Source organism: Artibeus jamaicensis, unplaced genomic scaffold (genome assembly GCF_021234435.1).
Source record: "Artibeus jamaicensis isolate MK-2021 breed Jamaican fruit bat unplaced genomic scaffold, CSHL_Jam_final contig_391, whole genome shotgun sequence".
Classification (NCBI taxonomy): Eukaryota; Metazoa; Chordata; class Mammalia; order Chiroptera; family Phyllostomidae; genus Artibeus; species Artibeus jamaicensis.
Window position 1 is genome coordinate 19,518,126 of NW_026521814.1, and position 72,089 is coordinate 19,590,214.

Below are 72,089 nucleotides of genomic sequence, written 5' to 3' on the forward strand. Positions count from 1 at the left end.
GTGAGAAATCACCTCCTTCTTCAAAACCTGAAAATCCCTACAGAATTATGACTCACCTCACACACTGGGAGGGCTGTAGAGAGAAAGGCATTGCTAGCGCTGAGAAGGAGGGATAATTGCGAGGGCCAGGGAAGTTTTAGAAGAGACTGCTTGGATGGAAAGAGAAACGTTAAACAGAAATACAATGTAAGTCCAATAAAAATATCTCTAGATAAATTGGAGAGTAAAATAACAAAGGTCTAATGGCTCAAGACTCAACAGACTAAAAATTCAGGCACAGTACATTCTGATCCTGGCACCACAGGATTAGCTCACCATGTGAGCCTGTGCAGGTAAATCACCTCCTGTCTGAGGTTCCGTTGCTGCAGCTGAGCAAGTTCAGGAGGTGATAGCATGCATACCCAATGAGCATAGGCACATTTTGTTTTATTCTTTGTGGAGCCTCTCTCTTAAACGTGGAATCAGGAGAAATGCCATTACTTCCTTATAGCTTTCTTTGTTCATTGTTACCACCTCCCCCAGCCCCGTTCACATTTGAAATTATAGGAATCTCTAGATAGAAATTTTGCTGAAGTCTATTCACTTGGATAAGTTGGAATAGAAAACTGCCAGCTTCAATCATTTTGACCTCACACTTTTGGACAATAAAACAGACTTTATCTCCAAGCCCTTCAGACCAAATCCAGGGTCTTTTTCTTAACTTTATTTCTTCTTGATTTAATGAACCACCCCTCATAGCTGAGAGACAGGTTTTCACCATGTGGCTACTTTGGGCACCTAGGCAACTTCTGGCCGGCACAGCGATGCCTTTATTCCCTTTTTTCTCTCACATTCTAAAAATTTAGCTTCTAACTGGCACCATAGAACAACTTGGGAACTCATGTGGGCTTGACATAGGGACACCCATATATCCTGGTTTCTTTATCCTCACATGGACAGAAGTGATTGGAAAGAAAAGCATAGACACAGCGGAGTTGGTATACTGATACTGAATGCTCACTTGAGTTTTATCTATAGCGTCTGTACCTTTTGGCTTTTCTTCTCCTTGCTGCTCATCAAGAATTGCCCTGATTTCTCAGCTCTTTTCTTCTTGAGCAGATTAATTTTTCTTGCTTTAACATTTAAGCTTATTTGTATATGGTTGAAAATATTATTTAGGACCATACAAACTTTTCGGAATGGATGATTTGAAGGTGAAAACTGAACATAGATGTTTTTGATATATGCACTATTACCACTCAGAGTTAAATTTTCATTCTATTTCTGATCTGAATCCTTCACACATCCTCTAGGATTCAGCAATATCCATTTCCTTTTCCCTCATACCATCCTTAAACTTTTCCTTGATTCTTAAAATATTTGTATTGAGTGTTTGCTGTGTGTTAGGCAATAGGCGGGTTAGTTGCTACAGAAATGAAGCTGAACAAGACAGCATCTGCCTTAATAAACTCACAGTCTAGTTGGAGGAATGAGAAGTAAATAAGCATCATGAGATGAAGACTGAGTTTGTGATGTTTGCACCAAGAGGAATCTAATTCATCTGGTACGTCAAAAGATTACTCAGGATTCTCCTATCCTAAATATCTCTGACTCAACTCTACTATTGTTCACCTTTTACTACCAGACCTTTCCACCATGTTCTGGCTCTTTCTCCTGTTTTACAGTTTAATTTATTATCTCTACCATTCAGGCTTCTGCTCTTAGCATCCTACTGCTACTGATAGTTATTGAACATCTTCTAAAAGCCAAATCCAGGGTCTTTTTCTTAACTTTATTTCTTTTTGACTTAATGAAACACTCATCATTACTGACCCTACTCTCCAAGCTCATTGATTGAATCCTTGAACAGCTGCCTAATATTTTTCATCTGTCTTTGTCCCTATTCATCATCTCCGGCTCCAACTTCTCTCCCGGTGGTACCTTTCATTTTCAACTGTGCATTTCCTCCTAGACATTCTGCCAGATCTTAAATTAAATTCATGGATATAAATATTAACTCATCATATTCAAACCTCAAAAAGCATATTTCTGACATAACACAGTTTCTCATTAAAATATCTTTTATGGTTTCTTATTGCCTACTAAATTATATACAAGTTCTCTCATATGACATTCAATGCCCTACATGATATATCCTCAAGCTGTATTTATAGCTTTTTCATTTTCATTACTTTTCAACACTCACCTTATCCTTAAGACTAGGTTAAAAGATTGCTGCATTTTAAATATTCCCATATTTTTCTGCTTCCCTTTGTTTGCTCATTCTTGCTTCTTGGGCTGGCATTCTATCTCCTCCCATATCCTTCTGTCAAAATGCTACTACTTTTTCAAGGCCCTCACAGTAGTCACTTGCTCTATGATGTTTCCCTATGCCCCCAGTGAGCTACCATCTTTCCTTTTTAGAATGATGCAGCATACTGTTTTTCCCCATCATCATCTTCTATCATTTTTATATGTGTGTAATGTGCTTTTCTAATACACTAGGAAATGCCTTTGAGGGCAGTAAATAGCATGTTGCTCTGCACACAACTCATATGTGTGCAGAGCAACAACCTCTTCAAATCATCATTTTTTCTTGACTTTCCCATTTCTAATGGTATTCACCCATTACATTTGTCCCTGTAAATTAAATATAGATATAAGGGTACAATAAATTTGAAGATTATGTAAATTTGTGATTGATAACACCATATTGAATAACAAAATAAGAAGCCAAAAAAGCAGACTGGGTTAAATAAAAACATTAATTATAATATTGATCTAAAGGGAATGATTGGCCAAGAAATGGATGAAGGGAAAATGGTTGGACAGTTATGAATGTAAAAAGAATCCTTAAGGATTTGACTTTGTGTTGAAATCTAAATGAGTCAACAGTCAATAGTGTTGTTTAGCTCTACCATTTATTAGCAGCCGAGTGCGGGAAGTAACTTAATTTCTTAGAGTACTTACTCTTTTCATCTAGTAAACATTATTGAGCACAGAACTGTGTACCAGGTATTTCTAGGCACTGAAATTACAGCTGTGAAAGTGTACCTGGTCCTTGTCCTTAGGGAATAAAACATGAGTGGAATAATAATATTTGTTCCACATTACAGAAAGTAATAATATTCAGTTCAGAAAATACATGAGAGGAAGAATAAAGAATAAGGAAGAGAGAAATAGACAAATATTATGAGAGATTTGAACATATAAAAGTCTTGGTCAACATTTGTAATGAATTACCTAGATATGTTTTCCACTCTTGATGTTTCATTTTCACTGTGGTGCATCAATATGTGAATTTGTTCATTATACGTGGTACTGAGAATGCATTTTTGTCTGGGTATATATGTAATTCTTCACACTTGAAAAGTTCTTAGCTCTTGCCTCTTCAAACATTTCTGCATTTTTTCCTTCTAGAACTCTTCTTATGTGTATGTGAGATATCCTCAATCTATCTTCCACGTTTCTTTTCTTTCTTTAAAAAAATACCTTTGTCCCTTTGTGCAGCATTCTGGACAATTTCCTCAGTATGTGTGTCTAAAACATAAAGTCTCTTTTCAGTGGTGCTCAGTCTAGATGATCAAATTTAGTGGGTTAAAAAAATTCACACTATTTTTAGCCATGGCTGGTGTAGCTCAGAGGATTGAGTATGGGCCTGCAAACCAAAAGATCTCGGTTCAATTCCCCGTCATGGCACATACCTGGGTTGCAGGCCAATTCCCAGCAGGGGATGCACCAGAAGCAACCACACATTTCTCTCCTTCTCTGTTTCCCTTCCCTTCTAAAGATAAATAAATAAAATAAAATAAATTCACACTATTTTTAATTTATAAGGTTTACAATTTATATTTTTATAAATCTGGCCACTATAGTATCTTTTGCCTTTTTTTGTTTTGTAATTCCTTCTTCATTTTTCATGCAAGTTTTTCTTTTATACATCTCTTTGGGCAATCAAAACATTTACTTGAAAGTCTTTGCTAAAGTGTATCTTAAGTATATATATATATAGTTAGAAACAAAGTTTTTTGCCATACAATCTCATAAAATTATTTTTATTTGAGTGAATATATCATTAAATTTTTTACTTTTTTTTGGCATTAGATATCTTTATGGGATTCTGTTTGGTAAGATCAGTTTTTGTGGGGTATTTTTGGATTTATTTTTTCTGTCCCTGTACTTCTGGGTCACCCCTCACAGTCTATTTTTGCAGTTGTTTCCTAGATCTAAGTTTCACAATGGTACTGAGGGTCCCTGTCTAGAGTGGCTCCACCTCCCTCCCTGCAGGGTGTCCAGCTCGTGGCCAGTTGCTCTGCATGTGGCCCAGGATGGCTATGAATGAGGCCCAACACAAAACTTACTTAAAACCTTTTTTTGCTCGGCTGTTTCTGTTAGTGTTTGTGTATTTAATATATGGTCCAAGACGACTCTTCTTTCGGTGTGGCCCAGAGACACCAAAAGGTTGGACCCCCCTGCTAGAGCAAAGAGTAAAGCTAGACCTACTTCAAGAACAAGTTATGGGAGTTAAAATACTGTCGCCCCTGAGTTCAAGCAATGATTCCGACTTTGCTGCCTCATCTCACTAGAGGAACATTTTGTTCCTATCATCCTGGGGGAGCAGCAATTCATGTTACTCATGCCCACTTCTGGGTTAAGAGTAAAGCAGGCCTAAGACTGTCTTTGCACACATTGTTTTTAGTTTTTATTCTTTTGTTGTCCACAGAGATGTTAAATATTTTTATAAACTTTCCTCTTTCTTCAGCTTGTGTAATTTCTTTCACATATGTTCACCATTCATGATTATTTTCCAAATGCTTAAATTAGTTAATTTAAAACCGGAAGTAAACCAAGGCAGCAGAGATTCATTTTTAGTGTCTGTCACCTAGAGCGAAATCAGTGACACTTTACAGATGAAACCCCTACGTACGTGTCGCTGTCAACCTCTAACCAGCAGCAAGGTTGACTGGCCCTTATTTGTTCCAAACATCTTTCTCTGGCTTCCTCTTTGGAGTCCTCTCTAAGTTTTCATTGAGTGAGTCCTCTTTAAAACTCAATATAATTCCATATAAAAGTTCTGGAGAGGGGAGGGGAGCAAGAAAAGAGGATGATTTATCTCAGCTTCATGATACCTAGAATGTCTCTGCACTCTCAGTCTTACTAGAGAGGCCACTGTGTATAGTTCAGTCCACATCACCTTGGTCATTCATTAAGTATCCTTTAAGAATCTCTGGCTGTTTTCTTCTCAATAAAGGAAAGCCTCCTGTTTTCCAGCAAAATGGGAGAGAAATCTTCACTCCTCATCTCTGTTTATTCAAAATTGAATAAACATTTGTTGCATATTAGTTGCAAAAAGATTGTGTTCTTTCATTGTAGGATTATCAAAACACAATGCATGTGCTTTAAGTTCTAAACATTTAGTAAACATTTCATTAAAGAAGTCAGGTAGTTGGAAGTTATATTTCTGCCATATCTTATGAAACAACCTATAGACAATAATACTGCATAATATTCTAGATTTAATTTAATACTAGATCTAATGAGTACTGGTTTTTGGTGTCAGATTCTGTGAATTTATTTATGGTATATCATCTACCGTATTATTCTTTTCATATCTATTATCAGAGCACTAGTTTGGTTCCTTATAACTTCTTTTCTGTACAAATTCCATTACTTTTAACTGGTCTCTCTACCTTGAGTGTAATGGCACTTAATGTTTATGAAGTCCTGGACCTTCTGAGAATCTGATGAGAACTATGGACCTTCTTTCTTGAAAATGCACTTAAGTACATACAGTCCATATGCTACACAAACTTCAGTCAGATCCCTGAAACTGCCATGTAGATTCCTAGAAGTGCTCCCATTTGAATTCATCATATCTGTCTCTTTCATCTGTTCATTTATCCATTAAATATGTTTGCATCTGCAGTAAATTTGGTGCACTTCTGCTAAAGCTCTGGAAGTACAGGGATAAATAGAAAATGAATTTTCCTCTTAAGGAGCTCATAGCTCAGACTAAAGGGAAGAAATATGTCCAACATAAGAGAAGAAGTGGTAGAGGTGTCTGGGGCCTCCAGAGGAGGTCCAAAGACAAAGTTTTGATTTCGTTATGGGGATATTAAGTGAAGCCTTCAAGAAACTTCAATTAACTCTCCCAGAGGGTTGCCTGTATTATGCCACTCCTATATTAAAAAAACACAATAGTGCTCCATTAATGTACAAACTCAACTTCTCAACTCAAAATTTAACAACCTTGTTAACCAGACTCCAGTCTATTTTTGCTCTGTCTGTTATCAGCAAAGTCACGTGGGGTAAATTAAAAAAAAATCTCTGGATTTCAGTTTTCTCATCTGTAATAATAACAACAGGAACAACAAGTGTAACAGACAAGGGCCAGTTTATGGATTTTGGAGAGTAATGGTGATATCGATAGCAACTACATGTGCAGGCATTACTCTTGGTAGTGTATCGGAATGGCTAGGAGTGAGAACTTCAGGGTCAGCAACACCTCTGGCCTTGCAAATTTTTGTTTGTATGATTTGATCTGCCAATCAATTTTTTCATCTTCACAAAGGGAATAATATGCAACCTGAGAATAGTGGTAAGAATTAAATAAGAAAATGCAAGCAATCTGAGCATGGGCCTTGTAAAAAAAATAGATATTATTGAAAAAAAAAAGACTTTTCAGTACATATAATTGTCACCACTTACATGTAAGGAAACATGCCTCAGATGATTAAATCACTTTCTGAGGTTATACAAGCACTGGGAAGTATAGTTGGGGTTCAAGTTCCTCTGACTCGACAGTCCACAGTTGGTGAGAAGATGATATAATGTGGGGGGAGAAGAGAGAGGAGAGAAGGAAGGAGTAACCTGGGCATGACCCTTCACCCTTTCCTCTCTTTTTAACAGTTACATTCCAATGTGAAGTTTTTTTCACTTTTTCTACATTTTTAAGAGAAAATAGAATTTGAATTTTTAGTTGCAATCTCCAGATGTTTATACATTAGCAACCAAGTTGTTTTGTCACTCTAGGTGACTTCAAAGGCTTAAAAATGCTGCCTACAACATCGCCCCACTTAAATTGAGAATCACAGGCTTCTAAGCCTGCTCCTGGGTCTGCTACTCTCTGTTAATTTTTTAAAAACTTTATTCTTATTGTTGACATTATTATGAGATTGTCCCCATTTCCCACACTTTTTGCCCACCTCCACCCAGCCCCTGCCCCCCTTCCCTCTGGCCATCACCCTGTTGTCTGTGTGTATGGGTTATACCTATATGGTTTTTTTTTTTGGCTAATTCCTTCACCTTCTTTTATCCAGTTCCCCACCCCCCTGCTTCTGACAGCTGTCAGTCTGGCCCATGTATCTATGACTCTGTTTCTATTCTGTTCATCATTTTATTTTGTTCATTATATTCCACATATAAATGAGATCGTCCTGTGAGAAAAACCTCCCCTCTGTGCCTTTGTCCATGCATATCCTATTTCTTTGTTCCATGTTCAATTCTTACTCCCTCTGAAAGGCTTTGGGGAAGGCTCGTTGCCTTTTTAAGGCTGTCTAGTCTAGATCACATCTCTTGAGAGTCATCTTTTATAGCCTGGAGACTCCCTAACACTATTTTCTGTATCACTTACTTGGTGCTAATACTACCTAGCTCTTTATTGTTACCCTTTAGGCCCATATATTTTTATCACTGCATAGAGGTCATACTTCCTTGTCAGCAGAGGCCATGGTTTGAACATACAGTACCTGCAGCACTCACTGTCTGACATGTACTAACATTTGATGCATAACTCATTATTGATTGTGTTTCATTTCAGAAGATAATTTTAAAGGATGTCTTGCTTTGATGTGACAGAACTCTGAAATCATCTCAATTACAGGGAAAATATGGTTCTATTTGTACTGTTTCTTTAGAAATATGTCTAATGTGTAGAGTAGTGAAAACTTTTTTATTCTTGTAGCTGGAAGATGGATGACAAGATAATAGTGTCATGTGTTTGTAGAAAATCATGGCATCAAGGGAAACGTGATAAAATGCTGAAGAGTTTATCATTTTGATTTTCTTTCTCTCTTTCTTTCTTCCTTTCTTTCTTTCTTTCTTTCTTTCTTCCTTCCTTCCTTCCTTCCTTCCTTCCTTCCTTCCTTCCTTCCTTCCTTCCTTCCTTCCTTCCTTCCTTCCTTCCTTCCTTCCTTCCTTCCTTCCTTCCTTTCTTTCTTTCTTTCTTTCTTTCTTTCTTTCTTCTTTCTTCTGTGAAAAATCAGTTACTGTGGCATTTTAAGAGTCTGTCCTTACAGCCCTATTCATGTAACAATAACATTCTTAACGGTGTGCTATGTAATTGCCATACGTAACACATAGGTGTCAGACAGTGGGTAAAATTCTCTTTTTAGAATTTTTTATTCTTTATGCAAGTTCCTCATATTGAATTGTGGTGCTGTGTGATATGGAGGGAAAGATGCTTAAAGATAAGAAATGAAGACAGTGTTGAAGCTTTTTTCTCAATGGAACTTTTGTTTTTATTCTTTGGGATATTTGCAGTTTTGCTTTTACTGTTTGTAAAGACTTTTGACTTGTATTATTTTTGTTCTTTTAAAGCCTTCTTTTTTCTTCCTCTCATTTTCTGTAAATAAGGAAGGCTAGGCAAAAGGAGACTTCAAACAGATGGGCACTGGCGCCTTGGGCCCGATCTTAACAATCAGACTGCATCTTGCACTGTAGGAAGTGCTGTTATTGAGGTAACTAAGCATGAGGCATCTGGTCATGCCATGTTGATTTTGGGAATCAAAAAATAACATTTTCACTGGTGTCTGACAGAAAACCAGTTTACTTAATAGTTTTCCCCTTAACCTTAAGTAAGAGAATATGGGAGTAGAAAATTTAAATTTATATGGTTTTTAGGGCATGGTTAGACCTTGTCTCACAGGGCAGTTTCAGATTGTGCTTGTGAAATAATGCAATCTTTTTGCTTGTTTTGCTTTGTTTTTTTCAATGACCAGTTCTCAGTCTTCATCTTACTTGACTCCTGGAGCTTGTGATACAGTTATGCACATCCTGTTTCTTGATCTTTTGTTTCTGATCTTTCATACTTGTGTGGTTTTCAGTCTATTACATGAGACAGTTCTCAGTCTCATGAGCTAGTGCTCCCTTTTCTTCCTGTGCTCTGCTTACTGGGAAATCCCAGCACACTCATTCCCCTGGTGATTTTGTTGTGTCTTATAGCTTGTATGCAAAATATATGCTGATTAATTCCAAATTATCTCCAGTTCAGAGCCTGAACTACAGACAACACACAATGTACTTTACTTATCATGTTTTTTATTGATTGTCTCTAACTGTTGGATTATAAACCTCACATGTGCAGGGGCTTTGTCTATTTTTTTTCCATTGGTGTATCCCAAGAGGCTAGGATTTTCTGGCACGTGGTAGGTTCTAATAAATATTTGGGTAATGAACAAATGGGAGAAGGGTAGTGGAGCAGCAGTGCCTGGTAGCTTCTTTATTGTTTAGTGTTGTGGGTTTTTCACTATTGAAGAGATCATCCCATTCTAGTCTATTTACTGTTCATTCTTTTATTTTTTTAATTATATTTTATTGATTATGCTATTACAGTTGTCCTGATTTTTCCCCCTTTGTCTCCCTCCACCTAGGACCCCTCACTCCCTCAGGAAATCCCCACACCATTGTTCATGTCCATGGGCCATATGTATAAGTTCTTGGACTACTCCGCTTCCTACAGTGTACTTCGCATGTCCATGGCTATTCTGGAACTTTCTATTTGTACTTCTCACCCCTCACCTCGTCCCCCATTCCCCCCAAACCCCCTCCTCTGGAAACAATCAAAACGCTCTCCATATCCATGATTCTATCTCTGTTTTGTTTTTGTTTACTTAGTTTTTTTAGTTATAGTTGTTGATAATTACATATTTTTTGCCATTTTATTGTTCATAGTTTTGACCCTTTTTTCTTAAATGAGTCCCTTTAACATTTCATATGATAATAATTTGGTGCTGATAAACTACTTTAGTTTTTTCTTGCCAGGGAAGTTCTTTATCTGCCTATTGATTCTAAGGGACAGCTTTGCTGGGTAGAGCAATCTTGGCTATAGGTCCCTGCTTTTCATGACTTTGAATATTTCTTGCTAATCTTGTCTAGCTTGCAATGTCTGTTTTGGGAAATCAGTGGACAGTCTTATTAGAACTCTGCTGGAGGTAACTAACTTCATTTCTCTTGTGCGTTTAAGATGCTCTCTTATCTTTAACTTTTGGCATTTTAATTATGATGTGTCTTGTAGTGGGCCTCTTTCCATCCATCTTGTTTGGGACTCCCTGTGCTTCCTGGACTATTTCCTTCAACAAATTAGGGAAATTTTATTTCATTATTTTTTTCAAATAGATTTCCAATTTCGTGCTCTTTCTCTTCTCCTTCTGGCACCCCTATGATGTGAATGTTGGACCTCTTGAAGTTGTCCCAGAGGCTCCTTATACTATCCTCATTTTTTTTTTTTTTGGATTCTTTTTTCTTCTTGTTCTGATTGTTTCTTTGCTTCCTTGTGTTCCAAATCATCGATGTGATTCTTGGCTTCATCCACTCTACTGTTGTTTCTCTGTAATTGTTCTGTATTTCAATTAGTGTAACCTTTGCTTCTGACCGAATCTTTTTTTGTGCTGTTGAGGTCCTCAGTTCCTTGAGCACCTTTATAACCAGTTTTGAACTCTGCGCATGATGGATTACTTATCTCCACTATGTTTAACTCTTTTTCTGGAGTTTTGATCTATTCTTTCATTTGGTCCATGTTTTTTTGTGTCCTCATTTTGGAAGCCTCCCTGTGTTTGTTTTTATGCATTAGGTAGAGCTGTTTAACTTCATGTCTTGGTAGTGTGACCTAATTTAGTAGGTGTCCTGTAGAGTCCCATGGCACAACCTCCCCTAATAGCCAAGCTGTGTACTCAAGCTGTACCCTTCATGTGGGCTGAGCACAGCCTCCTCTTGTAGTTGAGACTTGGCTGCTGTTGACAGATCAATGGGAGGGATTTACCCAGGCCAGTCAGCTGCAAGGATTGTCTATAACCACTGAATACCAACCTCCACTCTCCATGGAGGATCAGCTGTGTAGGGAGAGGGTGGTGGTGCTCCAACATGGTCTGTTGCTATCCACTGGGTGTGCTGGCCCTGGGGTTTTCTGGGTGGTGCAGCAAGGACACTCCTGCTCCCTGACTGGCTAAAAGCAATCTGAGATGGCTGCTACATGTGCTGGCCTTGGAGATTCCCAGGTTAAGCCAAGTTGTGAATCTAGGCTGACTGCTGTTAGTGCTGGGCCTGGGATTCACTGAGGCCAGATGTTCCTTGTTTGAGATAATTTAGAAAGTTGTGAAGGATAAGCCAAGACCAGCCATTCATATGGAAAAGCAGCTTGGGTGGGCCTGTAACTTGGGTGGGGTGAGTCTCTGGGAATCTTTAAGGCAAATCAAACAGTGTTAGCCTTGTTGATGGAGTCTCAGATATGGTACCATCTTGCTGACCCTGTTGCGGAGGGTTTATAAAAGGGGCACCTTGATGCCAGATACTTCTTTTTCTCCCTGTATACAACTGGTGCCTTTCAAGGTGTTTCCCTGGTACTGAAACTCAGAGGGAGTGAGTCTGAGTAGGTGAGTCCATGTGTGAGTTCTTTAAGAGGAAGTGCCTGGAGCTCCAGAAGTTTTTGGACTCAGTCCCTGCTGGGTTTTGCAGCCAGAAGTTATGGGGACTTATATTCCTGGCACTGGAATCCTGGGCTAGGGGGCCTGGTGTGGGTTTGGGACTCCTTGCTCCCAAGATATCCCCCTTGAATTTTATCCACCACACAACCTGTTTTGTATCTGCACCCTCAGTGTGGATGAATGTGGCTTCTTCAGTTCTGTAGTTGTCAGACTTCCATTCAATTCAATTTCTGATGGTTTTGAGTGATGATTGTTTTCTATTTAAGTTATAATTTTTGATGTGGTTGTGCAGAGAGACCAGACATGTCTTCCTATGCTGCCATCTTGACTGGAAGTCCCACTGTTCATTCTTTTAAAGAGAAAGGCCACTGGGCTAAATTTTTTTTGTACAGAAAGAGTACTGTAGGCATGTAACTCTTCTTATTCTTCTCTCTCTGGGAAGAGAAACTCTCTTAGTCATGTGTTGTTGAAAGACAAGGATATGTTCTGAGAAAAGTATCATTACAAGATTTGTTTTTTGTGTGAACATCAGAGAGGACACTTACACAAACCTTGATGGTACAGCCTACTACACACGTAGGCCATATTACCATATGGCCTATTGCTCCTAGGCTACATTCCTCTACATTATGTTACTATGCTGAATACTGCAGGCAGTTGTATTATAGAGAAGGTACTATAAAAACACAGAATAAAAAATAAAAAATGCTAGACCTGCATAGGGCAGTTACCATAAATGGAGCTTGCAGGACCTCAAGTTGCTCTGGGTGAGTCAGTGAATGAGTGGTGAGTAAATGTGAAGGCCTAGAACATTACCATATGCTGTTTTATAAACACTGTATACATAAGCTATTCTAAATTTATAAAAGATTTCTTTCCTTAGTAATAAATTAATCTTAGCTTACTGTAACATTTTTACTTGATAAACTTTTTTAAAAAAGATTTTATTTATTTATCTTTAGAGGGGAAGGGAAAGAGGGAAGGAGAGAAACATCAATGTATGGTTGCCTTTCGTGCATCCCCTGCTGGGAACTGGCCTGCAGGGGACCAGCCTGCAACCCAGGCATGTGCCTGACTGGAAATAGAACTGTGATTGTCTGGTTCACAGGCCTGCACTCAATCCACTGAGCTACACGATAAACTTTTTAATTAAAAATTTTTTGACTCTTTTGTTATAAGATTTAGCTTAAAACACAAATACATCATACAGCTGTACAAAATTATTTTCTTTATATTCTTACTGTATAAGAATTTTTCTATTTTTAATTAATTTCTTTATGTTTACAATTTTTTTTGTTAAAAACTAAGACACAGACACACACATTAGCCCAGGGCTACACAGGATCATGGTGATCAGTATCGCTGTCCTTCATCTCCATATCATGTCCCACTGGAAGGTCTTCAGGTGCAGTAACGTGCTGGGAGCTGTCATCTCCAATGACAGTGTCTTCTGCTGGAATCCCTTCTGAAGCACCTGCCTGAGGCTCTTTTTCAGGAGGTGTCACTCTTTTCAGAAATACGTCCAGGGTGTTTTGCTTTTATTTTAATGTGTCTTGCTGAGGTCTGCAAAACCCTCTGCTAAACCCTTCAGGTGAATTTTCTTGGGGGGGGGTCACCTTCTTTGTCTTTTCCTGCAGTTTCCTTTTCTCTTGACTCTTCTTTAGCAGTGCATTCCTGTTCCAGTTCCAATAGCTCCTCAGTAGTCAGTTCTCCAGGAACCACTTCTAGGAGCTAGTCAATGTCATTGTCATCTGTGGGTTCAAGTTGTTTGCCATCTCCACCACAGCCTTGTTGATGTTTGCACCCTTTGCACTACAATATTATAACAGCTATGCTGTCATCGGGAGGCATTTTTTTTTAGTTCTATTATAATCTTATGGGACCACCATTGTGTATGTGGTCCACTGACTGAAACATTGTTGTGCAGTACATGACTATAATTCAATCTTGTTTTTCTTTAATCTCCTGGCCATTGCAAAGGAGACAATTGGGGGAAATAATAATCTCTTACTTTGTTTGTAAATTTAAAGTCATGGTCAAAATTAGAAATTGATATTATAACATAATTTTCTTCCCAAACATGCCTGGGGGGCAAAAACAATATGAGTAATAATTAAATATTAACATGATTGCCAATGCAGTAACATGCACTCCTGTCTGATTCATAGATTTGGAAAAGATGCTCTAACTCATTTACATAGCATCTGTTTTATTTGTGGACCTCTGGGTTTACTGCAATAGGATATGGCTGATTGTCAAGTTAAGTTGGTAAAGTTCTGGTATAGCAGTATAACTCTCACTAGTCATAGCAGTGGTATTTTTAGTAGTTTTTAGTAATCATGGTACTAGTAATAGTGACAATAAAGGAAGCATATGATGATCTCTTGGTGCCTAGATATTGTAACATTAAATAAAAGTAGACTTTTCTTGCCATTTCTTCCTTATAACATTTAATCTCTATTTTATATGCTAGCAAAGAATAAACAAATAAATGTTTATTAACTGATTTTTTTTAAAACCTTTTCTATTCCTTTAGTAGAATTTCACTCAAATTGCACTTAGGATGTGGTAGATAGTGTCCCAGGACAGATGCCCAATAATTCTTTCATTCCTCTATGTGCATTCCTTTCTCTTGGAGCTGGGCTGGGCTTGTGAATTGCTTTGACCAATAAGACACTGCAGACAGAAAAGTGATGCCGAGCCATCCTGGGCCTGTCTTTAAGGGCAGTGGTAGCTTTTGCTTTTACTTGGAACCCAGTTGCCACGATATAGGGAAATCTGGGCCATCCTGTTGGTGTTAAGAACCTTGTGGAAAGACCCTAGAAAATGAGTGACCATATGGAGAAACAGGCTACATGGACAAAAACTAAGTTGCCAGCTGATAATCAGTGCCAAGGCCCAGCCACATGATTGAGGTCTTCTTGGCTCTTCCAGCCCAGCTCAGCTACCAAGTAAATGCAGCTGCAGGACTGACCCCAGCCAACAGAAGGATCACCCATTCTACCTTCAGAATTGGGAGAAATAATAAATTGCTGTTGTTCTGAGCCATTAAGTTTTAGCCATTACTGGCTAAAATAGCCATTAATATGCTATATTACAATACATAACTGAGACAATGGACTTTGGGGGATCAGAAGATTGGATATTAACCTTTAATTTTGTACTTGAACTTATTTGGTGGATTTCTACATGATTAAGAAAGTGGCTTATTCCAGTTGGTAAATATTCATACAGAGGCATTAAAAGAGTAGCAAGTGATTGCTGATGAGTCAAGAAATGGAAATGCTTCTCAGGATGTCATGGAGTTTTGAGGTCACAGGTTGCTTACCTCTTCTGTCACAGCTCTGAGTGGCGCTGTGCTCATAGGATGGCCTGGGGAGGGAGCTCCCTGCAGGTCAAGGGAGGAAGAGGGACTGGGAATGTAATTCTTTTCCTAGGGCAGGTATAGATCTGAGTGCTGTACAACACATTAAAATGACAATGAGTCTTAGTAGAGTGAAATTTAGAGATACCAACCCTTTATTTACTTTGTGTCAGTGATAGATGGGTAGAGGGCAGGTGTTCACTTGTAAGTTTGGATATAATTTATAAAGTCTTTTTTTCCAAAAATGGAAGTGATATATTTAAAATCACTGGATGTATATTTCGGAGCTATCTGATTTCAAGAATTCTTACCTTTTTATAGACTTATTTCAACTCTACATTTGAAACCAGATGGTCTATTCTTGAATGGCAAGACTGAATATATTAACCTTTAATGTAAGTGGTGTTCCTCATTGAGCAGTTGGTTACTCCTACATTTTTCTACTTGACCTTGGTGATAAAGAACCTCTTTTTGACTTTTATCTCCTTAATGCTTGCTAGAAGATTTTATTTGAGAGTTACTGAACCATCTGATTTGGATGCTTTAAGATGCAGCAGTCGGAAATAAATTGGCACCATTGAGGTGCTCTGGATGAATGGGTTGCCACCACTCTATAATCTCAAGTTGCAAAGAAGCAGTTTGAATTATTTTCTATGTGTGTTGACAAGTGTGCTTTTTTTGTGGGCTAGAGTTGGTAAAACAAAGACTTATTCAAGCTGTGAAATGCATTTAAGAGTAAACAGCAATAAATGACAAGAGGCTTATTTTGTCAAATAGTTTTGACTGATTTTGAAAGAAAAAAAGGCTTGTTTAAAATTTTGGAATGATGGATCTTCCATAATGGGGGTACTTTGGTTTGGCTGCAAAAGACACCAGATGGAAAGCTTTATCTTCAATGAGAATACTATCATTTAGTTTCTCTTATCTTTCAGGTATATGTGTTTTTGATAGTTTTTAAAGTTTATTATTTATCTGGTTTTATTGAATCTTTCAAAACTTTTACATAACTACTATTTTCTGTTTCTGGCCTGTTTCAGAAACACTTGAGCTCTCCTGGCCCTCTACAAACACTAGAAATGGGATGAGCTGGTTTTTGTGTTGTGTTAATATATTGGGCCATATATACCAATAAATGACCTTGGTGGAGTTCAGTGAAGTTTCATAAAGCTGTGGCCAAATTCTACGAAATGTGAAAAGCTTTATTTATTGTTATTTCATAAATATTTTCAAAGAAAGAAACATGAGACAAAATTATACACTACTACTAGGTTACTATTTAGAAGAAAATAAATACAAGGTGGGGCAAAAGTAGTTTACAGTTGTGTGTATATGAAACACAGTTTATTCTTGCAGTATTGTTTGTTGATTATTGTATTATTTTGATAGGAACAACTGTAAACCTACTTCTATCCTACCTGGTTGGACAGTGAAGTACTCCACGGGAAGGCGGGATGTGCTGTCTTGAGGTGGGCTGTAAATGTAAAAGGAGAAGGTGAACATGGAATTAGGTAAAGGGAAAGTCATCTTTGCTATTTGATTTTTTTAAAAGTTAAAATGAACTACAATTCTAGCCATATAAATTCAGTAGGTTATTTTTCCTCATTCCTACATTCAAAACCTGTTTACATGAAGAACACAAGGACATTTACTTCAAATAAAACTTTCATTTCAATGTGCATTAAAAAAATTACATTCTTCCTAAAATGGCATTGTGATTTTAACCTCAGCAATTTTGTATAGTTTTCAAATTAAAGGGCCAGAGTTGAGGAAATTTTCTGACAACTTAATTGATTTGTATTTAGTGTTCTTTCGCTTGTGTTTGGGCTAAAAATAACTGTTTCAGGTGATCTCATTTTAACTATTTAAGGTTTCAAGTAGATTGCATATACGGGTCTTCATCTTCATTTAGGTTTCATAAAGTGCTTGTCAGTGATTAGAGAATTTGATTCTGCTACTATGTGTTATTATTTCATTGCCTGTCAGAAAGCAGATTTAGTAGTTTAAAGGAAAAACCATCAATAAAAGTGGCTCGCTTTTGTGATTTGATTTCATCTATCAGCAAGAAATATTGATGTTTGTGGTCAAAAACTGCTTAGATTTTTCTTCCTGAGCAAATGAATATGAGGTGGCATTCATTACTCTAATGGATAAATGGCCTGGTGCCTATTTGTGTTATTCATCTGTTTGCTCACTCAGCCTGTGTGAACTTTATTTCTTTCAGTGTGATATCTGAGTTGTAGTAAACTTAACATTGCATTATCAGATGCATGTAAAATTATTTTCATTTTGTTTTAAAAATAGTTAGTTATTTAAAATGTCAAGGTGGTGTTAATAAAAACTGATTTAAGGTATGTAACCAGGAATTTTCTTTTCTCTTTATGATTTAATTGGAACATTTTGTAATTCATTATAATCATGAAATTTCCTTCACCCTTAAAAGATAGCAGTAATAAATTCTTTAACCAGGATTTTAAAATCCACTACAATTACAAATATTTAGGTTAGGTATAAATTTTGAGTGACCTTGAAGTCTTTCAAATTGCCATTTAGTCAGATTATGAATAAGCATAAGATGCCTATGTGGTTTAGGATATATTGATGCATTGTAATCAGATGTAAAGTTAAGGTATAAAATCAATAGTTTACACATTGTGGTTAGAAGATTTGATGAAGGAGAAAAACTTATGTATAATGGTAGAATAAAAGATAAAGTAGAAATAATCCTAAGAAATTTGAAAGAACTATATGAGCAAAATTTTGAACACTTGAACAAGTGAAACGATGTCTTTGTTCTTGGATAAGACAGCACCACATTAGAAAAATGTCAGTTCTCCTATTAGAAATTCAACATGATCCCCAAAACTACAAGTTTTTTTTGAGTTAAACAAATTACTAATAAAGTTGATGTAGAAAAATCATGAAGAAGGAACTAGGAAAGCCCTCAAAAGGAATAGCAATGAGGAGGATATTGAAACACACTATAAAGACCCTATAATTAGACCAGTGGTGTACTAGTGCTTGCTAAGAGTCCAGTGGAATAGAGTGAAAACTATAGGAATAGACCCAAGTGCATGTTGAAATTTAGTATCTAATAAAGATGGTATCTACATTCTCTGTGGAAAAGATGAACTTTTAAAATAATTAGTGTTGCAAGAACTGGCCATTTCAAAACCAATAAAATTGAGTGTATCCTTTACGTAAAACACCAGAATAAACTGCAAATGGATCAGAGATTTAAATGTGAAAAAAAGGAAGTATTCAAGCACCTGATGAGAACATCAGCAAAATCCTTTATAACTTTGATATCAGGAAAACCTTTCCATTTCTGACTTGAAATTCAAAAGTAATAAAACAGAAGAATGACAAATTCAATAACAAAATTTTGCAAGGGGGGAAAGGTCATCAGCAAAGTCAAAACAAAAATGACCAATTGGGAGAAAGTATTTGCAACTTTTACAATATATGAAGAGCCATCTTTTAAATATTTGATGAGAGTCATAAAAGGTGAGGGGAAAAAGGCCAAAATCTGATAGAAAAATATATGCAAAAGGCATAAACAGTTTATAAAAAAGCTATCTAATGGAAGTTACAGATGTGAAAAGATTAAGGCTGACAAAACTGTGAAAGCTTCACGATGTACTTCATTGACGAAGTTATGAGGAAGCAGGTATTATCATATATTGTTGGTGTGAGGGCAAAATGTTACCACACCTGCAGAGGGTAATTTTGTAATACAAAAAAAGTCAAATATATATTTACTTGTGACCATTTTTAGAGACTTACTTTGAAGGTACATCTGCACATACATGAAATGACAAATGTGGAGTGTTATTGATTACCATTACTCATTGTAAAAGTAAAATTTGTGAACTAATCTAAATACCCAACTATAAAAATGTTAGTTGAATATAGTACAATACCCAGCAGAGTAATATGCAGTCATGAAAAAGTCTCTATCAACTGAGAGCAAGTAATAGCTGTAATTTGTTCTTATGTAAAAAAAAAGGTGTAAAAGAGTATATATAGTTGTGACAGGAAGCTTCTGATACAGTTTCTAATAATCTCCACTTCCTGGTATTCACACCCTCCATTTGAATGTAGCTGAACTTCGTGACTTGCTTCTCACTGATAGATTACAGAAAAAGCGGTAAGATGTCATTTCCATGACTGGGTTACAAAAGACTGACTCCTGCCTTCCTGGTATCCTGTCTCCCTGGATCTTCTCATGTGCTTGCTCTGTTGGAGAGGGTTACCTGGGCAGCCCCCTGTGAATAGCCTGCAAGGAAGTGAGGCCCTCAGTTGAGTAGTTTGTAAAAATTCCAATCACGTCAGCAAACAGGGAGTGAGCTAGTGGATCCTGCATTGGTTGAATGTTGAGCTGACTGCAGCCTGCGTTGCCACCTTAATTGTAGCCCAAGTGAGAGTCTCTGGACTGACACTATGATTGCAGTCCCATGAGAGATCCTGATGCTGTGGACCACTAGCTAAGCTCTGCCTGGATTCCCAGTCCACAGAAACTGTGAGATATCACATTTGTCTTGTGTTAAGTTTTGCAGTAACAGTTTATACAGCAATAGATAACTAATAGAGCAACAATGAGTCTATTCTGGTGGAGTTAGAATCTTTTGTGTAATAAAGAAGGGAGAGTAAAATGTGTATTTATTGTCACAAAAAGGACACAAAAGACAGGTAAATTTAGCAGCAAAAAGAAAAGTCAAGATCTGAGTATTTGAAAAATTACTGTGAAGTGAATTCAAACTTCAGGACCTGCCTGTCCTTGAGAAACTTTAGTATTCAAATACAGAAATACATTTTTTAGCATAGTCATAGTCTTGTCATAAATTTGCATATGCATTTACTGGAAATTATCAATTCTAATTCATGATAAAATGGAATATATATATGTTTTTGGTGAGGTTTTGGCCCTCAATTTTGTGAAGAATTTGTTGTGGGAGATTCTCTGAACTAGACAGCTGATGTTTTTTGCCTTATACTGACTTGACTATGGTCACTAAAGATGCTCAAGTTAAAGGAAGTTCCTATTCATATTTAGTTTTTGCTAAAACACACTTATTGTAGAAGCTTACCAAGTTTTTGAGACAGTTTGGGTGTTTTTAAAGAACTGTGAAACTACCTCAAAGCAAAAGTGATTCTTTTTCTTTACTGAAGCTCCAAGTGAATAATGTACACAAGTGACAAATACCAGGCAGGTTCTAAGTTTCCACATCCCCTTCACAAGCTCTAAAACTTGCTGCATCATTCCAGTTGTTTGAAAACAAGCTGATGTCAACTGAAAGATCATGGATCAATGAGGTCACTCTAGAGGACTTGGAAAGCACTCCCCTCCTTTGAATCTCTAAGAGCACTTAATTGATAGTATCTTCCATGAAGGACAATAGCTTAGTGCAAAGAATAATCTTTGAAAATTCTTAATATACTTCAAAATATCATGGGTCCTATTTTTTAAACAGAGCCATTGCAGGACCAGGTGAATTAATTACTGAATAGGGAAAAGTACTTTTCTCTGGTTTTATTTTTGGATTATTCAGTCATACTGCTCTTCCTAGGCACATGGGGACATCTGTCACCATAATCTTGAAGCTTATGTTTCTACCAAATGTAATCTAACTGGTCAGGGTCTCAACCAACCATGATAGAATGGGTACACATCTCCAAGTATTTTTAGCTATTATTAAAAGGATGATAAAGTGATTACTCCAAGGAAAAGGAGGGATGGTGCCATTGGCACTGCCTGGTAAAAGTACCATTTTTCAATGCTCACAAGACTCTCTTATCCTTGAATACTTGTTACATGCAGTGTATGGGCAGGCTAGGATGACAGCATCTTTGTTTCCTCCTCTGTCTGAGGGAAATGTGCTGTACATGGGATCCCAGACTCAGTTAACTAAAGCCCAGGTTATAAGGGAAGGACATTCCAGGCAACAATTAATTGTGAGCACAGAACATTGGATAAACTAATCAGTTTCAGTTCCAGCAAGTCGGGAATTTTGCCTGACCTATTTTCCTATTGGTTAGATGAAAAATTCCTTTGATGGAATTTTTCTAGGGAGAAAATGATGAAAAAAAAAAGGGGGAGGTAGTAATGGGTCTCTGACAAACCCTGGCCTAACTCCTCTAGTGTAAACCTGAGTATACGCTAACTCTAGCTGAATCCTTCTCCACTTGGAACCAATGGAAACACAGCAAACACTTTTTCTTAATGGTAGGAGAGAATCATCCTTTGAAATATGGTATGAATGAAAATTAGATCTGGGACAGACTCCTGGGAGTTTTCATCAATGCAGGTTGTTGATTTCATCCTTTTTTTTTAATCTCCATGAAAAAATTCAGGCTATAAATGTATTGGGATAAAACAATTGGAAATATGTAAAAAATGACATTCGCCAAGTAAGAAGAAAGGAACAGAGACTTCTCAGGATGGTGACTACTGTATGGCTGGAGGTCCAGGCCCAGGGTGAACTTTGGTTGTTTAAGGAAGTGAGATCATAGAGAAAGAAGGCATGAAACATGTCTGAAATTTCGATGAGTCAGACAAGTAATTGAAATCTGTGATGGTGTGGGCAGGCAGCACAGATGTGAAACTGTAGCCCTTGAAAAAGAGGAAATAGAACATAAGGCTTTTGCTGCATGTGTGATTAAATCTCATGGATCTATGGAGAGAAAAGTTGAGATGCTGGAGAAACAAATGATGCTGTAAAAACAAGTGCAGTGACTGAGGCAGAGGGTGAAGATGCCTGAGCGAGATAAGGTTGCTTTAATGATTTCCTCTCGGTGCTAATCATGAAGATAAGCTGGAAATTCCCACCGTTGATGAATAGAACTAAAATTCCCACCATTGACGGATAGAACTATCAACCTGTTCTTGAAACCACATGCAGCCAACACTCTAGTCAATACTAGCTGCTGATTCCTGACTGAAAAAAATGCCAAGCAATTCAGCAAATAGTTGCCTTTAAATACTTCTACTCTATCTAGGTTGCTGGCAATAATGGTAAGATTTTTGCTTTTAATTATCAATACTCTTATTCTTCCTATACCTAGAATTCAACCTCTTTTATTGTCCATATATCTACTTTAGAGCAGTTATATAACAATTTTGCCTGAAATATTTAAAAGTTTCTAGCAATTGAGTGGTTTGTGTGTGTATATGTGTTCATATTTATATAAATATATTAAAAATGACTATTAGCCAAATATATTCAGCACTTAAGTCAGAATTGCAGTAGATAAGGAAATCATATACAAAGATGGTAATTCTATGAACTTTTAAAGGTTGAGAAAATGCCTAGTTTTTCCTATAAATATTTTATTAAGTATTTAAATAAATGAGATGAGAAAGTGTCATTTTATATTTTTAAATTCATTTATAATTCCTTTTCTGATATGGTGCAGGAAGTCACACAGAATCAATTGTTTTAAAAACTTTAAAATTTTAAAAGTTTTTTGAAGTAAAATTGACATAAATTTATAAGACATTTACAGTGTACATCATGGTGATTTAATATATGCATACATTGTGACAAGCGTCCCCTCCACCTGCCTTCCTTTTGAAAGCCCCTGTCTTGCCTCTGGTATGTTTCCTGCATGGCCCATGGCACTGGTAACTTTGAAGCTGCAGAAGAGGTGTGATGAAGGAAATATTCTGTCTTCCATGATTCTGTGTAATGGACCTCGCAGTGGCCCACACCCTTCTCTGTCGTTACAGAGCCTGGAGTGTTCAGTCCAGGACACAGAGCTCCAATGAAAAAGCACCATGATTAGTGGCACCCAGTTTGCGGCGTGTATGAAGGGAAAAAAGTTTCATGAGAAACTGTTGGAAAATATTATGTATTTAAAGTAAACTTGGAGCAACTGCTGGTGAAGCTTACAAAGTCCACAAATAGCAGCAGTAAGTTTGTTTCAAGTCCATGAACATCTTGACCCTGTTTGGGTCATACAGAAGAATATGGAACACTCCAGAGCAGAAATGCAGTATAACTGACGTAAATTTACTGCATGGAATAATTATCTTAACCTTACTTCTTTAAGAATTTCAGGATTTCCCATGTAGGGGATAAAAACTGACATTTCAATCTCACAGTATGTAATGTACAGTGTGATATACATCCTAAACTGATAATATATATTGTAGAAAGCTACTTCTTATTCTCATTTCATCATGTGAGTTCATTCATTTCCAACTTCCCTTTTTTGTTGTTTTTATAAATATCTGAGTTAAAGGACCCCTTTGGATATTTTAATGATTAATGCTTGGAGTACATGTATACCACCTGACTTTTGCAGTAAAGATTCTGATGTCCAGAGTAAACAACAGTCACTTACCAAAACGGTTTAAGTATGACAAGCTAATGTGCATTTCCCTAGCCCTCTCACCAACCCCTTTCCAGTGTGCCATTCTGGTGGTAGGGAGTGGAAATTCAGACGGGCTATTGGGTCTTCAAAGCTGTGCATCATGTGATTAGTGGTGATTTTGTCCAGTTGTAGGTAGAATAGTGGGGCTAAAAATAATGCTGACCATCCATGTGGTTGTAAATTAATTAGACCAGTACTTGTGCAATATCTACTATGTGCAAGGTACTGTGCTAGTGCAACTGAATGAGGTCCTGTTGCCTGCTGCTTCTGAAAGCTAATACTGGACAGACAGGTGCTAGTGTAAAGAAAGCAGCTTATTTTCAGGTGCTGGGAACCTGGAAGATGGGACTCTTGTCTCAAAGCCCATCTCCCTGGGAAGAGGGGTGCTCTTGTCTCAAAGTCCATCTCCACATCTCAGTGGAGGCAGAGGTTTTTATAAGGAGGGAGAAGAGAACAGAAGGGATCACGGGAGCGGGGTTGGAAAGTTCTCTACGTGCAGACGAGGACAGTCCATTCCGATAAGGGAAGTGATGGTCCTGTGTGCACCACACTGGTTTAGTTATCTGGCTTCACGCCATCCTGACTCCACAGCTGAAGGTCAGCAAATCTCCCAGAGCTGGGATGGCTGAAGGTGGGAGTCTGTATTTTTTGCTGTTCCTAGGATTCTGACACAAACATGCCGTTTATCTACAAGCTACATATTAGTGAGAATCAGCACTTACAGAAACAATGTCAAGAGCATGGTGGAGTGGGGTACAATTCCCCACTGTTACACTAGGCACTTACATTACTGACTCAAAAACACAGTCTGTGACCACGTGGAGCTCTAGAAGAGTGCCATCTGACAGAAGTTTTTGTCACGATGGATCTAAGCTGTTCGGCACTACAGCCACTAACCACTGGCTTTTGAGCATTTGAAACATAACTAGTCTGACTGAGGAACTTTATTTTAAAACTTATATAATTGTTCTTAATTTCAATTACATAAGTTTTAAAATACAGTAGTTCCTCGGTCAGACTAGTTTTGTTTCAAATGCTCAAAAGCCAGTGGTTAGTGGCTGTAGTGCCGAACAGCTTAGATAAACCTTCCCATCGTGACAAAAAGTTCTGTCAGACGGTGCTCTTCTAGAACAATCTGACAGTAACCAGAGAGGAGGTGGGAGGGGATAATGGGGGGGAGGGTTTTTAGGAACATCTATAAAGGACACATAGACTAAACCAAGAGGGGGGGGGGCTGGAAGCAGAGGAGGGAGAGAGGTGGGTTTGGCTGGGGTTGGGGGGTAGTCATGAGGGGTAAAGGCAGACTAGTTTGATTGAACAACAATAAAATAATTTTAAAAACTTACATGATTGTGACTCACTAAAAATTAAATTTAAAGTCATATGTGGCTAGTGGCGGCCTTCTTCTTCATTTGGGGTTCACTATGGTTGCTTTAGAGATTCTTCCAAGTACTCTAATTCTGCTTGTGCTAGAGTTTTCTTTTGCTTCCTGCCTCTGAATCCAGTCTTATGGAGGGAGTATCACATTTAACAAATTCAAAAATCACTATAAACACAGCACATGTTAATTTTTTGCTAAAATACACAGTTGAACTGATCCCCCTGCCCCCACTCCACAGTTTGCTATTCTTGATTTAGCATATAGGGTAAGTCAGTTTTCAAAGATGGCTTTGGAAGGTCACTCTTTTCTGTGTGTGTGTGTGTGTGTGTGTGTGTGTGTTTAAATAACATTCACTAATGGGTAATTGTAAAATGTGAGAACATTCTTTTTGGGGCTATTAAGCATGTGGAGTATTTGCAGTTTCAGAGAAGAATAAATTAATGGGAATAAGACTCTGTTATGCACCGGTGCTGTAGATTTGCAACATAATATATCATAGGCTGATTATAATTTATTCTTTTGGCAGGATTATTCATGATTAAAGCCTTTGGATTTAGAATGATTTGGTTTAAATGATTTGGAAATAATGTCACTGTTTAAGTGTTTCTATCTTTGTTCAGATGATGATGGTAATGGCATGCTCAAGTGAGGCTGCCCACCTGGGATTATATCTGATTAATTACACATACCTCCATTCAATACATCAAAATCTCAGAAGTTTACTATAGGTTTAAATGACTAGCAAGATTGGTCATTTTGCCTTACAAATATTAATATTTAAAGACCCATCTCTTTTCTCTCTTTTTGGAATTCTTATACAATGGACTAAGCATAAGAGAGATGACATAGAATTTCTCTCCTCTTAATTTTTGTCAAATGATATAAAAATCCTGCCAGACTTCTTTTCAATTTATTTTCAGATCTCATCTATGCCCATGTCTCCCTGAGACGTGTCTGATCTCGTCAACTTATTTTCAGATCTTAAAGAATAGAGATGTATTTCAATTCTTTCAACATAGTGGCCTTTAGCCTATGACTTGATTTTTTTTCTTGAAAGTATTGTATTAAACATTTAATACATGCATTGTATGAACACTTGCTGTTTAACTATACCATGTCTTTTGCTTTACCTTGAAAGAGAAATGTATAGAAGCTTGTTACCTAAATCAGAAAGCAGTACGAATGCCATTTTAAGATTATATAAAAATTTTAAGAAAAACCCCCTGCTTTCTGTAACCAGAATTTTGCAAGTAAGATACAACTATCAAAATCCAAAGGTAAATTTTACGTCTCTGGTTTCCTTTTTTATTGAATTTAGTCAGGAGATACTGGTTAATAAAACCATACAGGTTTCATGTGGACAACTCAATAAAATATCATTGGTGCGCTGCATTGTGTGCTCACCACCCAAAGTGAAGTCTCTTTCTACTCCCACTTACCTTTCCTTAGCCCCCTTCTACCTCCCCTAGTCCCCCTTCCCCTCTGACTACCACCATGCTGCTGCCTGGGTCTCTGGGTCATACATACATACGAGGTCTGTCTGGAAAAAGTCCCACCATTGTTAATATAACAAGAATGGTTTGTGCGACATTGATGTAACCTGGCAGCCAAGGAGAATGGACTGGAATGTGCATGTGTGAGCAATGATGACTTCACTGTACTAGTCAGTGGGGGCAGTAGACACCATTGAGGGAGTGTGTGTACTCTGGCTGGAGTAGACTCTTTGAAGGGGACTGAGATGTCATTGTCCTGTGTACAATGTTATATTTTTAATCTTCTTCAGTAAATGTCTGTATTTTTCATATTACATGGCTGGATAACTTATTGGGTTACTGTTTAGCATTTATTCATTCTGTTTTCTGTATTTATAAGTTTTTTTAATCAAGAATTTTAGACACTTATTTTAAACTCCTGGAAAAGCTAATCCATCCAGTGACTCAGACCTATATATATATATATATATATATATATATATATATATGCACACACTTTTATATATATATATTTTATATACACACATCTTATAGACATTTTATATATACACACATCTTATAGACATTTTATATATATACACACACTTTATAGACATTTTTATATATATATACACATACATATATATATACACACAGACACACACATCTATACATCTATGAATATATAATTTTTGCTTAATCCTATCACCTTTTATCCCTAGTCCCCAACCCCCTTCCCCTCTGACAGCTGTCAATCTGTTCTATGTATCTATGCTTGTTTCTATTTCATTTGTTAAATTATTTTGTTCATTAGATTTCACTTATGTGAGGTCATATGGTATTTTACTATGGCTTGATCTTAATTATAGTCAGTATTTATTAAAGGGATAATAATGATAAGGATTTCTCATTAGAGAAGACAAGACATGAAATGTTTTACATGTCTGTATATTTCTCTCTAAAACCTTTCCACTGCTCACCTTTCTGTTGCTTACATATATGCTGTCAGGAGACATTCAGGGAGTCTTTTGATCTTTAACAGGACATTAACACCTTGGCAGGAATTTGAATGTCTGATCCCTCTCCAAATGTTTCAGCTGAGTGGCACCCTTTTGGAAGAGAAAAGACTGGATATTCCAAGGGAAGAAATAAATAGGAGAAAGGTGAAAACTGTAAAGAGAGTGAGAAGTTCAAATTATGCTTGCCTATTTTTATGATGGAAAGAGTATGGTACGAACAAGAGATTGTCAACTGAGCTCAATATTATCTCCTCCTAGAATTCATTAGTTGAGTGATTTACTGTTTATAATTTAACTGGAATTTTGATTACACAAAGTTTTTTATAATCCCTAAGTAAGCACATATATAAAAAATCCATAACAACTTTAAAAATGAAAAGATATTTTTCCTCAGTAGGCACATGCACAAGTACAAGCATGTAAATGTGTAATATGCATATGTATCACCTAAATAAAATATGCTCCAATGTATAATTATGTATTTATACATATATACTTTTGTGAAATTTAATTATTGAGACTAAAATGTGACTTGCTAGATTCTCCCAGAATAAAAACTACCTTTGAGCACTCAGGTAGTAAGAGAAAAAAATTAACCTCTTCAAGTTCATTGATCTACTATCTAGTAGAAGTCTGTGGTAAAATTTCAATTTTTTCCTTGTTTACATTATTTTATCTTGAATCACACTATGCTTATTTTATTTATGAATACATAAAGGTATGAAACTTATTCGGTTACTGTTTAGCACTTATTCATTCTGTTTTCTGTATTTATAAGCTTTTTTTTTAATCAAGAATTTTAGACACTTATTTAAAACTCCTGGAAAAGCTAATCCATCCAGTGATTCAGATCATAGAGGATAATACAAAGTTACAAGAACTTATGTAGACATATAGCAAATCATCACGTTGTATACTTTAAATATCTTACATTTCTTTTTTTGTCAATTATACCTACATAAAACTGAAAAAATGCAGATGGCACTATTCCAATATGAGAGAGATTTTTAAATTATTATTTTATTTGACTATATTTTAAACAGATTACTTATTTATTGAATGTATTGGGGTGACATTGGTTAATAAAATTATATTGGTTTTAGGGTTCAATTCTGTAATACATCATCTGTATATTGCATTGTGTGTTCACCACCCAAAGTCATCTCCGTCCATTATTTATTTAACATATCACTTTGTGCCTTCAGGAAAAAAAGAGAACTTATTTAGGATAACATGGCATTGCAGTGGGGGATGCAGATATTTAAGGACAGAAAGACTCGAGCTCATGTCTTGGCTCCCCTTCATAGTGTCTCCGTGAGTTTAGGCAGATACTTAAAAATTCCTGAGCTTCTGTTCCATTATGTAAATTGGAGATGAAATGCCTTCTAGTTCTTCTGCTATGACAAAGATTATATATGAAAATGCATTGAAACCAGAAAGTGTTACCAAATGTCAAGCAATGTTATTACTCAAGGAGGGAAATCACTCTTTGAAATACTTATTTTTAAGGCCAAATATTTCGTACACAATCAGAAAGATGGCAGTTTTTCAATTTAAGTAGCAGATTGGTCTTGTGTGAAATGCTAAAGGCTTAGGGTGGCTTTGTATGGCAGGATAAATAAGTTTTTTTATGGTTACATGACCATAACCTTCCTCTGGTTTAATAATAACAATATAGTATGACAATTATGTGTATCATCTTGAAAAATGTGATGCTGAATTATTATCTCATTAATAAGAATACTGCATTACTTAGTAAAAATTAAGACTAGGTTTATACCACAAGGTTTCAATATACTTCCGTCAACCTACAATTTTTTCTCCTATCAGTTTGTAGTTAATAGTTAACCTCTGTTCCCATCCACAGCTCTAGGTAACCCATAACCTGCATTCCGTTTCAATAGGTTTGCCTTGTATAGAAATGTAAAGGACCTAGAATAGAAGAAACAATTATACATACACTTACTATAAAGTTATAGTAATTCAAACAGTGTGGTAATGGCGTAAAGGTAAGTACATAGATACCACCTTTGTATGTAGTTTGAAATCAGGGAGCACAATACCTCCAGCTTTGTTTTTCTTTTTCACGATTGCATTTTCATTTGTCTTAAAGTATTTTTTGATTTCCATTTTGATTTTTTCATTGATCTACTGGTTGGTTAGTATCATGCTGCTTAGTTTTCTTGTAATTTATTTCTAATTTCATATCTTGTAATAAAAAAAGATGCTTCATATAATTTTAATTTTTTAAAGTTATTTGAGACTTGTTTTGTGGCCTATGTATTTCTTCCAATAGCTTTTCTACCTTTCTCTCTCTCTCCTCCTTCTGGGACTTCTATAATGCAAATATTCTGATTGTATAATGCAAATATTCTGATTCCACTATTCTGTCTTTGAGCTAGCTGATTTGTTCTTCTGTATCATCTAATTTGATTTAAATCTCCTGTAGTGTATTGTTCATATCAGTTCATATATTTTTCTGCTCTGATTGGTTCTTCCTTATATTTTCTAACTTTTTATTGAAGTTCTCACTGTTTTCCTTCATCTCTTTTCAAGTTTGATGAGCATCTTTATGTCCATTAGTTTTTAATTGAATTTATTGGGTTACAATGGTTAATAAAATTATATAGGTTACAAGTTACAATTCTATAATATGTCATCTGCATATTGCATTGTGTGTTCACCATCCTATGTATAGTCTACTTCTGCATTTATCCCTGTTTATGCTCTTATACTTGCTTCCATCCCCCTTTTCCTCTGGTGATCACCATACTGTTGTCTGTGGCTATAAGTTTTTTTGCTTAATCCTTTTACCTATTTTACCCAGAAACCAGAAAGTGTTACCTCTGGTTACCTCAATGACCTCTAAGAGCTATCAGTTTCTTCTTTGTACCTATGGGTTTGTTTCTATTTTGTTTGTTTATTGGACTTGAACAAAATAAAAGTGTTACCTGGCACAAAGGTGTGTCAAGTCTTGTGAAAAGAACTGAGGAAGAAGCCACACCCAACAATACACTAATATCTGGGAATGCTTGAAATCTGTCACATGCTCCTTGCTAGACAAAGATCTGGAATTAATTTGCGATTAGAATACAAAGGCTACTTCTATGGCAGATGAGTTAGCAGAAGGAAGCTTTTTGCTTGGAGATTCCTTAGTTAGCCAAGAACTAGGAATACTATGTGACTAACTGCCACTCTTCAGCAGAACTTGAGGTCATCAATCTGAAAATTCAGGCTTATTGATTAAAATGATAAGTCCAGTCAGATCATGTGTATTCTGCTAGAAGCATTCTTTAGGTAAGAAATAAGTACATAGAAGACACAGGAAGAACCTCATTTTTTTTTATAGCTATTGAATTCTCTCAGTATGATAGAGTTCTATCAAGGTAAAACAACCTCAGGTGTTCCTGAGGGAGAAAGAACTGAGTTATGGATCTGTTGTGAACCCTTTCACTCCCATTTTTTTTTGTATTTTTTATTTTAGCTGTGTATTTTGTAAGTAATATAATTGGCATCTGTTTTTATTAACTAATGTGAGAGCTAATTTTTAAATATGTATCGAGATCTTAGCTTCTTATATTTGCTGTCATGAACAGATGTACTTAGTCTTATCGTTATGGTTTTGTCACTCATTTTCTATCTTTTATGTATTCTGGCAATTTAAAAAAATTTACAAGTTTATTATACTCTCATCTTATTTTTAAAGCCTTCACCAGTTACTGTTAGGGTTCCACAGAATATAGTTTAACTTTAAAAATAAACTAAGAACATTGGGAATAAAACTATATCTTCCCACCTCTTCTTTAATAAAAAAAGCTTCTTCAGAATGAAGGATCTTAAAAAAAGATGAACCTAATTTAGCTGAAGGGAATAGAGAAACATTTGCAGGAGAAGTGGCACGTTAAGTTGGGCCTTGAACAACTGGTAGAATATGGATAAGTGCAACTAAAGGGGAGTACATAAATGATAGCTTTTAATCAATTATGTAGAAATATTCATTCCACATATTATTTTATGAAAATTGTTATTGCTATTTTACCATGTAACCTTTAATTCAAAACCTGAATATAACACTCAGAAGAAAATCCTTCTAACAGCAGCTGGAGATGTAGGTTTTTGGTTGCCCATGAAGGCGTCTCATTCAGGAACAGAGGCAGAGGCGCTGCTCCAGCAGACTTCTGGGAAGGAGTACGCATGCCCAAGCCAGGCTCTGCAGTCCCAGTCCCGAGCAAATGCAGCGTCTGGAGTGTAAAATACAGGACACATACCAGTTTTGAAGGGAGAACATTTTGCCTCAGCCAAAGATATCAGCGCTCTTATATATCTTCTTTGTAATCTACATTTTTATGATTCGATAAAAAATATAAATCTGCCTCTGAAAATATCAACTTTTTTCTATGCTACCCAAATGAAATGGCTTTCTATATAGCAAGGCTTAATAAATGACTGTTGAATTGAGTGAATGCATGAATAAACACAGTTGTCAGATACGGCTCTGAAGAGGTGAAATGTTTAATTTAGTATGTATATTCACTTTCCATTTTGTTAATAAGAAACTACAGACTGCTGCTGCAAGATAACCTTTACTAATGAGAGTGACATTGCATACACAAACAACTGAAACCTCTTTACCAGGCTTGTAAAGTGTTTTCATTTTACAACCAAATTTGATTTGTCCTGCCAAATTTGCATTGCTCTGTTCATTATTATCAATAGCAGGCTATTTCTTTTTTTACCCATTTTTCATTTAGATCACGAACCACTTCTTTAGTCAAAGATTTTTTATTTATAAAGTAATGATGGTTAGTAATAATTGCTGTCAGTAAATGAGAGTTTTGAAGCTTGTAAAGAAGAGGGCCAGACCCTGGGTCACGGTGATTTTAGTAAGGTCATCACAGGCTGCTTGGGAAACATCTTGTTAGTTTTACCTGGAGACATCTTTTGCAATTATTGCATTTTTCTCTGAGCCTCTTGCCTTTCACATTTATCTTATGTCTTCTCACAGGTTCATGGTGATTATTATTTTAGGCAATGCATATGGAAATATGTAAGTGCCTTTTCTTGTTATTATAGCATCATGGCCAGGGATAGCCTTCTTTTAGAATCAATTCCATTTCACAGATGAGGACCAGATTAGAGAAGATATTTTACACTTTTTAGAGGCTGTATTGGGACAAAGCCAATTCTGTTGACTCACAGGCCCACCTATTTCCAGATTCAAGGGAACACAAACAACTCTTTGCTTTAAACACTGTGTTTGATTCTCTGCCTCTGGGTTCATAATTTGTGGGTTGTCATTAGCATAGTTTTATCAACAGCTGCATCAGGATAATAGAAACCACTGTGTTTGTGTTTAAAGAGGCCTGAGGCTCTGCCCTGCTAATTACAAAGCACAGTCTCCTTCTATGGTTAAGTGTGAAATTTAACTTGAATTCAACTTTTAGGCCAGAGCTAATTTATTCAGAGTAAGTGGTCTAGAAGGATTTTAAATCCTTCTTGTTTTTTATGGACACTCCTTCAATTGCACTCAATGCCTTATTTAAGAAAAACCCGTATACAGGTCATCCTTGAACAATGCAGGGTTTAGGGACACTGACCCCCCGCCCCCATGCAGTTAAAAATTCCATGTATACATTTCGACTCCTCCCAAACTTAATTACTAATAGCCTTCTATTGACTGGAAGTCTTACTGATAACATAATATAAACAATTAATTAACACACATTTTATACATTACATGTATAAGGTCTGTCCAGAAAAAGTCCAGCCATTGTTACTATAATGAAAACGGTTTGAGTGACATTGATGTAACCTACCAGCTAAGGAGAATGGACTGGAATGTGCATGCATGAACAATGATGACTTCATTGTCCTAGTCAGTGGGGGCCGTAGGCAGTGAAAAGGCATAGTTAATAAGCCTGGAGTAGAAAAACTGAATTTTGGACATAACACTCAACTTTAAAGAAACTATAATTATTTGCATTGTTTCATTTTGCTCTCAAACAAAAATAATGAGAAATGCAATTAATATGGTTCAACTCTGCTGGATAAATATTATTATTTAATGATGTATAAAACAACTCTATTCTAAAAGTTACATGCTGGGCAAAGAAATGAAAAAAAACTGAATTTATGCTTATGTAAATATGCATTTAGGACATCTTTTCCTTTATTTTGAGCACAAGGACCCATTTAACTTTGCTACCTATTAAGTGAATATTTTGAGAAGCATTATGCATGTCACATATTTCTTAAAATTCTAAATGCCATGCTAAATAAATGTAAGACATATGGACTGAAATCTAAATGTATCCATTTATTGATAGACCATTTCTCTTGCCAACTTCACTAATTCTACTAATGTAGAAGATATGTCATGATAAATAATGATACAACTGGCAGTGCTGAGTGAGCACCTGCTATGGTCAAAACACAGTGTAACTGCATCTAATCTTGTCAAACTGTAAACTGCTTGTGGTTATGAATGACTTTGTTCTTTGCTTTTCAGGTTTTTCAGTTTCCTATTATAGGCACATGTTAACTTTAAAAAGGTAAATGCTACTTTGAAATTAAAAAAATACTCAGACAGTGAAACTGCACCTAATCTAGATAATAAGGGTCTGCAGAATGAAATTCTGACTTCTGAGCTAGACAGGAAAAGTTTTTACAAACCAAACTCCTGTCTAATCCCGACCCCGCCCTCCACAATGCCACCAGGTGGGGAGAACCTCTTTTCTGTGTGATGCATAGGCACCCAGGCTTCTCTTCCTTTGAACTTTCCTTCTTGTTGCTTCTTCCACCTAGAATGTTCTTTTACAATCGATGTCTGATTTGTACAATACTGCTCTGAAACATTTTTTCAGCCCTTTGTTCCTGGTCACAAACAGTCTCCTCAGAGCTCATGGCATTTATTTTCCACTTGAATTATAGTTATTTTTGATCATGTTTTGTCCTTTCTGTTAGATTGTAAGTTTTGTGAAAACATAGATCATCCATTAATTAGTCTTATGTGCTTTTCATATCCTTTTGGAAAGTAGTTACAGTCTCTTAGTAAAGGTCTGTTAAAGAATACGTAGCTCCATTAGCAAACACATGAGAGTGACTAGCAGACTCTTTGTGAATTCCTTCCTGTTTATAATTTGATAACCTTTTGGCCTTGAATGCATCCTTAGCATGTGTTGTTCCACATGTTGAAAGCTCCCATATCTTTTTAAAAAACAATAAAGGGATTTATAAGTGAAGAACTCAGGATTGGCTCAAATAGGCAAAGAGAAACATCTCGACATAGTGGAGAGAATAATGCCTTACAGGGAGTGGAGAGTCCTTTATACACACATTGGTAAGGCAGAGCTTTCATAACTTGGCTCCTGGAACTTTTTGAGCATTTTGTAATGACAAAATAATAGTGTTAAGAGCCTTAGGATGTGTTCAAGGCATTTGTTTAGTGGGGTTTTTTTTTTTTGCAGAGGTGTAAATCATTGTACCTACTTAGATGATCCTCTAGGTCAGAAACAACACAATTTTTATTGCTAAACAGAGTTGTCACCAGCAGACATGTAAATTAGTTTAAATCATTTATTTAGTCTGTATTTTAGAGTTTAGTTTTAAACTCAGGGAGGTAAAGTGATGGATGTAGTGACGAAGAGGACTAGAGTCTCTCAGTTCTAAGCTTATTACGACCTTAACGTGGTAATTAACCTCTGATTTGTGTTTCGTCATATGTAAAGTAAGCCCCTATCTTGGGATGTTGTATGGTTTAAATAAGACAGTATAAAGTTAGTGTCTATTATTTCTGTGCTCTTTTCCTCAATTCAGTGCAAAGGTAATGGTATCAATAGTGACCTTTGTTAGATAGAGAAAATAGCTTCTTATTTTACTTTGTTATGCAACTTTATTCTTTTTTTTCCTACAGGACTTGGGAAAAAGAAAGTCCCTAAGAACTCTTTACTAATCTTGGAATATATTAATACATCAGGAGTACAGCCTATCTAAAAATCCATTGCATAATAGACAAATTAATTCAGAATTCTGGGAGTGGGATTCAATGATTCTCGGTATTTAAGCTCTCTCGGGGATTGCAATGTTCAGCCAAAGCTGCAAAAGGGAGAGGTCTAAGGACCAGTAGCATCAGTGTCACCTGAGACCTGTTAGGAGTTCAGAATTTTGTCTTCCACCTCAGCATCATAGTGTGCAATTTAATGGTATTCCCAGATCATTCACTTGCATGTTAGAATTTTAGAAGCACATAAGAACAGGACTTCTTAAACTGTTGCTGTGCATAAGAATCCCCTGAAGGGCTTGTGGAAACAGATCCCTGGGTCTTAACTCCAGGGTTTTTGATTCAGTAGGCCTGGATTGAGCTTAGATAATTTGCATTTTTAACAAGTTCACAGGTGCTGCTACTAGTGTGGTATGTAGACCACACTTTAAAAACAATCCCCATTTTATTATTTTTTAACTTTATTTTTATTGTTGACACTATTACATTCATCTCTATTCCCCTCTCCGCCCACCTTTGCCCAGCACCTGCCCCACCTTCCCTCTGACCATCACCACACTGTTGTCTGTGTCTATGGGATATGCTTATGGGGTCATTGGCTAGTATCTTCGTTTTGTAAATTGGTGCTGTAGACTCAGGTGTGCTTACTGATGAAGCACGGGAGCAGGAGCAGCACTCGTGCATTCCGCAGCTCAAAAGGCCAGAAGGGAGCCGCCGCTGCTTACAGGCAGTGACCCTTCTTCTTCATGCACAATTTCATAAGGCACTCTCTTCCTCTGAGGGCATGAGTGGAGTGGAAAGAAGATTTGAGGCTTTCTCCCAGATACTTCTGAAAGAGAAGAGGCACCTCTTCATGTGACAAGGTAGGAACTCCAAAAAGGGACAAAATGGTTCTCCTCTACTAATTCCGGTCTCTCAGGGATGAGATCTCTTCACAGAGAGAAGTGTTGCAGGTCCATCATGTTATATACCACATATAGGGGGAAAGACTGGGAGTAGATAAAAAGTTAAAAGTGCCCAGGGAGAGGATTCAAAAGAAATGCGTTCAAGAGTGATTCTCGGTTGTTATTCAAGTGCCTAATCTTTCTCTTGCCTCTGGTCTTCACTTCTGTTGAAAACTACAGTTAGGAAAGTAGAACTACTTTTGTCCTGAGAACGTCCTGATACCAGAACTTCCCCTTCTCAGAAGGGATATGAAATGTGTGTTTTGTGTGAGAGAAAACACTTAGAAAGGCTTTGGCTCCCCATAAATGTTGTATTGAATATGATTTATAGGAATTTTAGCTCATCTGGCCATCTAGTAGGTTTTGCTAGTTTAAAGGTGGCAGAACATTTAAGGCGTCTTCTTTCAGCTGGAGAATGTTTCATTCCCCTCACACATACATATCATGAGGCTCATTAGGCTGAGCCATTAACATTAATGAGATTTAATGTACAGTGGGAAAAAATAAGCTCCCAACTTCGCAAGCTGAAAGTGGTGATGAAATCAGTGTTTAGAAATCATAAAACACCTACTTGTTGCAGAGACATTTGACAAATTTTCTTAAATTCCCTAAAGATATTCACTTACGTGTCTTATTGTTTCTTTTTTAAAAAAATTTATTTATTTTATTGATTATGCCATTACAGTTGTTCTATTCCCCCCTTCATTCCCCTCCACCCTACCCCCCATCCCCACCATTACCCCCCCTTTAGTTTATGACCACGTGTCTCAAGTTCTTTAGATTCTATATTTCCCGTACTATTCTTGCCCCCCATCTATTTCTATCTACAGTCTATGCTACTTATTTTCTGTACCTTCTCCCCCCTTCTCCTCCTCCCACTCCCCTGTTGCTAACCCTCCTTGAGATCTGCATTTCTATGTTTCCACTCCTGATCTAGCTGTCCTTTTAGTTTGCTTTTGTTTTAGGTGTGGTTGTTAATAACTGTGAGTTTGCTGTCCTTTCACTGTTCATGTTTTTTTAACTTCTTTTTCTTAGGTAAGTCCAATGACTCTTAGATCTCACTGGCACAGAAGAAAATATCTGATGTGCATTTTTAAAACTATATTAAAAGTGGTTTCTGATGTTTCATTTCATTCCCCAGTTCTAAAATGGGTGTTTGCTCTAGTACAAACTCACCCCTCTTTTTCATCCAGGTTTTATTTGCGGCTTTAACTAGAAATGCAGATAAAAGCAGACTGAAATAAATGAATTAGCTGTGGCATAGAAAACTCTGTGGAGGTTTAACCCAAGAGAACATTAAGGTACCTGATGAGTAAGAAAGACAGCAAGCTTAGCAACTTGGTAAGGAGGCAAATAAGAGAATTAAAAAACTGTGAGGTAGTAAAGATGAGGCTGAGGCATAAGGCCAAGGGGAACAGAAAGGAGAAGGTTGTGACAGACATTTTTTGATAACTACTGTCAGGCATTAGGGCTGTGGAAGTAACCAGGGAAGTCAAAGAGATAGAAGTGTCTGTCGAAGGGGGCTGAACGGGAGGAATCCGTGTGTACGAGGCTATGGGATGGACTGCTGAGCTGTGTATGTGAGGTTAACAATAGAAATCAGGCAACATTTCAACAGAACATGTCACCTTTGTGGACAAGAATGGAAAACAAGGTAAGAGTTCTTGTGATTAGAATATGTAAACATAGATGTCCTTACAGTGTGGTAAACACTTGAAAGCTGGGTTGGGGAGCATGATTACGTCTTTAAATATTTTAAGAACTATGCAGAAGAAGAAAAATGTGGTTTATTCAGTATGGGACTAGTGCCAAAGGGAGTACAGAGGTAAATTCCTTCAGAATAAAAATCTAATGTACTAAAAGTCTTTCAGGCAGGCTGACTGGGGAAAATTCCAACTTTGGTCTTTCCCTGCCTTGCCATCATGGTCAATTTAATGTGTTTTATTGGAAGATTGTGGATTTAGAAATGGCAATAAATGGTGGAAAAATTGAACAGATATGTGCAAAAAATATTAGACTCGAAACCATAAACATTCTAGAGGAAAACAAAGGCAGTAGTAAAACTTTGGACATTTCTCAGAGCAATAATTTTCTGACATATTCCCTTTGGAAGGGAAACAAAAGAAAAATAACCAAATGGGACTATATCAAACTAAAAGTTTTTTCACAACACAAAAACCCATCAACAAAATGAAAAAACAGCCTACCGAATGGGAGAACATGTTCACCAAAGATACATCTGATGAGGGGTTAATATCAAAAATTTATAAAGAACTTACAAAATTCAACACCAAAAAATACCCAAACAATCCAGTTGAAAAATGGGCAAAGGATCTGATGAGATACTTCTCCAAAGAGGACACACAGAGATGGTCACTAGACATGTGAAAATATGCTCAACATCACTAATCATCAGAGAAATGAAAATTAAAACCACAATGAGATATTAACTCCCACTTGTCAGAATAGTTATCATCAATAAATAAACAAACAAGTGCTGGCAAGGATGTGGAGAAAAGAGGACACAGGTACAATGTGGGTGACAATACAGACTGGTGTAGCCATGGTGGAGAGCTGTACGGCGGTACCTCCAACAATTACAAATGGAACTGCCCTATAACCCAGTGATTCCACTTCTGAGAGTATATCTGAAGAAATCAGAAATACTAATTTGAAAGAATATATGCATACCTATGTTTATTGCAGCATTATTTACAATAACCAAGATTTGGAGGCAGCTGAAGTGCCCATCTGCAGATGAGTGGATAAGAAAGCTGTGGCACATTTGCATAATGGAATACTTTTAGGCCATAAAAAAGGAAATCTTACCCTTTGCAGCAGAAAGGATGGACCAGGAGAGTGTTAGACTAAGTGAAATAATCCAATCAGAGAAAGACAAGTAAGTACCATATAATTTCACTTGTCTGTGGAAACTAATGAACAGAACAAACAAACAAAAAATAGACTCATAGAGAGAAAACAGACTGACAGCTGTCAGATGGGAGGAGGGTTGGGGATTGGGTGAAAAAGGTGAAGGGATTAAGAAAAAAAAACTCATAGATAATAGTAAGGTGATTACCATAGGGAAAGGTGGGTAGGGGAAAGTAGAAGAGGCTATAGAAGGGATAAATGGTGATGGAAGGGGACTTGACTTGTGGTGGTGAACACACAATACAATATACAGATGATGTATTACAGAATTGTATACCTGAAACCTATGTAATTTTATTAACCAGTGTCACACCAATACATTTAGTGAAGTACACACATGCACAAAGAAATAGAGTAACTACATGATAGAGCTGTTTTGAGATTGAAATGAAATAGTATATGTAAAATGTCTGGCACCGAGATGATTGGAAATAATTGGATTTCTCATGAATACCTCAACTAAAGTACACTGCAAATGGATCTGCTTTGAATACATTGCTCTTCTCAATTCTCCTTATTTTACCCTTTAGGTCTACTCTTAGATATCAGACTAAATTGAGTCCCCTGTCCTATAATAGCCTGAACTTCCAAAATGCAGCATTTAAAAAACACTGACACTCATATGTTGACAGTTTACAAGTTTCTATGATGAAAGGAATAGGGTTTGTCTTAGTAACTATGGCATCCCCACCATCTAGCACAGAGAATGGCACTTAGTGTAAGTTCTCAATAAATTTTAGAAAGAACTGATGAATGTTAAACTCCTGTCCATCCCAATCTGGCTTCCATAGCTGTTTCTCCATTGCCTTGTACATCTTGACCATTCTTAGTCTTCCAGTGTTATAGCGCTTTACGTGTCTTTGGTACTCCTGCCTTCAACTCAGTGCATTGCTAGGTAGCTTTTAACATTTGTTTATGCATATATCTTGAATTTATGCCTTCCCATCATCCCTATGCCATCATTCCAGCCTAAGTAGATCCTTCTTATTTTATATCTAGAAGATTGAAATGGCCACCTGGCTTCTCACTTGCCTCCAGCATTAGTTTATCAGCACCTATCACATCCATAGCTGCTGTAAGTTTCCTCAATGCAAATTTTGTCATGAATCTGTAGTGTATTTTGTAACAATAAATAATAAAAATATAATATATTGCAATAAAAATATTTCCTGATTCCCTGTGGTTTCCTACAATGAACCCACTTTCTCTCTGCATAGTACTATAGAAAGAATAGTATATTCTTTTGATAAACCACACCTGGCTGATGTGATTTAGTTGGTTAGAGCATTGTCCCATAACCAAAAGTTTGCAGGTTCGATTCCTGGCCAGGGCACATCCCTAGGTTGTGGGTTTGGTCTCCCACCAAAGTGCGAACGATCCTTAGTCCAGGCCTATACGGGAGGCAATCAGTTGATATTTCTCACATCACTGTTTCTTTCTCTTCTTTCCTCTCTAAAAGCGATGAAAAAATGTCCTCAGGTGAGGATTTTTAAAAAGAATAGTCTATTTTACTAGAGGAGGAGAATGTTTCAGTTATAATGGGTGGGAATAGAATGGGTTAACCCAATGAATCTAAAAGAGTCATTTGGAAAAAGAAAAACATCCTCTTAAAAACTTTCGAGGGTTTATTCTTAAAACCACAAAAGTGAGGTAAGGCAAGCATAAAAGCACCACAGTGGGAATTCCTTTAAATGGAGAGCGTTCAGCTGGGTGTGACTTTTGTTCATGTTACTCCTTAGTGTTTATTTAAGGAGTTTTCTCTTCATGGTAACGCTACTGTAAGGAAAATTCTGATGTAAACTATGCTAACAGTGATTCAGGGGAGAACCACATGTAGTCTAATTAATACCTCCTAGTAAATTTCTGAAAGGTGTTTGGGAGATATTGGATCGCTGAAGTCTACAGTCACGGAGGTGTAAAGCTGTGACCATAATGAGTCTGAGAATCAGAGCTGTCGGCTATAGACAGCTAGTCGCTCCTGCTTCTTTCATTTGAGTGTAAAGAAACCAGATGAGCTGACTTTCCCAGTGGCATCATGTATGCTAGAGGGTGTATTTCATCAGGGGAGGAAACCAATATAGTTAAGTGACTCCACCGTTGTCCCTTAAATATTTGCTTATGCTTCTGTACCTTCAGATATTCCTTTTCAGTGCCAAACACTTTGCCTCCCTTTTCCTAGGACATAAACCTTCTTCCCAATGACTCATTCAAAATGCAGACACTGCTAGGAAATCCTTTCTGATTAGCTCCTCCTGACAGTTCATGCTTTTCCTGGCACCTTTTCATGCCATTTTGCCTCATGTGATCTATGCTTGCTAATCTGCTTTTTGGATTCTTGCTTTATATACTTCATAAGGCCTCGTAATCTTAATCTGTTTTCTTCTCTTCCAGGGTGAGGACTTTTCTTTTGATTCTCTCCCATAGCACCAAAAAAAGTGGTTGGATCACATTTGTTTCTTCCATAAATGTTGACTCATTTGGATTATACCTGTATTTGTTACAGAAGCCACTTTCAGTTTTATGGAGCATGCGACTTCAGTTTGTTGATTACATCTGACATTTGGAAAATATGTCCTAAAATAATAGACTTTTGCCGAAAGGAGTTCTGCATATTTCAAGCCCAGACTGTTGATTTCTAGGCGAGGAAATTCAGAATGAGAGTCGGCGTGCTAGCTCAAGGTCATTCAGAACAGAAACTGACCAGGGTATCCAGACACCAGTGTTGGGCTTTTTGCTACAGAGCGCTCTTGCACTGATAAGGTTCAGGTGCAGCTGTGTTGGCCAGCAATTAAATTTGCTGGGTCGAATCTGAGAATGCTCCATAGCAAGTGCTGCATGATAATGATAAAAGAGGAGACAGAATTCCATCAGTACAGACTGAAATTAAACTGAAAAAAAAATGACATGGTTATTTAAAAACATTGAATTTCATAAAACTCAGTAAATCAAAGTAATTATAGAGCAATAAAAGGCAAGCTGAAGCCGCATATGGACCAAAGAAGAGATAAGGCTAGACATCTTAGAACAACCACTGTTCTTCCTACAGAACATTTCCTGGTTTTGTTTTCCATTGTCTAGATTTTGTAAAAAAAAAAAATTATTAAACTGATTGGGTTGCAAACAAAGCCATGTTACTATAATGTGAGAGCAATATATTCATGAATACATTTTTTCTTACATGAGGAAAAACATCCATTTAAATAACAATGTTGCCCTAAAAATTTTTAATTTTATACTTCTATAAGTGCTTCAGTTACCTTCATAGCATATTAAAATGGAATATTATTCTATTGATATTTACTTATAAATTTATACTTTAATAATTTAGCTTCTCCCCCTTTAGAATATATGCTGCAGAAATAGGAAGTGAAGAAAAATCAATTGTTAAGAAATTTTGCTGCCAACTCTAAATATAACTTTCATATTCTAGATGTAAGAATCACTTGAAGTTCTTCAGAGATAGGAGTGATTCCAAATGGAAGTAAGGTCACAATATGAGGGTTACTTTTCATTTGTAGGCAGCAGTTCTGAGAAAGTGTGGGAAGATTTTTCTTTATCAGGAGTTACTAACATACAGAAAAAAATAGTGTTTGTAGGGAAAATTATAAAACTTTTCAATTCTCTACTCTTAGAGACTAAAACTATTCAATAAATACAATACAAAGAGCAATTTCAACTTTATACAATGGCTATTTAATGAAGAAAAACAAAGTGGGAAAGAAAGGAAACAATGTACGTGGGTGAGCGGGGGCTGGAAAGCGACAGAAACAGACTTGAAAGGCAAACCGCGACCGAGTGAGTGACTGAGAGGCAGAGAGAATCAGACATACCGCGGATGGGCTGGATCTGCAGCAGACAAGGAAAATGCAGCCTATGTAGCTTTAATTCTTAAAAAAACCTTTCTAGCATCAATTTTATGGAGAATAGATCTAGATTTCAAATCTAGAAGGGTGAATCTTTAAGGGTGAAAAAGTACATTTCAGCTTTTACTTTATTTTATTTTTTAGGGTTGCTAGTTCTACCTTTGAGAGTAGACCCCTTATAATAAAAAATAAGAATACTGCTTATGTTTAATTACTTCTTTCCTGGACACCTTCCTAGGGAGTCTGAAAACGACCTTAAATACTTTTTAGTTTTGACCCTGGGGCTGTGGGGAAACATGGACACTGGTATTGATGCGATCATGAGGCGCATGTTACAATGATCAGATGACTCAGAGGCAGAGGTCAGGACTAGTTGGGAAAGTGAAATCTACCCCCTGTGGTTCAATGTGGAGCTCCAGGCTGAGAGCAGTGGGGTGGGGTGGGGTGGAGTGGGGTGGAGTGGGGTGGAGTGGAGGGGGCTCCTGTTTGACTTTGTGCCTTCAAGTTAAGTCACTTGCCTCAGTTTTAACAAATGTGAAATGTTTTACCTTTGCTTTCAATGAAGCTATAGAAATGAAAGTATTAACATAGGCATAAACATTTATAACTCTTAGGAAGAAAGATAAGTTAGAACAGGCTCTATTGAGTAATAGAGTAATACTTTCAGACTTTTTAAATCATATACTCATTATTGCTCCCCATTTACTATGTACATTCCTGTATATTTCCTTTCTTCCTTCTTCAAAGATACAGAAAAGAGTTCACCCCCCTGCATAATCAATCCTCCCGCACTCTTTCTGTTTAATTTATGACACATATATTTAAAATTTTGTATAGTTATATATAAATGTATTATAAGCAAACAGTATATAAGTAAATAGGTGATACACATACATGAATAGGGTTTTTTTTTTTCCTGAAAGAGCAAACTTGCTGTCTGTTGAGTCCTCTCTGGCAGGATTTTGCTCTTTGCTTGAAAGAGTGGGCAGTGCCTCAGTGATAAATTAGTGATGAAATAATGTACTGTTTGAGCAGGAAAAGTTTTAATGCAGAGCATTAGACACTCACAAAGAGTGAACACTAGGTACCAGGGATGACTCCCACCCAGAGTGAAACAGAACTGATTCCCTGGGAGAGCTTCTACCTTTAAGACCTTCAAGTATTGTGATTTCAACACACCTCCTGTGGCAATGATCCAGGGAGAGGAAGCTGGAACTGATAGTAGGTGGTGCAGCTGCTCCACCAGTCTCTAATCCCCAAGAATGGAGAAGGGACACTGGAGAACTTGACAGACTCAGCATTCCCAAGACTTTGTAGAAAGCTGAAGAGGAAGGCAGAGGACTCCTGTCTCACTCCCACCTTCCAATTCTCATACACCCTAATTTATACTAGGAATGTAGCTTCAAGAGAGTGTGGGAAGTATAATTTCTGCATCTCTCTCTAGAAGGATGAAAATGCATTGGAAACGCATTGTGCTAATTCACATTACCCATCGTATAGAGATGCCAGCGAATGACCTGATGAAGGAGAGCCAGTCAGACCTCACTCTGACCCTCCATCCTCCCTGGTGATACTCTGAGGTGTGCGCAGAAGTTAGGCTGCAGTTGGTACACTTGATTTTTGGTCCTTTGAAATTAGAGGGCAAAATTCTAAAGGATGAAAGAATGAAATAAGTTATTCTATATTAACCCTAATTTTAAGCACGTTTATACCTCTCATCAAACACTGCCTTTCTAATCAAAATACTGATAAAGGAAGAAAAAATTATTAGAGAACTAGATATCAATTAACATTATTCCTGTAAGTCTAAGTTATTTTCTTAGTAAAAAAAAAGGTGGTGAATTTTAAAGTAGACCCGTTTTCTGATAATGAAATTCAAATAGAACTCACCTGCTAACATATAACTTCATTTTTTCCACTTATACCCTAAAATAAAAGTATCATTTGGAAAGGCTATCTATCATACATGAATACTTTTTAAACTAATGCCGATTAAATGTAAAATTTTCAGTTCTCTAGCAAAGCAACTTCATAGATTATCTGAAATGTGTGTGCTGGGGGCAGTTTGTGACCACTGGGGACTTTGGACTAAAGAATTGAGACATACGATAGGGATGGCAGTGCCCAGAAGAGCTTTATGAGTGTTTTCTACGGGACCCTGCAGCCTGGGGAAATGCCAGGAGGAGACCCAGGAGAGGCAGGCAGCCTTCTCCCCCAGAGCTGGGGGAGGAGATGCTGGATTCTACTGGTCCAGTGCCCTGTAAACAGCTCTGGATTGACCGACAAAGAGCTGTTTGGCTTGTGGATGGCAGTTTCAAAGTAAATGGACAACATTCTGTTTGGAAAGTCACCACTCTGATCTGTGAAGGTAAAAACAGATCAACTCATTTGGCTGAATTGCATTCTATTTTCCTAGCAGTGATGGAAGAACTGAATAGTGGAAGAAGCCCTTCTGTTTGGGTTTTTACTGACACCTGGGCAGTGACCAATGGCCTGGATATGTATTGAGATAGGACTACAATGGAAACTGGGCCTGCTAAAGGGATACCAATATAAGGCAGGGTCCTATTGAAATTTGAGAGGTGCATTAAAGCAGGACATGTGGATGCCCATCAAAACTCCCTTCTAGGTTTGGAACTGACCATCTGGTTTTTGTGTGCATTATACATGGGATTATTATACCCATGGTATGTAACCATTATGCCCATGTATAATGTGCATCCTTATTTTTCCCTAAAAAATTTGGGCAAAAAGTACATTAGACATGGCAAAATACAGTAATTGGAATCAACAAGCAGATGTCACAGTGTACTCCCTTGAGGTGGCCACCTGCATTCATGAAATAAGTGAACATGGGTCACTGCAGCTATGCAGAGATGGGCTGAATCTAGACTTCACCTCAGGCACAAAATACCAATAAGAACTGTTTCATCTGCCAGCAACAGAGACAGACCATGTGGCAGATTCCCTCGGGGGAAGGCCCTGAGCATAGCTGGCAAGTCAGACTGATGTAGTAGCCCTGAGGCACTAAAAATGGGTCTTGACAGGAATAGACACTGACTCTGGACTGGGCTTTGCTTGCCTGATGGGAGAAGTAAATACTCAGAACTTTGTGAAAGAACATGGACAGAAGATACTGCAGTTTAGGTGGCTGAGACTCACTTCTTCATACCAAGGAACCCACTTTACAGCTGATAATGTCCAATCATGAGCAGAGAGACATTCTTCTCAGTATTAGCTTGATAGGAAATGGAAAAGGCAAATAAAACATTTCATTGTCTGGAGTGGGAGGAGATAAAAGTGTGAAGGGCTACTTAACATTCTTTCATGAGTATTTGCTCACATGCAACACGAACATGAGTTAGGGCTAAAGGAATATTCCTACTAGGTAGATTACTCTGTTTTCTGGTAGGTCTGGGAAGGAAACAGTGAGGAAGTATGCTGATATTCATTCTTCCCCACATCATCTAAAATTTTTTCCTTTCTACTCGAATCATTGCTCACAGGACCAGGGTTACCACGGCAAGAGCTGTAAACAGGGGTGATTCCTAAGCAATAAAGTGTAGCTGTTATTTACCTTCATGGCACAATTCCTAAGGGCCTGACTGGGCAGGATGTGCCTTTACCCTACCTGGCAAATTTGGGGCTAACAGTGAAAGTACCATGTTTTTTTGGACCATAAGGTGCACATAGGTTTTAGAGGAGGAAAATAGAAAAAAATTGAAGCAAAAAATGTGGCAATATTTAATAACATACATAACATAGTATTTTACCAATGTAAATGTAAACAGAACTCAACAACAGCATTAACAACCATTGTTCTTCCCAAATATGGGTGCAGGGAGTGTGTCTTATAGTCTGAAAAATACATAGCCAAATTGTCTGTTGGTAAAGATATCCAATCAGTTCTGCATCGAGGTAACTATACCCTCTGTGAGTAGAACTGGAATGGAGGGAGGCACTTGCAAGACCAGTATTGCTGCTTGAAGTCTAGACCAGCACAGTGGCTGAACCTCATGTTCCTTCCAAAGGTAAAAAAGTTTCAGTAGAAATGGAGAGAAGAGAAAAATGTTAGGTGAGGGTTAAGTAATGAAAAAACTGAGTTCTCTATGTTATGCAATGAGTCAAACTCAAAGTTACATTAACACCTTGAAAAGGTTCAGACCAAGAGATAGTCTCTCTTACCTTGATTATACCACATGCCTGAAAGGATAAAGCCATGTGTCCCATGCCTGCTCTAGGAACTTGACAAAGATTAAATGCAAGTCTGCCAACCAGAATGGCCTCACCCTGGGAGACATTTTTGTATAATATATGGATGCACTGGATAGTTAACAACAGGGATTCTAGTCCTGTGCCTGTACCTGTTGCCTTTTATGGTTATTTTGCTGTAGTGGATCTTGTGTTGGAAAACGGGGGATAAAATATGATACTGCAATTTATAAGAAATATGTGTCTGGTCATTTAGATGACCCAAATGTATATCTTATTAATGTAGGACCCAAATATATATATATTTGTCTGAAGCTCACAGCTCCAGGAACTTTTGAAGTTTCCTACCTAAGTGTTCCTAAGAGTGAAGAAGGTGTTTTTTGTTATGTTGATGAGGTGATTTTTGGAAAGGACCTAAGAATGGGGGCTGGTTGCCAGTGAGGCCAACCAGTGATTAGAGGGCTGTAATTTTCAGTATCCTCTGACCCCCAGCTCCAGACAGAAGTTGGAGGTTGCATCAATTGTTGATGGCAATGATTTAATCAATCACACCTATGTAATAGAGCCTTCATAAACACCACAATGGATGGAGTTTGGAGAGCTTCTGGGTTTGTGAACATGTGGAGATGTGGGGGGATGGTGGCCTAGAGAGGATCTGGAAGCTCCTCACCCTCTCCTGATGCCTTGCCCTATGCAACTCTTTCATTTGGCTACTCCTGAGGTATTTCCTTTCATAATAAACCAGTGATCTAGTAAGTAACGTGTTTCTTTTTGGGCTTGCTATTCTGTTCCATTGACCAATGTGTCTGTTCTTCTGCTGGTACCAGGCTGTTTGGATTACAGTGGCCTTGTAATATAGTTTGATATCATACTTTGATCTGCCCTACTTTGTTCTTTCTCAGTATTGCTGTGGCTGTTTGGGGTGGTTTATGGTTCCATATAAATTTTTGAAATGTTTGTTCTGTATCTGTGAAATATGTCATTGGTATTTTAATAGGGATTGCATTGAATGTATAAATTGCTTTGTGTAGTATAGACATTTTGATGATGTTAATTCTTCCAATCCATGAACATAGTATATACATCCATTTATTTATCTTCCTTAACTTTTTTCTTCAGTGTTCAATAGTTTTCTGAGTACAGGCCTTTTACCTCCTTGGTTGGTTTTTTCCCATTGTCTTTGTCCATGGGTCCTTTATGCATGACCTTTGATGACCCTCCCCCTTCTTTCCTCTGTTATTGCCCTCCTTCCTCCCCTCTAGTTACTGTCAGTTTGTTCTTTATTTCCACATCTCGGGTTGTATTTTGTTGTTTTTCATTCACATGGTTTATTGATTAGGTTCCACTTATAGGTAAAATCATATGGTTATTTGTCTTTCACCACCTGGCTTATTCCATTCAGCATAGTGCTCTTTAGTTCCATACATGATGTTGCAAAGGGTCCTTCTTTTTTTTTTTCTGCTGTGTGGTGTTCCATTGCATAAATGTACCACCATTTTTTTTATCCACTCATTTACGGATGGGAACTTAGGCTGTTTCCAGCACTTGGCTATTGTAAATTGTGCTGCTATGAACATTGGGGTACTTAGGTTGTGTTTCAGGGTCCTCAGGGTATAATCCCAGTGGTGGAATTTCTGGGTCAAAAGGCAGTTCCATTTTTAGATTTTTGAGGAAATTCCATACTGTTTTCTACGGTGGCTGCACCAGTCTACATTCCCACCAAAAATGTACTAGAGTTCCCTTTTCTCCACAATCTCAATGGCACTTATTGTTTGTCGATTTGTTTATGATTGTCATTCTGACTGGTGTGAAGTGGTATCTCATTGAGGTTTTAATTTGCATCTCTCTGATGGCTAGTGATGCTGAACATCCTTTCACATGCCCATGGGCCCTCTGTATGTTCTCTTTATAATTTAATTGGATTATTTGTCTTCCTGGTGTGGAGTCATGTGAGTTCTTTATATATTTTGGAGCTGAAATCCTTGTCTCAGATATCATGGGCAAATATATTTTCCCATATGGTTGATTCCCTTTTCATTTTACTGCTTTTTTTTTTAGCCATGTGAAAGCCTTTTATTTTGATGAAGTCCCATTTGTTTATTTTTCCCTTTATGTCCCTTGCTCTAGGGGACATACCAGTGGAGATGTTGCTGTGTGAAATATCTGAGATTTTCCTGCCTTTGTTCTCCTCTATGACTTTAATGGTGTCATGACTTGTACTTATCCATCATGAGTTTATTTTTGTGTGTGCTGTAGGTTGGTGGTTGAGTTTCATTTTTTTTTGCATGTAGCTGTCCAGATCTCCAAATACCATTTGTTGAAGAGGCCATTTTTATTCCATTTTGTGCTTCTGCCCCCTGGGTGTGGGGGCCAGTGAATGTGGAACATGAGGGTAGGTAAAGAGGAGGAGAGTAATGGGGGGAAAATGAAGACTACTGTAATTGAACAACAATGAAAAATATTAATAAATAACATGTTGTTCAAACAAACTAACTGAACCTAAGAAGTTGATTGTGGGAACCTCTGATTTACAGGTAGTGGTTCAGAAGTCCAGGTGATAACCTGGACTTGCAGTCAGGATTCTGAATGGGAGAGGGTCTTTGGAATGTCCAATCTGTGGCCACTTGGTCAGAAGCACAGGTAACCTGGGCTTGCATCTGGCCATCTGAAAAGTATAGATTGTGTGTCAGTCTTATGGGACTGAACTCTTAACCTGTGGGACCTCATGCTGTCTCTGGGTAGATAGTATTGGAATTGAGTTAAATTCCTAAATACCCTGGTAGTATCTGAGAATTGTTGGTGAGAGTGACCCTTCCCCATCAGTGGAATTGGGTCTGGGAACCTTTTTTAACTGCTTTATGAATGAGCGCATCACAAAGGAAAATATCCTGATAGAAATATGAATCTTTACGTCATATTTCCAAACTTTCACAGATTTCATTCTCTTAAAAAATTTTACTTGTTTATTTTTAGAGAAAGGGGAAAGTAAGGGACAAGAGAGGGAAAGAAACATCAGTGTGTGGTTGCCTCTCACACACCCCCAATTGGGGACCTAGCCTATAACCCAGGCATGTGCCCTGACTGGGAATCTAACCAGCAACCTTTCAGTTCACAGGCCAGCACTCAATCCACTGAGCCACACTGACCAGGGCTCATCCTTTACTTAGCATTAAAACAGGTTGTTCCATGGCATTCTCTCCAATTGTGTTCTCCTCAATAGTATAGATTAGTCACTGCTTGACCACCTGTCAGCATCCATCCACTGTAGTGGAGATAAATGTACAATCATCTTGAATAGTCATAGATGTTCTGAATAAAGCACTTGCTCAGTCCAGCTCTGATGTCCCATTATTGGGTAGAATGAATTTTTTTACACATAGCAGTTATCCAAGTTATGATTTTGTTTCATATAATCATTTGCAATTGTGTTTGAAATAAGCTATAATGCAATTTTCTCAATTTAATATGAGCTATTTTTAACAGTGCAAATCTCTGATTGCAATTTTTAAATTTTATCCCTTATTATTAGATGGGCATCTATGTTTAATCATATTCACAGATTACCTCAGTGAATACAAATGTTCTACATTATCTTTAAATAATGTCAGTATGTTCCAAGGTACCAGAAGTAGTCGCATATTGATAACAGTCATTATAGTAAGTCATAGTCTCTAGGAGAAAATGCACTTGTATTTTTAATAAGGTGCAACATTATTGTCTATATTAAGATGATAGTTTTCTGTTTCATATAGAGACTATATTATCACTGTAATAGAGTTGGCATACTCTACAAATAGGTAAAATGCAAAACAGAAATCTGAAAGTAACAAGATTTTTTAGTTTTTTGAAACTGGAATGATGGATGTTTTGAGTACCTCGGCAGAGGTAATATGAAGTTGCCATTATCTGAGGCAGACCGTAGAACTTGCGTCTACACTCCAGCTAAAGTGGATAACAGGAGAGAAGTCATTATTCAACATTTTTTTGTAGCAAAGTACTTTCAGATTTTGTATGGAGCTTATTGTACAAATTAATCTGGATGTGTCCCAGGAAAAAACTGTCCAGTTTCTTGATTAAAATTTTTTTCTTTTTTAAATATTTTATTATTTATGCTGTTACAGTTGTCCCACTTTTCCCCCCTTCACCCCCCTACACCCAGCCCACTCAACTTCCATAATCATTCCTCATACTGCTGTCCATGTACATGGGTCCTTCATATATATTCTTTGACTAACCCTTCACCTTCTTTCAATTAGTCCCTCTTTCCACCTCCTCGGCAGAGGTAATATGAAGTTGCCATTATCTGAGGCATTATCGTACGGCTGTCAATCTGTTCCACGAATCTACGCCTCTGGTTCTATTTTGCTCCTTAATTTATTTTATTCATAAGCTTCCTCTTAGAGGTGAGATCGTATGGTATTTGGCTTATTTCACTTAGCATAATAGTCTCCAGTTCCATCCATGCTGTCGTAAAAGGTATAAATTTCTTTTTTTCTGCTGCATAGTATTCCATTATGTAAATGTATCAGAGTTTTTCTTTTATCCACTCATCTACTGATGGACATTTAGGCTGTTTCTAAATCTTGGCTGTTGAAATAACACTGCTATGAACATTGAAATGCATAAATTCTGTCCACTGTTGTTTTGGATTTCTTTGGGTATAATCACAGCAGTGGAATTTCTGGTCAAAAGGCAGTTCTGTTTTTAGGGGTTTTTTTTTATGAAATTCCATACTGTTTTCTACAGTGACTGCACCAGTCTGCATTCCACCAACAGTGCACTAGAGTTCCCTTTTCTCCACAACCTTGCTAGCACTTGTAATTTGTTGATTTGTTGATGATAGCCATTCTGACAGGTGTAAGATGATTCATTATTGTGGTTTTAATTTGCATCTCTCTGATGGCTAGTGATGTTGAGCATCCTTTCATATGTCTATGGGCCCTCTGTATGTCCTTCTTAGACAAGTGTGTACTGAGATCCTTTGCAAACACTGTCCTTTTTTTTTTTTAAATACAGTGAAACATCATGTAATCAATGGGAGGTATAAAACACTCATTTTCTTTGATCTGAGTTTTTATCAAATGAGTGTGTTGTCATTTGGACAACCACCATGTTGCCTACATCCCAGGGATGTCATTCAAACTATATCCTGTATGATTAATACTCCATTAACAGGCTCTGTGCACACCTGTGTGGCTATCCACGGTAGCCCTGGATGTCATAATATCTCAGTGACATTTTCAAGGATGAACAAGGGCTGGTAAGACACTCTCTGAGATGGTTTAGAAAGTGTTCCAGCTCTCATTGTTTAGTGAATGAGTGAGTACTGTTTTTTTGTTGTTGTTGTTACAATCTTTTGAAGCTTAAGTATCTCATTATAATTAAGAGTACTGATCTGAAATATGGAACCTACATTTTAGTCTCAGGTTTACGACTAGCTGAGTGATAATTAGACAGGTTATTATATCTCTGGGCTTTACCAGTTGGCTCTGTAAAATATGAAATTTGGACTCCAGTAGGTATTTTTCAATCTTTTGTTCTTACCAGTGGGACCCCTAGGGCTCAGCTAGGTTTGGTTAGGAAACAGACTGCCTGCTTTAGTTTGAGGTCGGGAGGGGATAAGTTCTAACACATGGAAGGAAACTTCAACCCTGGTTCTCCTTCGTAAGAATAAAAGACTCAGTTTCTGAACTGCCAAAGTGTGTATATGTGTGTGTGTGTTTAAGATTTTATTTATTTATCTTTAGAGAAGAAGGGAAGGAAAGAAGGAGAGAAATATCAATGTATGGTTGCCTCTCATGAGTCCGCTGCTGAGAACTGGCCTGCAACCCAGGCATGTGCCCTGATTGGGAATCAAACTGTGATCGTGTGGTTCGCAGGCCTGTGCTCAATCCACTGAGCTACACCAGCCAGGGCTGTGTGTGGGTTTTGATCATACTCAGATTATATATGAGGTACTATCTCATACCTATTTTGTGCTTATTTTTAGAGTATATATTTAGATGCCATGCTCTAAGAAGAACTCCTAAAATTATGGTTTCAAAGAGGCTCTGGAACCATACAGCCCTATTTGAAATTGAGTTTTGGCGATGTAATATGCTCTGGCCAATGGGATATTTGTGGATTTAATATGAGCAAAGTATGGAATGTGTTTGTGCAGTTGAGTTGGTTCTTTTGTACGCCTGTACTTCCTCATGAGAGGAACCCGTCCTAGGCAGCTATTGGTGGAGCACAGCTGGGTACACACTGCCACCCAGAGCTAATCCTGGACTGTGTAACCCATCCCCTAGCTGATGTATGTTCATAAAATTAAAAATTAAACATTGTTTGCCATGAGGTTTGGTTTGTTAGACAGCATTACTGAGTAGCTGAGTACAGTAATTTATAGCAACTACTGTGATCTCATTAAATAACAATATGTACCAAGGTTGTACCAATAAATCATTAAGTTTGAAAGCAATATCTGTTTAGAAGTAAGTAATTGGAAAGTAATTTGAGAATAAGTTGGAAATGGAAATGATAAAAAAAAATGGACAATCTGTGAGGCCAGAGAAGGCATAACAAATATATAAATATTAAAACCACAAATGATAATTAAGAACAAACAATACCAAAATGATAATTAATGAGCTCAAATTCAACAGTCTAACTATAAGTTGGTGGGAATAGTTAAAAGGGACTTTTATTTTCAATTGCTAGTTCATTTCCATTTTTCTAACTTGCTCTACAAAAGTCTGTTGCCAGGGAGACCCAAAATGGCAGAGGAGTAAGTAGAGCTACACTGACCTCCCCCCAGGACCAATCTGGAATCACAGCTGAATTGTAGAGAAATCATGCTGAATAACCAACTGAACACTAGCTGGAGAGAAGCCTTATAACCATGAACAGAGAGAAGAAACCACTTCATCACAACAAGATTGGAGGAGGCACGAGAGGGCTGGCTGGGCTCCCATGGCTGGCAGCTGAAAGGTGCAGTGGGATATTTCAGGGGCCGGGGTTCCCCTCTAAGAAGCGTGGGGTCTAAACCTGAAGCTGGGTTCCCCAGCCTACAGCACCAAAGCCAGAGAGGAGCCCAGATAATATTCAGCTATGAAAAGCAGCAGGATGTCTGTCTGGCTGGGACAGACACCTGGAGGCTCAGACAGCTGCTTAAAGGGCCAACACACAAAATTTTGTTCGCAGCCCCTTACCTTGGGATCTGGCAGAGGGAGGGCAGAGTGGACTAGAGGGGCTTGAGGAGAGTGTGGGGTTGGTGGCTCCTGGGAGAAAGCTGGAGGAACAGTCACCAGGATCCCTGTGCTGAGTCATTCCCCATGCTGCAGAAGCCATCTTTCTCAGCCAGAGCACTCCCTTCCCAGTGGCATCAGCCTCAAGGGAAGCAATAACCCCACCCAAAGGCATTACTCTGCCCTACCCTCTGGAGCTTAATCTGCTGATTACAGGTTGATGTTATATAATTGATTAATTTAATAAGTAAGCTCTCTGGAAACAGTATGAGACTTCAGCTGACCTTTCCTTCCTCCTGGCCTGTTGCTGATAAAAGCTTGCCTTGGTTTAAAAGCTGGCCTTGGTGCACAGCCTTGTTCTTTCTCTACACAAACAGGCCCAGCAGAGAGGAAGCCACATACGGTGGATTGCTGATGTCTCCAAGGTTGACCAAGGCCAGCCACAAGCAGTGTCTGATGAAGGCCTACAACAAAGTCTTTGCAGATCTACCTAATACTTAGAAACAAATACAAAGAAGCAGCCAAAATCAGAAGATAAAAGCCCTCAAATGAAGGAGCAAAAGAATTCTCCAGAGGAAGAGCTAGATGAAATGGAGGCAAGCAATTTATCAGATAGAGTTTAGAGTAGTGATTATAAGGAGACTCAATAGCATGAAAAAAGACATAGAAGACATGAAAAGAATGTCAGAAATAAAGAATGTAATATCTGAAATAAATAATACAGTGGAAAGAATAAACAGTAGGTTAAATGAAGCAGGGTATAGAGTCAGGGATTTGGAAGACAAGGTAGAAAGAATCAGCCGGGCAGAGCAGCAAAAAGAAAAAAAGAATAAAAAATATAAGGAGAACTTAAGAAACATTTTGGACAACATGAAGCATAACAAAAGTCTATTACCTAGGAAATAAGAGATTGTATGTACTCTGACTTTTTATAACCAAGTAAATTTACTTCAAGAATTCACTGGAAGATTGTCTTATTGCTTCATTCCAAAATTACATTCAGTCCCACAACAGTTATTTATGTATCTTTTTGGAAAAAAATTACTTAAAGTTCAAGTTGATTTTAACATCTCAGCCATCTTAGGGCTAGGTGTGTGTATAGTGCTGGTGATAGGGGTGTTGATGGAATACTCTACCATTTTTTGGGTGGTGTTCTTTTATTCTTAGAGACTGGTGGGAAGAGAAAAAGGAAAAAGTGAAACTTGAGAGATTTTTTGGTATGTGAAGTTTGCCAGTATGGAGGAGGGCTGAATTGCCACATATAAAAATGTGAATAAATTTGATAGGCCAGGATATTTTCATAAGAGAGAAAATTAAGACATGTTAGGGTAGCCAAAAACTTTGAGACATTAGCATGTTCAATATTCAATTTAAGGTTTCTCAAACATGTTTTTCAAATGTCAAAGTCTTTTGTCTCATACCTTCAATGAAGTCTGTAACTCACAGAAGTGCCACATTGTTTGACTTTTTGGTAGTGGTGGTGGGGATGAAGAATGGGGATGAAGAATGGGGATGAAGAAAAGAAAAGGAGCTAAAATGTATGGCATCTGGGTCAGTGAGGCACAGAGAGAAAAGAGAAAATCCTGTTGGTGGGTGGTGGTATTGAGAGTGAGATTTGAAGTGCAGTGAAACCACTGCCTGCCTGTGGGGGCAGTGGTTCTCAAGGGCGGCTGGGTTCCCCCAGGGAGCTGTATTTAAGTATGTACCTCCAGATAGTCCACTGTAATTAGTCTGGGATGGGGGCATGTCTACAAGGCTCCCCAGGTAGTTCTAATTGGCAACTGGCTATAGCAAAGTTGTCCATTCTGGGTGCACATTAGAATTAGCTGGGGAGTAACAAATGGCAGTGACTGTACTCTCTCTCCAGAGATTCTGATTTAATCATTCTGGGATGTAGGCAAATTATCACTTGTTTTCAAAGCTTTCCAGGTGTTCTTCCTGTTTGACCAGAGTCAGATGTGGTCCCCAGAACACTGGAAAAAGTACAGGATGCTGAGGATGGTAGGAGGAAGAGAGAGAGACATGGATGCTTTCTGTGAGGATAAAACATTCACTCTGGTTAGAGGATTAGAATTCATTCACCCACAAAGTTATGGAAGCTTTCAAAGTAGCAAGACAGCAGTAGCAAAATACTAGCATCTCCTCTGGATTCATGGATATTATGAAACCAAGATTACATCAAAGTTGTGTGACAGCGAGCCTCTGGAAATCATTCTCATAATTCAGGGATATTGCATTGCCTGCCAGATGTGGCAAATAAAAACACAAGATATGCAGTTAAACTAGAATTTCAGATAAATAGCCAATGTTTTTCAGCACAAGTATATCCCATGCAATTGGGTATACACCTACTAATAATTATTTGTCATTTATATGAAATTTAAATTTAACTGTCCCCTATATTTTATAGGGAAGCCTTAGGGATAGCTGAGTTTGTTATTAAACTATAAGGGATAATGAGGTCTAGGTACTGATTCACAATAGGTTTAGAAAGATGTACTGCATGCAGGATAACATGATAAATCCTGCGGAAGAGACTAATTACCCAATACTTTTCCCTTGGCTTTTAGGAGTTAGGATACACTAATTCAGTAATAAGTGAGAAATGATTTTTGGATAAGCAGTAAACCTTCCTAAGAACTCTGACCACTATTTAGCTCAAACTCCCATTCGTAGACTTCATGGTTCCATGTCACTGTGGCAATACAACAGAGCACCATATATTTTCCAAATATTGGAAAACATGTTGAAAAATTGGGGGTCATTTTTAATATCGTTCATAAAGTCCATAATTGTCTCTTACCATGAATACTTATGTCTTAAAGTTGTAGAAAAAGTCTGGTATTATTAGAATCCTCAATCTCAGTTAATTCAATAATAGTCATGTTAAGCTTATTGCATTTTTATTTCTCTTATAGGACCTTTCATCTCAACCGTGTAGAAATTCATAGCTTGAGAAAAGGCATACAATTAGTGTGTATAACAGATAGTCTTTCAGTAGAGGAGATTAACATGTTAGACACTTAGTTCTGGATAGAAAAAATCAAGACCAAAGAAACTTCTTAAACATTGCAAATTTAGTTCTGAACTGTAACAGAATTGTAATTGCAGAATAAATTTAGAGATAGTCTATGATTCAAATGTTACATTCCATGTATTTTTATAGTGATATTAAAATAGTTCTCTTTAGAAAATAAAATGAATATGAATAAAAAATGAGGATAGATGTCAATATTCTTAACAATACTGAGTACTAAATGACAATAAGATTTTATATTATTGATTAATGCATAGAAAGTCATTTATAATAGCATCATATCATGTATCATAGTTATACATGATATAATTTATAATTAGGACTATAAAAATAAGGTAAGGAAAAACAACCCTTGGAGTACGCAGATAGAATATTTAGAAACCTGGATAAGAAACTGAAGGTCTATGGGATACAGGGAGCACGGTAGTTTAATTTCTTCTAGTTGAAGGTCATGACTTTGGAAAATAAAGAAGGAGATGAGAAGTGAACAGCTGGCCCCATAGATGGTGTCAAAGAGCAAAATTTAGTTTTCAGGATGACGATGCATGATACTAAACTAATGGTCCTGGCAAAGGAAGAGTACATCTAATGAAGAGTGGGAAAAATACACTTGGCAGAAGATTTGCTGACCAGAACAAGAAGGCATTGATATATGAGTAGGGCAAAGAAAAAGGAACAAACAAGCTGTTAAATTATACCCTATGGAGGAAAACAAGCTGACTGAGGAAGAGTAAAAATAGTGGAGTGGTGATTAGGAAATTAAGAGGATAACAGGAATGAAGGGAAAGTATAAATATTTGTGGCTTTATATGTTTATATCCATATTCACGTAGTATGGGTAATGATAACATTTTAATTAAAAGGTAAGTCGTAGTTGAAGGCGTTCATTATGAATTGATGGGGATGAGAACACTGGCGGGAAGAGCTATTTGACCCTGAAATCTTAAGTTGCTTCTGTTTCTAGAAAAGATAGAGGGTCATGAGGTAGGGCCCAAAGAACTGGCCAGTGAATTCCCAGTAATTCAATGTTTGGTGAAGGACTAAACATTGATTCTCTATCAAACAATGAAAAGTATTATAAAAGAAAATTAGCATTTTTAAGAGAAATACACTTTGGTTTCTCCCTGTTTTCTTCTACTTAGACTGGGGTGTATTAACAAGTTTAAAAAAACCTAGGGGATTTAGGGAGCGCAGTTAAAATCTTGAGGGGATGAAGTCTAGATCTCTTCAAAGAGTGTATAGCAGAAGGGATGATGATGACTGACCCAAGACAGTGGTGGAAATGGACAGATCTGGAAGTAGGCAGTGTCTGGTACTTCAGCTTCCACATGTCTCTTAATGTCTGCTATGGACTTGATGCTTATTTCAAAATTTGGCATGAAAAGTTTGTAACTCTACTTTCAAGCCTGAATCCTCATTTCTTGCCTTCTCAGCAGCAGAAAGATGAGTCTAGTCTCCTCTTACAGTCACATCATGTGTGTGACTTTTTAGTCTTTTAGGGTATGGATTGATTACCTAAAGTCAGTGATTGCTCAATCATTTTAGGTTTAAAAGTCAGTTGCATTCAGGAGTTCTGAAACTCTGTTCACTTACCTTCCCCAGCCTTGGAGCTGATTTGCAGTGGGTGGAAAGTAACTGTTGCTGCCACGTCACTGGGAGGAGGAACATTCATCTCTCTCTTTAGCTTCCTCTTCCTGACCTGTACAATCGGCAAGTCATGGCCTTTACCTACTGGTATCTACCTCTGTATTTGCTCATGTATGAAAAGCTGTATAAGGTCCTGGTATGGATACTCAATATCACTCTAGTCACAATCTGCCTGGCAGCTTCCTCTTTGTTAGTGTTTGTGTCTGCTCAAAAGTATGGCTCGGGTAAGCGGATCCGGTGTACTTCTCTTGGGGTTGTAGGTGCATGACCATCAAAACAATTTTACTTCTGACATCAGTTTTATTTGTCTCTATTTCTCTTTGTCCATGCTATTGTAAGCTAGTGAATATCGATGGACTTTTTTTTATAGAGCTCCTGACACACAGCCTTCTAACCCTGTATCTCCACATGTAAGAGGTCCCCATTTCAATTCCATCCTGTCTCACCCACCGTTCAGGCCTGATGAGGGAACATCAGACCACTGTGCTGACCAACGACTGCTCTCTTGTTCCAGATTTAGTCCTTCAACCCTCTTCAGTGACTCTTGCCCATTCTTTATGTAGGGAATAAAGAAACACCAATGTTTCCAGCAACTGTGTCTTAATTAGGCTTCTTCTTTAATATTTTAAAACCAAAAAATGATTGTTTTTTCCTTTCACCTTGATAAACCTAGTTCCCTGAGGCAGTGCTGAGCATACTTCACAAGATACTTGCATTGAAAAGATAAACAGATAATGTTTCGCATCATACTGTAACAGGTATGTTTTAATTCCAGTTAGATTTGTACTCTGGTAAATTTGTATTAAACTTATGGACAAAAGTCTTCATAAGCATGCCTGCCTATAATTTATATATTTTCAGAAGGGTAAATTTATTGGACAACTCAGTAATCTATTAAATACATGCATAGAAGTCTCTCTGCCAATATTGGAGTTGCCTTGAGAAATTTATCTAATCTCCCAAATTTTCTTCTCCTTCATCTGCAAAACAGGAATAGCAAATTGTACCTATTTATTTCAAGAAGTCTTTCCAATGATTCAATGCTTACAAAATATTTGCCTTAGTGCCTAAAAAGTGCTTAAGTATTTGATGTTTGTGAGCTCCTACTTTTATGCTGACATTGAAATCTTGGGATCTTGGGTAGAAACACATTGCAGAGAGATGATAAGAGAGAAATAAATAAATAGTTTAGAGGATGTTTTATAGACTGCTGGAACAAAGGTGCATTTCCCACATGTCACTCACCATCTAGAGAGTTTTTGAATCATGTTGAAATAAATGCATAAATACTTTCTCAATTTTAAATTTCTTTATCTATTGTGTTTCCTTCCATGTCTAACAAAAATAATTGAGCTTAAAAGAGAAGCCATGCAGGATGAACATTTTTGGAAAAGAAGCTTGAAAGAAAATGTTTACTTTGAATGGTTTTGGCATTTGGTTTTTTTTTATTGTGATACAATCTGTCATATACTTAAAGGATAGTAACAGGTTTAAAGAAGGATGATTCTGGTGGAGAAGTTTATATAATGTGGATGTAAGTTTTGTGTGTGTGGGTTTTTTTTTTTTTTTTGCTTACAGGCAAAATGAATGAGACACCAAGATAAACTCTGAGCATCAGCATTTTTATTCTAACTCGTGATGTCCCTGTGTCTCAGTGACCTGAGGTGTTGCTGAACTAGTAGAGTTTCTATGTGGAAGTGGAGGTGGGTGCTGGCACCATAGTCCTTTAGTGGAACAGGCTACCACGGCTCATTATTTATTTCTCTACTCTGGGGGTTCTAGCCATATTGAGATATATGGGGAAAGCAGCAACAGTGTCAAAATCTTCTAGGAACAACTTTAAATACAATTATAAATATTATATTTTATTGATCAAGACCCTCTCTTTTCAGGGTCTAAGGAGGAATGGGAAGAATTATAGATTTTTTTTTCAGACCAACATAGAGATTCAGAAGACAAAGTACGGTAGTTAAGGTTCTAGATGCAAGCAACAGGAAGTGGCCACGGCTAAATGATGATGAATTTGGTAAAATGTTGTCAGGGAGCTTGTGAGAACTGGGGAGATGGGAGAAGAAGGTTTGAGATGGGCAGGGACCAGTGGGGCTCCATCCAGGGGTGGAACCCAGCCACTGACCTGGGAACTGTTCAGCACCTTGAAAGTAGATGCTGTGCCTGGCAGAAGGGTTACTTATCACACGCCTGGTGAATTAGAAAACAAAATGGAACTGTGAGACAGTTCGAGACCTTTTTCTTTAAAGTATGTTAGAGCCATGATAACACCACTAGATTAGATAAAATCATTTAAAGGTAACTAAATGGGGGGTGGGAACATAATTTCCCACCTATAATTTCACTATGCAGAGATAGTTCTCTGCAGACTCCTTTTGAGTTAACTTTTGTATAAAGAATGAGGTTTAGGTCAAACATTTCTTTCATTTATTTAACCTGTGGTTGCCCAACAGCTCCTGCACCATTATTGAAAAGGCCGTCCTTCTTCTATTGAATTACTTTTGTACCGTTGTCAAAAATCAGCCAGGTATATTTATGTGGGTCTATTTCTGGGAACTCTATTCTGTTTCACTGATCTGTGAGTCCATTCCTCAGCCACTACCACACTGCCTTGATTATTGTAGCCACGTTGTGAGCCTTCCCTTTGAGTAGAATGATTCTTTACATTTTACTCTTTTTCAAATTCTATTAGCTAGTTGAGGTCCTGTGCCTTTCTATGTAAGTTTTAGAATAGGTTTGCCTATGTTCACAAAAACCATACTTGGCAGTAGTTTAATTTCAAAAAGTAATTTGCTATTGTTATATTAATACTTCTTCCTTTATAGCACTGCATAAGGCAATAAATATGTTAATATATCAACCTAATAAAGATGTATTTTAGTGTAAGTTAAAATACATACAAGAAAAAAATTAAAGGAGTAAAATATTGTGTTGAAATTGCATTGCAAACACCAAGACAAAGTCTGAATTTTAAATATATAGCTCTGCTCACTAAAATTGCTTAGATGCAATCTCACCCCAATGAGAACAATCATCGGTAGAAGCACAGTTGTGTCCTCTAATACTGTTTCCCTCAGAGAAGTGGAGGATTTGAGGTCAAGGAGAGTACAAGGTGGTCTTGAGACATCTAATTATGCCAGAAATCAAGGAGGCTTCAAAGATTAATGGAGTCATGTCAAAGAACACAAGAGCCAGATCAAAGAAGCTTTCAGTGACCAAGATTGTGACACTGTACATAAGTGAGAATAATTATTATAACATCTGGAATTGCAATGATTCTGCAAAAACCATTGAAAGCGAACAAAGGAAGGCAGAGGGCAGGGAGAGAAACACTACCATAGAAATTCATTCCTCACCACTTAAAGCTGTTATTAAAGCACCTTTTTATTTTAAAAGATACAATAAAAAGGGAAGATCTAAGTACAGTCTCCTTTTGTTGTGGCATGTGAATTTCTGGTTCAACAACTAGCTTCACTCCTCTTTAAATAAATGATTATTTTGTAATCTCAGGATTATTGATTTAGTCAAGGTTTAGTAATTGTTAAAAGCATTGGTTCTACGGCCTATGGGGAAATGGATAATAGTCTGGTGTTTGTGTCTATCGGAACAGGCCTCTCTCACCCCCAACATGTTCCTGTCATAATCCCTGGAATCTGTGAGTAGTAAAAGCAGCTTTGCAGGCATGATTAAATTGAGGGGATTTATAGCAGACAAATGGGGGGATCAAAGTCAGAATAAGAGATGCGACAATGAAAGTAATGGTCAGAGTGATGCAAGTTCATGAGTAAAAGAAGACACATAGACTTCAGAAGGTGGAGCAGGAAAGGAATGGATTCTTTCCTAGAGCCTCAGATCTCTTTGACCTGCTGGGACATCCCACTCAGAAATTGTAAGATAGTAACTTGTGTTGTTTTAAGCCACTACCTTTGTTATAGCAGCAGTATAAACTATAGCACCCAAGTTGCCCCAGCCAGCTTAATTTCTGCAGTTAGACAATGGAGGGATCAGGTTTTTGTTACATTGAATCCATGGTCGGTTTCATTGTGATTTGAAATTGACCAAGTTCTTAGATTTACTGCCAGGATAATACAGGGGCTAGAAAAACAGTAAAACAACACTAACCAGCCCAGGAAGTGTTGACAAATGGCCCAATTGCTTCAAGTGGGAAATGAAGAAAGGATAGAGTTGCCATTAACTACGTTTGGGAAGACCGAGGTCAGAGACAATTTGGAAGAGCCACAGTTTTTTGGACATGTTAGGTTGCAGATACCTATTAGATATGCAAGTGGACATGCCAATAGTTGGATGCATGAATGTGGAATTCAGAGAAGGGGCTGGGATATGTGTGTGTGTGTGCGTGTTTTATATATGTATAGTGTAGTATACATATGTATTATGCTATAGTATATATGTATACTATATATATGCTATAGTATATGTGTATACTATACATATATGCTATATATGTGTATACATATATTACATATATGTATAAATATATCATAGTATACATATATCAGTGTATACAGAGTATTTAAAGCCATAGAACCATGAAAAGAAATGAGATTAAGAGTAGAAATTAGCCCTGGCTGGTGTAGCTCAGTGGATTGAGCACAGGCCTGCGAGTAAAAGGATCACGGTTTGATTCCCAGTCAGGGCACATGCCTGGGTTGCAGGCCAGTTCCCAGCAGGGGACACAGGAGAGGCAACCATACTTTGATATTTCTCTCCCTCTCTCCTTCCCTTCCTCTCTAAAGATAAATAAATAAGATCTATTAAATAAAAGAGTAGAAATTAATAAAAGAGAATGTGTAAGGACAGAGTACTGTGACCTTCCAACATGAACAGATCTTGAAATAAAAAGGGAACAGAAAAGGGACTGAGAATTTGCCAGACATGTAAAAAATTGTTCTGTTTAGAAAACCAAATGTAGTGTTGACCAGGAAGGAAGTGATCTCTGGTGCCCAATACTTATCAGAATGGTGTATGGCATATGTACTTTTGGGACAGGCTTTTCATTCACCTTTGTGAGGTTCCTCCAGAGTGATATGTTAACTCCAGTTTATTTTTAGAGCTTTAAAATCTATGTCTTTGTTCTTTTCTTTTGTCCAGCTAATTACGATTTTTTAAAAATGCTGTATAAAATTCTTGTAGCATATCTCATTTTGTGCATGTATAAAAGTTTCTTTAGAGATTATACCTAGGAATGAAATTTGGGTTTATAGGTTATGAATATTTTAGTCTAACTATATATTGCCAATAGGTTTTCAAGGTGGTAATATGGATTTATATTATCACAAGCAGTATGTGAGCGTTTCTGTCCTTCAACATATCCAAAGTATTACCAGACTTAACAAACTTTGCTAAATTAATAGGTAAACAAAATCTCATGTTTTTAATTTGAATTTCCCTTATTAATAAGGAGATTTAATGTTATTTCCATATTTGGGTTTTCTCTATGCTATGCTGTAACTCCTAATATATTTCACTCATGCTTTTATTTGGTTGATTGTCTCTGAAAATTTCATTTTTAGGAGGCATTTATGAACCTGAGATGTTAATCCCTTGTTGAACACATGCCTCACAAATACCTGCTCCTTACAGTCTAGATCGCAGCTACTCTTCAGTTTTAAAAAATATATTTTATTGATTATGCCATTACAGTTGTCCCATTTCCCCCCTTCATTTCCCTCTACCCTGCACACCCCTTCCCCCACATTCCCCCTTTTAGTTCACGTCCATGTGTCATAAGTTCTTTAGCTTCTACATTTCCCACACTATTCTTGCCCTCCCCCTGTCTATTTTCTTCCCATCGTCTATGCTACTTATTCTCTGTACCTTCTCCTCCTCCCACTCCTCTGTTGCTAACCCTCCATGTGATCTCCATTTCTGTGGCTCTGCTCCTGTTTTAGGAGTGTGTTTAGTTTGCTTTTGTTTTAGGTGTGGTTGTTAATAACTGAATTTGCTGTCCTTTCACTGTGCATCTTTTTTATCTTTTTTTCTTAGATAAGTCCCTTTAACATTTCATATAGTAAGGGCTTGGTGATGATGAACTCCTTGAATTTGATCTTATCTGAGAAGCACTTTATCTGTCCTTCCATTCTAAATGAAAGTTTTGCTGGATAGAGCAATCTTGGATGTAGGTCTTTGGATTTCATGACTTGGAATACTTCTTTCCAGCCCCTTCTTGCTGTAAGGTCTCTTTTGAGAAATCAGCTGACAGTCTGATGGGAAGTCCTTTGTAGGTGACTGTCCCCTTATCTCTTGCTGCTTCTAGGATTCTCTCCTTCATTTTAATCTTGGCTAATGTAATGATGATATGCTTTGGTGTGTTCCTTCTTGGGTTCAACTTCTTTGGGACTCTCTGAGCTTCCTGGACTTCCTGGAAGTCTATTTCCTTTGCCAGATTGGGGAAGTTCTCCTTTATTATTTGGTCAAATAAGTTTTTTCACTTGTTGCTGTTCCTCTTCCTCTTCTGGTACCCCTATAATTCAGATGTTGGAACATTTAAAGATGCCCTGGAGGTTCCTAAGCCTTTTTTTGAATTCTTGTTTCTTCATTATGTTTTGTTTGGTTGTTTCTTCCTTCTGGTCCACTGCATTGATTTTAGTCTGGTTTTCTTCCAATCACTAGTGGATCCCTGTGCAATTTCCTTCATTTCACTTAGTGTAGCTTTCATTTTTTCATCTATTTTGCAACTAAAATCAACCAATTGTGTGAGCATCCCGATCACCAGTGTTTTGAACTGTGCATCTGATAGGTTGGCTATCTCTTGGTCTCTTAGTTGTATTATTTCTGTAGCTTTGATCTGTTCTTCTGTTTCAGCCATTTTTTTTTGTCTTGTCGCACTTTTCAAGTATGAGTGGCAGAGCCTTAGGTGTTCACCAGGGCAGGGAAACCCAGTAGCTGGGTTGTGGAGCTGTATGTGGGGGTGGGGTCAGAGAGAGAGCAATGGCTCTTGTTCCGAGCTCTCTCGGATTTCAGTCCCCTCTGCCACTTCCCCCAAGCAAATAGGGCCCTTCTGGTGCTGGTTCCCAGGTGGGTGGGCTTGTGTATGTTCTAGGACCCTGTGGGTCTCCCCAACAAACTCTCCTGCGAGGCTTGGAGTCTCTTCCGCCACCTCAACCCCTGCAAGTTTTTTCAATCAGTGCTTTTAGGCTTTATTTCCTGGCGCTTGGGCCCTGGGTTGCCTGGTTTGTCTCATTGCCCATATTTTGCCTGGTTTATCTGCGTGCAAATGTGTGTCCACGGTCAGCCAACCACCTTGCGGGCCTTACTGAGTTTGCTGGTTTCCTCTCTGCACCCCGGTCGACAACCACCATTTTTTCCTGCTGAGACCCCTCTGTCGGCTGTGGATTCTGCCCCTCTTACCGGTCTGGATGAATGGTTTATTGTTGTAGGACTTCCATACAGTTCAATTTTCTGTCTGTTTGGTTGTTTTTTTGTTTCTAAATCTTTGTTGTCCTTAAATTTGGTTGTGCAAGGAGATACAGTATTTCCACCTACACCTCCATCTTGGCTGGAAGTCTACTCTTCACTTTTTATAGGGTCATATTATAAATAGAATTTTAAAGTTTTCATTCACTTGAAATATTCAATATTTTTTTATGTCTGAGTTTCTGTGTTTGTACAACATAACTAATAGGGTTTATCTCACACTGTTATAAGATTTCAGTAAAATATTGCCTGCAAGGTACTTTGCCCATATTTGCTAAGCGTGTGGCTCATGAAATAAACTCAGGAACTATTTGCTTTTATTAATATTGTACCCTTCATTATGCAAAGAGCTTCTGGGTGAAAGAAAAATAATTTTATGTCTGAGACAGGAAAATGAAATGACTGTACTGATTTAAATCTCAAACTCTATCACACTAATTTCCAGCTATCTGTAGGGCAATTCTGGGCTCTCTATTCAGCCCCTAGACTACCCTGGTTTAATTAATAACTTAATATAACATAATGAGAAATCTTGACATTTAGAGTGGAAGTCTTCTCACCTTAATCAGGTTTTGCCCTCCAAATAGTCTTGATGATTTGTGGTCTCTTTTTTTTTTTCAATATAAATTAAAAAAATAAAAATGCTCACTTTCATGAGAAGAAAGCCAACAGTGGAAATAAAATGGTTTATGTACCAAAGATAGAAATTCATTTGCTTGGATATACAAATAAATCAGCACCTACTACTACAATTTAGAATATAGATTAGGCAGCAATAATAGACATTAAGGACTTAAAAGTTAGAGAAAAGACTTTTAAACTTCTCTGAAATGATTTTACATTACCGTCATGCAACCAGGCTTTTTTCTTATTGGTCCAGGTGTAAACAAATAACATTAAAAAATCAGAAAATAGCCCTGACTGGTGTAGCTCAGTGGATTGAGCTTGGGCCTGTGAACCAAAGGGTAGTGGATTTGATTCCCAGTGAGGGCACGTGCCTGGGTAACTGGCCAGGTCCCCAGGAGGGGGTGTGTGAGAGGCAACCACACACTGATGTTTCTCTCCCTCCCTTTCTTCTTCCCTTTCCCAATCTTTAAAAAAATCTTTTAAAAAATCAAGAAATGTAGTAATCACACTATTCAAAAGATCTTGCAAAACTGATATATGACTATCATGTTAGGCAAGTGACTTACAAATTCAGACAAACTGATTTTTAGCCTATTTCCATAACTGCTATACCATTAAAATTACATTAAAATGTTATTTCAATGCAAAATAATACATTTATTTAAAATTTTTTGAATTTAAAAATATTTTATCTTTTAAAACATATTTTATTTTAGTCATCCCAGCGTTGCCCACTCTGCCCTCATTCACCCCTGCCACTCCCTCAGGCAACCCTCACACCATTTTCCATTGTCCATGTCCATGGGTAATGCATATGTGGGTCTTTGGCTAATCCCTTCACCTTTTTTCAAGCAGTCCCCATTTTCTACTCCTCTCTTACATCTGTCAGTCTGTTCCATGTTTCTGTGCCTCTGACTCTATTTTGCTCATTAGTTTATTTTGTTCATTATATTTTGCATATAAATGAGATCATATGGTATTTGTCTTGACTGACTGGCTTATTTCACTTAGCATAATATTCTTCAGTTCCATCTATACTGTTGCAAAAGGTAAGAGTTCCCTTTTTTGACTGCTGTGTAGTATTCCATTGTGTAAATGTACCACAGCTTTTTTATTCACTCATCTGCTAATGGGCATTTAAGGTGTTTCCAGATCTTGGCTATTATAAAAAACACTGCTATGAATATAGAGGTGCATATATATTTTTTGAATTGGTGTTTCATGATTCTTAGGGTATAATCCTAGAAATGGAATCATTGGGTCATAAAGCATTTCAATTTTTAATTTTGGGGGGGGAAACTTCATAGTTTTAGCCACAGTGGCTGCACCAGTCTGCATTCCCACCAACTGTGCACTAGGGTTCCCTTTTGTCTACATCCTCACCAGCACTTGTTCATCATTGATTTATTGATGATAGCCATTCTAACAGGAGTGAGGTGATATCTCACTGTGGTTTTAATTTGCATGTCTCTGATGGCTAATGATGTTGGCATTTTTTCTTATGTCTATGGACCATCTGTATGTCCTTTTTGGAGAAAGAGCTATTGAGGTCTTTTGCCCATTTTTAATTAGATTGTCTTCCTGGTGTTGAGTCATATAAGTTCTTTATATATTTTGGACATTAAATGCTTATCTGATCACAATACTTGATATTAAACTATATTATAGGGCCACTGTAATCAAAACAGCCTGGTACTGGCAGGAGAACAGACATACATATCAATGGAACAGAACAGAGAGGCCAGAAATAAACCCATACTTTTACAATCAATTGATATTTGACAAAGGAGACAAGAGCATACAATGAACTAAAGATGGTCTCTTTAATAACAGGGGTTGGAAAAACTGGAATGGAACATGCAATAAAAAAATGAAACTGGATCCCAATTTATACCATATGCTAGAAAAAAACTCAAAGTGGATAAAAGACTTAAATATAAGTTGTGATATCATAAAAATCCTATAGGAAAACACAGGGAGTAAAATTTCAGATATTTTGTAAAGCAATATTTTTGCTAATATATCTCTTAGGGCAAGGGAAACAAAGGAAAAAATAAACAAAATAGAACTACATCAAATAAAAAGCTTCTGCACAACTAAAGAAACCATCATCCAAATGAAAAGGGAACCAACTATATGGGAAAACATATTTGCCAATGATATATCAGGTAAGAGTCCAATTTTCCAAAATCTATAATGCAATATAATCAATTTAATTTTATGTATAAACAGTACATCTTGTATGACCCCAACATTAAGAACACGGAATAAAGGCTCAGTACTGAATTTTGATAATTTCTTCAGATTTTGATAAAATTATAATTCATTCTCTTAATGCATAACACTTAGAGGATAAGAATCACAAAGAACTGAAAAAATACAATTAATATGAAAGATTACACTCAGTTAAGGCTGATCACTTTTTGCTTAATTTGTCTTTGTGACACTTTATGAAGAATATTAAATACGTTAAAAACTTTCCCAAGTTTTCAAACCAATATTATTAAAGATATGCTGATCTTTAAATAGAAACCAACTCATAATTTCTTGTTCAGCTTCTATATTTCTATAATAATCTTTATTTTAAATGTAAATTCACCATTAGGCTCTTTTACATCAACTTAAGTATAATTTACATACAATGAGCCACACAGATTTAAAGTATACAATTCAATAAACTTTGACATGTATGCACCTGTGTCGCCATTCCCACAGCCGAGACACTGTAATTTCCATGACCTCTAAAAGATTCTGTGTCGTTTTCCAAACCCTGCTTCCCCTGTCGCTGTACCCAAGCAACCACTGACTTGAGATGCGCATCAGCATCCCGGGGAAGCTCAAGGGTGGCTATTCTCTCTCTGCCAGGGCCGATGGCAGAGAATGCTGTCATAGAACCGGGTTCCCTGATGACAATAGGGATACTAAGATCTCATAAGAATAGAGGCCTGATGGCAGCACTTAACCATCTAAGGCATGATGAGGAAATTACTGTAATGAGTAGAAAAACTTAAATAGCAGGTGTCACTAGGGGAGAGATGTGCAGCCTATGAGGTAAAATCTGTTGCAATAAAGATGGCCAAATGGAAGCCTCCAAAACTGCTCCCTGCAGCCACGGTAGCAAATAAGAAATAATATCTTTTTCTGGAGGGGAAAGGAATAAGTAAGGGATTATAGAGATTAGTGCCACTGCCTTAAAGAATGAAAGAATGCCTGGATAATTGTTCACAGTTCACCAGTGTTGTCCCTGAAGAAAACCAAATGGATCCTGGAAATGACAGCGAACTCCTACAAACTCAACCAGGTATTAGATCTGTGACTGCTTTTGTGTTAGATATAATGGTATGTTTGCTGCAGACCTATGGTCTGTAGTCACTGATCTAGTGAGTACATTCTCTCCCATGCGCCTCAAGGAAGAGGACCAGCAGCAGTTTGTATTCATGGGGGATGGACAAGCATACGCATTTATAGTCTCGTCTATGGCAATGGTGACTTTACAGGCCTTTATTATATATTCTTAAGAGATTTTGACTGTCTGGATATCCTTTCTGTAGAAGACCACTTTGGTCTATTATATCAATGACACTGGTCAATTAAACCAGAGAAATAATAAATGATTAGTCTATTTGAGGCTTTGGTGAGATATGTTTGTCAGAAACATGAGAAGGTTAAACCCCAAAGAGGATTAAATGCCTGCCACATCAATGAGGTTCTTAGGAATACAGTAGTCAGGATTTCTTTTTAAAAGAAAAGGATAGGTCGTTGTACCTTTCACCTCTCATTTGTGAAAAGTAAGCAAAAAGCACACTTGCATTCTCAGTACAAACTTCTATGCATGGGAATCTTCCATGGACTCATTTATCAAGTGACATCGAGGGCTGTCTTTTGATATGGGCCTTGAGCAGGAAAAGGCTTTTATTAGATTAGGGCTTTGATACAAATAGCCCTGCCCCTTGGTCTGTACAACACAGTGGACATTATTACAGTTTTCTGTGGTGGGAAAGAGCACCAGATGGATTTTGTCTAGCTTCAATAGGAGAATCAAAATGTATATACTTAGTGTTTTGAAGAAGTCTGTCCAGTGAAACCACATTGGTAGCTTGAAATCAGCTGTGATGATGGTATTTACACAAGACAAACTAGAAAATGCTGTAAATTAGGGCCTTCTTTTATCTGGAGAGCCAGCTTTTAAACATTTACTCACACACCACTGGACATGAGCCATCTGTTTTTACAACTTGTTTCTCTTGCCAGAAGAAAACTTATGCAAGAAGAGATACAGCAATGGGAGGTGAGATGGGTCCACTGGTTCTGTCGTAGATCTTATCACCCCGAAGCTGCTATCCTGTGCAATGTTGAAACATCTGTTTGAATGTGCAGCTGAGATACTGACTTGAGATGACATATTGCAAAAATGAGTGTCATACTCTAGGATGCAGCTCCAAGATACAATATATTCCCTCCTTTTATTACCTTTTTTTACAGCTGTGCAACAGTTACATGGGTTTCTAAGGGGTGGAAGTAGGAGTGGCTTTGCATTCCTTCATTGCCTGTGATAAATTGGAGGGATTTGTGCCCCCCGTCCCTGTGGCTGCAGTTCTTGTGTCTATAGAGCTCTTGCTTTTCAGAGTGGGGAATGCTTCCACTCGAGGGCACTTGGTAAGAGATGATTACCTTTATGTTATAGTTATTCTGTGGTAAATTTGGGCTCTTTGGGCTAAGATAACAGGAATAAGAAGAAGAGTTACCATCTTAGTGGAAGTAAGAAACCCTGTTAACAGGAGGATATAAGACTCCTGTTCAACAGTGAAGGAACTTCAGCATATGTGAGAAAAAACATGCGATCTTCTAGGGTAGATTTTCGTATTTTGGG